Source organism: Amblyomma mixtum, chromosome 9, assembly GCF_055824585.1.
Source record: "Amblyomma mixtum isolate Tamu chromosome 9, ASM5582458v1, whole genome shotgun sequence".
NCBI lineage: Eukaryota > Metazoa > Arthropoda > Arachnida > Ixodida > Ixodidae > Amblyomma > Amblyomma mixtum.
Genome location: NC_143020.1, coordinates 77,738,782 through 77,809,851, shown reverse-complemented (window position 1 = coordinate 77,809,851; position 71,070 = coordinate 77,738,782). Strand labels below are relative to the sequence as shown.

The window sequence follows — 71,070 nt, the reverse complement described above, 5'->3', positions numbered from 1 at the left end:
CCGCACAAAACTCTTCACGAGAGATGGCAATCAGCATGCACTAACTGTCATGTTGGTTCCAAATCAGCTTGCCCAAATTCCTACAATGTATTCACCTTTGGGGCAGAAACTTGGTGGGTAAGACTTGAGAACAACCTGCAAAGGAAGCCATATGCTATGGGATGAAAGCGTTACGGGAAACTAAGAGAAAAGAGTGCACATTAGGTTAAGGCGAAAACTCAAGTTTTGGCATCCTACTGAAACATGAAGGACATGAGAAATTATTGCTGGAACACAACATTAAGGACATGGATGGCATTGAACTGGTTGCAATGAATGCGGGGTAGGGTTAATTGAGGCGATCACTGAAAAAGGCCTTTAGGCTGCAATTGATGTAACTGAGATGATCATGATAATGATGGTGGTGATGACGAATACTTCAAGTGCTTCTTCTTTTCGTGAAATTTCAAAGTTCCGCTACGTGATTGCTCTCGATCAAAGACAACTCTCAACCTACTTCAGGCATAAATACGTGGAAGTAAAAGAGGGGGTTACGATGCTTAAATCGCAATTGTCGGCATGGTCATAAGATTTAAGTACTCTTTATTTACGTCGCTCCTAGTTTTTGTTGAGGTCGTGGTTGTGAGAAAATGTGCGAGAAGGTGGATGTAGTGGAGGTCGTCATCGGGAGGGCAGTGAATGAAGAACGTTTAATATTTCCTTGACGTCATACTGATTTTCCTCTTCGTTCTGCGTTTTTACAGGCTTCCGTTGGGCACAAAACAGATGGAAAAGAGCTTCGACTTTACCGAAGAAATACTGACAACAGTTCCGATGACCGTAAGTGATGTGCTGCATTTTGGATGCAGTCTTCCTTCGCTCCGAATCTTCAATGGCGGTCCAAAGTAGGCATTTAAAATTAACCTGAGAGGGCCTTTTCATTTGCGGGACGCTACTTAACTTAAAATTTAAGACTGTGTGCGCTTAGAAGGCCTACTTGGATTCTGCCGTCGAATTTGTAGAGCATAAATAAACTTTACACTGCTTTTTATGCGCTATGGACCAAAATGGTGAGTGATTCTGACTATGTGTTACAGCGTCGAAATTCCAAACCAGGCTGGATTTACCAGAAACATCAGATGGTGTATCCTCCCCAGAAACGTTGTTCTGCAATGTTGTTTCAGATTTTTTTTGTAAAAGCGCAATCACGAAAGTCAGAAATGATTACCTAACTGTCAAAGAAAATTTGTTTTGGTTTTTGTTAAGATTATGATAACGACCACGACCGGCAATTCACCACGATGGTGAATTGCCAATTTTAATGCTCGATATTTTAACATTGAGCCAATCGTATTTTTTACACTTCCGTCTCAGTTACTACAACTGCAGGCATCCTAAGTTTGCCTTTCCGATTTGGATCACTGCCTGCAGTTTCTGGTGGAGATTTCGAACGCTTTTTAGAAACGAGAATCACAACCGCACTTAAAAAATGTCAGCTGCTTCTTCTTTCCGGCAGAACTGAGCAACTTGACGCCGTACGGTGTTCCTGAATTGGTGTGTAACTGGACTTACTGGCTTGATTGAGAGCAGGTAGTTGTTCAGACCATTGCATGCGACTGTCACTAGCTGTGATTTCAGTCATTACAAACGTCAGAAATCTGTTTCGAAATTGGACAGTCCATAACATACTCCAGCACTTGCGATTGTTGCTAGGAGGACATTACACATTTGGTCCCTAATTAAAGGGCTATGATGACTGACCCCGGTTGTTAAGATTCAGTGCTTCCTAAATGATGATGACAGTATAATGAAAATTCTTTCTCTCTCACGCATTGCTACCCATTGAAATAATATACAAGTTATTTCCTACTTTACATGCATACAATCTCAGTATAACGTCCGGAAAACCAACCCGCTATACAAGTAAAATTGGATTGACTGCGTCCATCGAAGCCAGTCTGTCAAAATTGTGTAAGCAATGAGCGCCTGTGTACGTGCGCAATTCATAGACTGTGTGTCAACCGAGTGTACAGCTAGTTTGTGAGTGGTACATTTGAGTACGTTGTCACATCTTCACTTTCCATTCTCACTCGACATTTTCCTTTCCTTCTCTTTCAATATCGGCCGTGCGGAATAGCAGGCCAGCGTCGTCTCCTTCAGCTGACAGCCCCCCCCCCCCCCCCCCCGCCTTTCTCCCATTAACCCCCAGAATGCTTATGTGCAATTTTTTGTAGGCTAACAAGCACAATTTTTACTTCCTCTCTCCCATACTAACAATTTACGCTGCGAAATTCAAAGTTAAATTTAATAACTTTGAGACGCTTGAAATGCGTTTACTGGAAGCTTCGCTACTTTATGAGAGTTCCGCATAATGCTGTAAATAATAAATGCTGCATTGAAACTATGCCTGTATTTCCAAAAGACAACATCTAAACAAGTTTTATTTCATTGTACCTTATAGGCTGGTTCAGTGCCAGATTGTTATTTTATCTAGTTGTGGGAGCTTTGTTCGCTTCGTGCCTTTTCTAATGATAGGTCCCGCTGAACAGAACAGGTTGTCACACGTTCCGTACCCAGCCTCCACAGGTGCACTTAGATGAAGACAAAGTTCAAAACTGCGTGCAAAGACATTACGGTGGAATTTTTTCCAGGGGCCTCGATTAGGGTCATGAACAGACTTTAAATGGCACATTTCTGGGTACTAATATATATTTAAAATATTTTGCATCTTAACGTTTTAGAACAAGTGCGGGAGTTTGTAAAACAATATTGTGTCAGTGAATCTCCTGTTACATATAGAGCTCGACACTATATGTAACAATGTGTGAATAACAGTAAGAATGTTGCCACAGCGAAATAAGCACTGTATCTGCATTATTCAGCATAGACGTAGTTAAAAATTTTTTACGAAGATTTTGATCTCTTTCACCATACACGGGATCAAGTTTTCGCGAACTGCAGGCCCTCCACAAACTTTGTGAAATTTAGCTCATCGCACGATTTCACTTGTTCTGAAAACTGTGAGTAGTTCCACTTTGTCAAGTAAAATATAGTGCACTAATTAATTCTACTACCAACTTTCGCTGCAGCTTTGCGCATATTTGGACTCGAGGCCATAGTCCACGGAGGGAACCGGGCCACAATTCAGTGGGAAAATGCCACTGGACCCCTAACTGGCTATAAGATTACAGTATGCTTAGTTAGCGAAAGGCCGCGGTGTGAGTCTGCTGAGGGTCTTACGACAAGCAAGAACCTACAACATCTGACAGCCGGAGCAACTTACGAGGTTCAAGTCGTTGCCTTCATTGAAGCACACGGCAACAGGACAAATGGAAAACCAGAGAAAATACATTTTACGACAGCACAAGGTAAGAAAGTTCCTCCACAGATTAACATGGGCCAGGTATATAAATCCATCGCCCCTATAGGTAGCGTGAAGTGAAGTGTTTTGAGAATATTGCAGCGCTATAGAAAGTTATAGTGTGGTACAAACGGTGTCGGAGTTAACTCATGTTGTCTGCTAACATTTGCAAAACAGGTAGACGATTATACAGGCAAATTAAAGTGCCGAAAATCAGCAGCCAAAAGGAATTTCACAACGCACCTCGCATATATTTTCGACATTCAAGAACTTTATGCAGTTCTCTGAGATTCATCATTAAAACGTTTCTTTTTTTTGAAGCCAGCAAAAGCAATTCGAAAGCGTTGTACTGCTAGGAATAAGTGTCGAGATTTTGTTCGAGTTTTTTTGTGAACGGTTGAAATGTGTAATTGAATTAAATAATTAGGGCTGTTTTATTATTTTTCGGGCATGTTTTATGGGTTGTCTGTTCACTCATCAGCACCAAACACCTATGGTGAGATTGCTTTATCCCTGATAGCTCACAATATTAGGGTACTCAGATTTCATTTTGTAAGTATACTTCCTCCTCTTTTTTACTTTTTGGTCCGATTTAGTTGCCATATTCTGCCACAACTGGCCTTGTCATACTAGCGTGTTCGAGCTATTCTATAGGAAGCTTTAATAGACATTAGAAACTCTTTCTCTCTTTCAGTCTGACGATCGCGCCTGTTGTCATAAAACTGCATAAACTCTAATTACAGGAGCTTATAGAAGACCAAGAATAACAGCACTGCTCACGAACTTCAGAGGATATTTAGCACACTGCTGCATGAAAAAATCTGTACCACTGGGCGGGTGAGGCATTTCTTGCCTCATGAGTGGCGTCGGCGGGATGTGTCACCACGCCCTGTGGACAGAGCGTGTCCGCATCAAGTGTCTATCATCCAGTAAGAGAGTAATTGTAATGATAAATTATGATTGAATTGAAAGTCTAAATGGCCTAAATACTAAAAAATAATTAAATGGTGAGGCAACTGATTCCCTTTATTTATTAGTTCAATTATTTATTTCACTACCCTTAGGGCCCGTGGGCATTACAAAGGGGAGTGGGGTCGACAAAATTAAAAAAAGAACAGCAGTCACCAGTAACACAAAATGTGAACAAAAATATGTATCGCTCAAATGAGTAGGTTGCAGCAAATACAAAGAAACAAATTAACAGCCATGAACCCAAAATTATTAGCAAAGAATAAAAGTAAAGTGTACCACGCAAAAGAAAAAGACATGAAACAATTTTTTTGTTTGACAGAACTGGTGCACATATTCTTTCATGCCCTTAAACAGCAGAATTTAAACAGCAGAATTTGTGAAGAAAAAAAAAACAGACCAGATTTATTTGAACCACCATGTGAGCCGAAAAGAATAAACAAATGACAGTGCGCAAGAATTCCTTATAGTATGTTACTATAAGGTTAGTTAAAGCTTATTTGAACACAGAATGGTCACATATATATTCCGAATAATTAACGAAATAGATTAATTGGTAGTATTTATTCCAAAACTAAATAAACAATCAAATAGCAAGAAATTAATTCAGCAATATTTGCTAAAACGAATAGATTGATGAGTAATTATTGAATAATAGGAAATAATAATTCAATACTTCATTAATGATAATTTAATTGAGTATTAGGAACTAACTGCTCTATCAGTAAGAATTCGTCAACGAAACAATTGACATATGAAATGAGTAATTAGATTACTAAGTGGCAGATGAGGCAACGAAACTTAAAACGACGTAAGAAAGCTTAAATGGTCCTTTAATTTTTTACCCTGTCACACTCTAACCAAGTTATGTCCAAACTTAAACTTTGCAGTTCTTCGAGTAAAGTGTATTCTCAGCTCCATTTGGTCACTATGCAGCACTGTCGTTGCCATGCGGTATCCAGTTGAGCTTGCTGCTTTTATTATTAGCAGTAAATTTCCTAAGCTTCTGATGATTATGGTTTACGGTTTATGGGGGTTTAATCTTAGGGATTTAGCTTCTGGTTTGGTTTAGGTTTGGTTTATGGGGTTTCACGTCCCAAAGCGACTAAGGCTATGAGAGACGCCGTAGTGGTGGGCTCGGGAAATTTCGGCCACCTGGGGTTCTTTAACGTGCACTGACATCGCACAGTACATGGGCCTCTAGAATTTCTCCTCCAAAGAAATTCCAGCTGCCGCGGCCGGTATCGAACCCACGTCTTTTGGGTCAGCAGCCGAGCACCATAACCACTGAGCCACCGCGGCGGCGGATTTAGCTTCTAATGAATCAAAGTTAACCATGCTTGCAAGAGATTTAAAAAAGTATGTCGACTACATTTATACCATGCAGTAAAGGAGTACTATAAAGGCTGAGTTCTGAAAGCAAAATCTGATTCACATGCTGAGAAGCGCGTGCTGTGCACTATTAAATTAATTCCAATAAATAAAACCAGAAATTTCGGCCGTGCTTTCTTACGAGTGTGTAGCGATAAATTCATGGAATTGATTTTCAGGCAGAAAAAAAGTCAAAAACTGAAATAAATGTGCAAAGCTGGGTTTAACGCCTGCACGCCGCAGAGCCTTCTTTTCATGCGCCTCCTAGTTTGGCGTTTATGGGCCCACCGAATCTCTGCATTTCTGAAAAGAGCCCAGCTCTCGATCTTAATATTCGAAGGTGTCCAAAGCTTCGTTGGTGCACAAAGTGCCAGTTATACCACTTAAATTAGACCCTACGGCCGAGGGACTTTCAACGAACTTTATACTCCCTCGGAAATCAACGGAGTTGAGGAAACGACAAAAATAACTTTTTGTTTGACACAGGCTTCCGAAAGTGTTCTCAGAGCAAGCGTTTTTCTGTAATCTCGAGATAATGATGACTATATGTAACATAATAGTAAAGTGAATAATTTTTGTATATACCAAAATAGGTAAATTGTAATGTAACATAAGTTCTTGTATAAGCACTTATTGATGAAGTAAAGGTAACCTGTAGCCACCTTTAAAGGGGGAATGATGCAATCTTAACTGCGGGCAGTGTAAATTTCGCTCTTTTTGAACAAGCGAAAAATGTGCCAATTTAACGAATTATTCACGCATTACACAAGTGTTGGCGTGATAGACATATATGCATAGTTTGCATTTCTAGGTACTGCAGATGTCGCAATACTGATGAGCATCATTATTTCATAATTTTGACTCTTTGCTTTTTTGTTTACAACTCCAGTTCCAGCTGTTGAGCACCTTCAAGTGATTTCGGTGGAATCCACATCTATCCAGTTGATTTGGGAACCAGCCGCAAACTTCTCAGTCTCCCACTTCGACATCGATGCGTGCCCCACCGACGGAGGAGCTTGTGTCCACGCGTACACAGACGAAAGGTCACATATCCTTCGAGGCCTCACCCCTGAGACAACATACAACATCCACGTTCGAAGCGCCACTGAGGAAAACAAGGAGCTGTCATTCGGTCCGGCCTCCAACGTTTCTGCTACAACAGTGCAGCTCCGTGAGTTGTCACACGTGACTGTTTACTTGCCGCGTAAGCTGTCCTATTGGCTGGGCACATTAAGGTAGAGTCTGCAAGGAAAGCCCTGAAGGAAGCAACATGAATTTACGCATGTTTCAAAAAGAGAAAACTAGAGCGATGGTGGTTGAACAGACACTATGTGGTAGCGCCGTTAACTGGCTAGCGATTTTTTTTAAAATCCGAAGGACGAGAAGCGTACACGCACCAGACAACAGACACTGTGACGAACTGACACTACGTAGCTCCTCAGGTACACATTTTCCGTGCTTTTATTCTGGGTGCGCGTAACTGCTGGGCCTCTTTGTCAACTTCGTATGAATAGCCACTCCGTAATGGTGCATTCAAAGGCTGCCGACTTGTTGTATAGTTGTTGTTGTTGCTGTTGTTGCGACTGAGAGAAAGATGAAGAGGAAAGTGCACGGGCCTGCCAACTGGCTCAAGCTGAGCCACCACCGCTGCCACGTGCAGATAGAGGAGAGTTAAAAGATAAGAGGAAAGAGTGAAAGAAAAGGAAAGACACGCGTCGCAACAACCGCGTCCGCCGGAGCGGACGCTCGCTGAGAAAAACGGATAAGCGGCCGTAGCCGCGCCTCCTCGTCACCACTTTATTGTAGAGTTACTAAGGCAAAGGCATAGGCTAATTGGAAAGCCTCACAAATCATACTGGCTAGAGCTTTTTTTTCAAACAGACAGGAAAGATGAAAAACACAAACAAAGAGGAAAGCAGTCTGTCCTCCGGGTATGTGTTCCTTGACTTTCAAATAATACATATTTATTCGACTGGTGGGTTTTCACACTCATAGCAGTTTTTGTTATCGATGTTTGTTTAGGTAGGATGTTTAGGTAGGTTTAGGATGTTTGTTTAGTTATGTTTAGGTAAATAATACATGCAGGTAAGTGTTGATTGACATACACAAATGAAACTACAAATTGTATTTTAATGTATTGGCAAGCTTTTTCAGGGCACGCCTAAAAAACGAAAAATTATGGATTTGATAGGGCACTTTGCCGAGATAAACGTTGAATGACTCGATCGTAATAAGGGTTGCAATAGCTTTCAATGGCCATCGCATATGGCAAGCAAACTTATAAGGACTATTTGAGGACTGCGTGGATGGCTTTTCGGACCAGTTTTCTAAGCACGGTTGTAGTAGTAACCATTCCTGAAAGAAAACCGCTAAGTGTAAAGATGAGAACCAATATAGCAGAAACATTGTTTTCGAGGGCTTGTAGTGGGCATGGGCTTTTTAGACATTAATAACAGTGCCAAAAGGAGAGAAAACAAGACAAGCAACAGAAAACAAGAAATTAGGTTTTTCGTTCATTGTTAATCAGCATATGAAATTTCAAAATGTTTGGTTTGTCATATTTGCAGCTCCGCTTGGCAACGTCTCCGTGAGGGCAACTTGTGACAGCTTTATCATTGCTTCTTGGAACTACACTGTTGAAGGCATCACCGGTTTCTTGTTAAATCTCTGTGCGGATGGCCACAGTTGCATAACGAGAACCGTCGACAAGGAAGACAAAGAACACACTTTCAAGTTGGATCCAGTACTGCGCCAGTACACGCTTTCCATTGAGGCGTACCTCTGGAAGGGCAACACGAAATATTCCAGCGCACTTGTCAACACATCGGTTGCATCCTTCCCCGAAGGCAAGCTAAACTTTGCAATTTATTTTCCTGCCACTATTATTCAGCTGAAACTGTCGAATTTGTTTTTGGCAGAAATATGCAGTAATTTTCTTAGTCGGATGAATCGGATTGCGGTTGGCCTTTTATTTCAGGAGTAAAAAAGAGACATTTTCTTCAGGCTCGGGTGCCAGAAGTCGTTTGGAAACAAACAAGTTGCTCCTAGGAAGTTTTTACGAGCTCGCTGATAATAAAATCAAGATATATGCATTTCAATATTCAGCAAGTTATGGATCACACTATGACAGTTTTATTTTTGAGAGAAGCTGAAAAATGCATTCAATAAAAAATATTTAACAAAGTATTCCATCAGAGCTTCAGTTGGCACAGAGAAAAATAAAAAATAAAATAGCGTTGCAAAAACATACTTAAGAATAATGTGCTAGTCGGCTCTTACAGCGGCTTGCAATTCACGTTGACTCTACAGTGTTTGTTGCATTAAATGACGAACAAGTTTGAAAGGAGTGAAACAACCATTTACTGCGGCTGATTATTTAGCGCTTTGCCCACTAATGTGATGGACAGAATACTGCTGAATGATACAGCCATAGCGTAAAGATACGTATTTATCGTAAAGCGAGAGATGACTAAAAAAAACTGTTGAGTACGGTGCAACTACGCGTGCAAAACACACGGCGAACGGTTGCAAAATAGCTAACCTAAAAAAAATTTAAGGGCAATAAGCAACGAGTTTGACTAGTCTAAAGTAGATGTAGAGCGTATGGAAGCCACTACAATAATTTTAACTGCATCTGTTTGGATGTTGTAGATACGAAAAAAAAAGAAAAAGGAAAATAAATCGCACGAAAATTTATTTTACGTTTTTAATGCACAATAAAAATGACAAAATTTTCCATTAAGAAAATTAACAGAAATTAGGCTCTAAATTAGCCATGAACTACTAATATCAGTGCGGGAACAAAATCTAAACGTTCACCTTATCTTCATCGCTTTTCAGTCCCCAGGCTCGATGGCTTCGAAGTAGAGGCGGTCTCACTGAGGGAAGTCAGAGCTACTTGGAAGGTGCCCATCGATGTGGACGTTCGTCTTCATGTTTGTGCCCTTCAGTCGCCGCGCGGCTCTTGTGTGAACTACGTCGCACATGGCACACAACTGGCCTACACCATCAGTGGGCTTTCGCCCAGCACCAAGTACAGCATCGAAGCCAGCGGAGCCGTAACCATTGGAGCTAACACATGCCTCGGCTTTGGGGTTACCCGAGAAATCACCACCCTCACTGAAGGTACTCCAGAGGTTTTCTGAATGCAAAACAATGTACTCATATTGAGCGGCTGCACCCACATGTGTGAAGGCTTAATCAGTACGCGTACGCAAGCGCGAAAGAAACTAAGATAATCCCGAACAGTTTTATATTAACCGATGATTACTTATTCGAGTATTAAGTTGCTATATATAGATTCTACTAAAATCTGCAGTGACAACAACCTTTCGACAGAATTGGCTCTCTGGTTGCGTTTGATACCTTAAAATGAACTTCGACACGTGTCTAACCAAAACTTTTTAAGTTTATCGAAACAATTGGAAGCTGGCTCGGTTCCTTCTTCAGGGGCGATTGAGGCCCGTGGCTGGTGTCTTTAGGTATGCATGGGGAGGGAGCAGGAGGCCTGTAAAAGAAATGCGGTGATGCGAATTGTGTGGGGCAGGGGGGGGGGGAATTAAGGACTGACTCTTAGGGTTGAGGCTGTGCGTCACGTTGTCACATTGCCGGGCTGTGCATTGATGGGCGAACGCGAAAGAGCGAGCGAAGTCCCTGCGCGTATTTAAGGGGCAGGTTTTCTGTTGTGCTGTTGACGTTGTTGGATGTCGTTTTCATGTGCCGAGATTTGTGCAAGAGCCTTGTTTTATAATTTGTTTCCTTTCCGAGGATGGTGATTTCGTCGAAGTTGATTCTATGGTCTGAGTTTTCTGGACATTCCGAAGACAATCTCTAGCGGAACATTCCGAAAACTCCAAGCATAGAATCAACTCTTGACAAAATCACCGTCCACGGAACGGGACAGGTTACCGAAAAGGCTCCTACCCAAACCTTGGCATATCCCAACGACCCCAAACATTGCCAACCGCAGAAAGGGAGATCTGCCCCCTGTGTGTACACGCAGGGACTTCGTTCGTCAGGCCAGAGAAGAAAAGGCGTGATTGACCATCACCGTACAGCGTGGTAACAGTACGTATAACCTTAACCTCCAGAGTCAACGGCTCCATGCCCCCCGCTTCCCCTTCCCCCCCCCCTCGCACCCTCCTCATCATCACTTTCAGTATGGATCCTCTTGCTAACCCACCATGCCTAATTCAAGACGCTAGCGAAAGTCTCCAGTCATGCCTGGAGAAGGAACCGAGGCGGCTTACAAACGTTGGGTTTAAAATTAAAATGTTTTGGTTGGAGAAGCGTCGGACTTTATTACAAAATCTGAGCTAACCGCATACTTACCTGTTGCCGAGGATACTTACTTCACTAACCGTCTGCTGTTAGTGACACTAAGGTACTAACACCCCGACAATAACGTTGCCATCAACTTTGATGGCAATTCTGGGTGCCCCTGCCCAGGGTAATACATACTTTTAATAGAGCGGAAACTACCTCGTTTCATCATCATCATCATCATCATCCTCCATTGTACCCTTAAAGACCCTGTCTGGGACATTACATTACATTACATAGCCGCCGCGGTGGCCCAGTGGTTATGGTGCTCGGCTGCTGACCCGAAAGACGCGGGTTCGATCCCGGCCGCGGCGGCTAGAATTTCTTTGGAGGAGAAATTCTAGAGGCCCGTGTACTGTGCGATGTCAGTGCACGTTAAAGAACCCCAGGTGGTCGAAATTTCCGGAGCCCTCCACTACGGCGTCTCTCATAGCCTTAGTCGCTTTGGGACGTTAACCCCCATAAACCATAAACCAAACATTACATTACATAGTTCGCCACTGCACACACGCGGATCGTCCTGAGGGCGCGCCACGTTTCCTTCTACAGTGCGCACGCCTTCTTTGTCGGGACCAACCAACGCGTGCGCAGTGGCTGGGCGTGGTATGCGGGAAGTGGTAGCAGTAGGCGCTGTGTTAAAAGTGTCTACTAACCCGTGGACGCGGTAACTCATAAAGACGCATGCATTGTAGATACGCATAAACTCATTTAATGATTTCGGCGTAACTTTTCTGTCTTTCTCGTCAATAAACCCTCTCACTCGCTCGGCATGTAGAGTGTGCGCAATTTTATGTGACAGGGAAATGAAAATACTGAAGTGTGAACGATACGACCAAACACAAGGACCTAGTGCCGTCAGTCATCGTTACTTTGTTTTTAGATTATGCAATAGCTGCTCAATTGGTATGAAAGAGTAGATATCTATATCATTTGAGGCTGAAATTAAATAAAAAGTGCAGCCATTTTTGTTCTCCCTCAATAAGAAGGGGAAACGCACTCGGTAGCAATGCGACTAACTGTGCAATTTAGCATTTTTTATAGGGTAGCACGAATAGCAAAGCTTTGTAAATAATGACTTCACAATTTTATGCTGAAGGTATCAAGAAAAAAAAAGAAACGGTTTGCTATTGGCTGAAAATGAACCCGTTCTTCTAAAATTGTCTTGCAGCTGTTTGCCGGAATGACGAAGAGCTCAAAGAAATGGTAAGGGAGCTGTCCGATAATTTGCGAGCGATGGCCGAGCGGCACAACGACGTTGAGTCGAGCGGTGAAAGCGACGCCATCCACTCTAAGTGCAAGGCGATAGAGGACAAGTTGAGGACCCTCTCTGAAGATGATCTGGCTGACTGTCTTCAAGATATCGACAAGCTTCTGGAGAGCTATCCGAGGAACGCGACGGAGTAAATGTTCGATTTCAGTGAACAGCCAAAGGCATTTTTGTTGAAATAAAATATTGTTTTGTTTACGTGTTGTATGTTGCTCTTCAGTACGTCGTTTTCGTAGCGGTTTAGAACCCGCTGATAGAGCAAATAAATAGCGGGAGCGTCGGCAGTACGCGCGCACTCAACTAAACTACATTTTGAGATTTATAGTAGCAGCTTTATTACTCTCTAAACATTTTATACAATAGGATAAAAATTTTAAGCCCCTGTCTCGCTGGCACATTTTATGTTGATCCTATTGTAATAGACCGTGCCCTCGAAACAACTGCAGCTATTAGTGAACATATGCTTACGGTGAACAGTCTCACCACCCGTTGCAACAACCCGGCAGTGGGCGAAGAAGTCGCTGTTGTTACGGCGACTACCATCCCTGCCTCTGATGGCAACCTTACGGATTCACAGGCAGTCTTCAGAAATTGCGCCGCAAGCAGGATCATTCCACTTGCGGCGAGCATCCTCGTAAAACGCACCCACCTCCTACAATCAAGTACTTGGTGTGCGTGTCTGGCCTTCAAAGAGTGATGGGGAACGGGCAGGCAAACACTTCCGCCTGAGTATTTTTTTCCCGAGCCATTCATGTCCTCCTGACGGCCACACCCACTTAAACATGCACACTACCTGCGTAGATATAACACAAATCTTTTAGCTAGCCTGCCTCAAATACTTGCCTCCCACTAAGGGCCTCCATAACGTCCAGGAAGTGCTGTTCACGTTGCATCCATTTCTTTTATCCATTTATGTTGCATGCCAAAGACCCGGGTTCCTTTGCTCTGGTGTCCTGCTTCTGTGGCGAGGTCTGTAAACTATATTTCATAAGGGTCATATGGTACCAGCGAACAACGGAGAGTGGTTTGAGTTTCGTGGCGCCACCTGGGAGTGAAGGTGAGTTTGAAAATAAAAAAGCAATTGTGACGTCATGATGAAGTTTTGGCCCCCAGTTCGAGCTTTTTCCCCCTGTATATAAAGGAGGAAATGCAAGGCCAAAGGTGACGAAGATAGAATGGTGCTCTCAGAAGTCGGCCGATAAACGTCACTCTTAATATTAAGCCAACCAAACTGCAATCTTCAGTGCTAAGTCGACTCAAAGTAATAGCAGTGAAGTGGGTTCTCAGCCGCCTCATTAGAGCGCAGTTCCACCTCCCTCGCAGACGACTTCAACTTTCATCACGCGTCAGGAAAAGGCAGGGTGGGTTTTTTTTTTGTTGAATCAAGTTCTTGAATAAATATGGCCCTAAACTGAATGCCACGATCATAAAAAAGTGAGTCACATTGTCTGAGTTATTTTGCTTCGGACACAAATGAGTGCTCCAATGGAAGTTGCTTTAAATCGAAAGCCTTGTTTTATTTACTCTAGACTACACACCCTGGCACGTTGCGGAATAAAATGAAAACAGTAGAACTAAACTCATCGGCTTAGCGCATTAACCAGCGAAAGATGGTGGGAATTAGCGGCGTTTCCGGCAGGTAAAGTCGGTCTTTCGCATATATGCCGCGGGGTGGGTAGCGATGGCTCGAGCGTATCAGACATTTTAAGCACGCGACGAGCCAAGCTGACACGCAAATATCTACTTGGCTTTGCCTTTCTGTTTAACGGACGTTTATCTACTTGACTTCAGGTCTCTTTTCGAGCATGTTTAGCCTGTTTGGCCTGTTTGTGTCGAGAACGTTGAGGTACTTGGATTATCCTCTCTGTTGCCAACTAATTTGGCCACTGCGATTCGCCGCTTTATGAGCCAGCACCAATGCTAGCAGCGCGGTATTGCACGTTCAGCTAGTATATCAACACGCCTTCGACTTTCTAGTTGGAATGGAGAATATCCGCTTCTGCCGGCACGACGAATCTACCAGCACCCCACGGCGTACACGTTTTTCGAATATCCGCCGCTGTCCCTTCTTCGCTCCTCGTCAACGAAGCATTTAACGCCACACCTTACTCTGTGCGACTTTTGTAAGTTTCATTAATAACTTGTCATGTAAACTTTCCTTCATAATTTCTTGGTATGCTGCGCTTATTTTTTTATAATTTTTATCCTCAGACTTTCAAATAAAATAATGCTTGCAGAGGCCAAGAATGCATAAGCGCCTAGTCATTTGACTGTGGCGAAGTAAAAAATTCTCCACGTGTTTTTCATTTGAACTAACAGAACACATTTTAGCGCATTGAACCGTAGACAGTAGTGTTCTTTGTGTACTTCACGGTGCTCTTAGCGTTAAGCAACCCACAAGCTAATTTGTCAATGGAGTCTGTCAAGACTCTCATCTCGAACATCCACAACAGTCAAAGAGAGAACTTCCGATCTTCGTCACACGCACACATCCATGCGACGCTGGACTCTCAAACACCTTTTAACCGGCCAGAGAATACAAAAGAAAAAAAATTGCATGTGCGTTGTTGCAAGCATTGCGAAATCGAAAATCTGCCCCTGCGTCTAGTCTCGAACCCTCAGATCTAGCGACCATCAAACACCGAGTAATCTGTTGCACCTGAGACTCTAGACCCTCGCGACAGCCCGGTAGATGTGCACAAAGCAGAAACATTCATACGAATGGCATGACGTGCTTTCTAATGTGCAGTACCCCGTCGGAGAAACATTCAGAAAGCTCAGCGGCCGCGAGAAAGAGGTCGTGGGCGTGTACCACTCGGGTCCAGTCCTGTCTTGGCTCAAGGAAGAGGTCTTGCAAAAGAAAAGGGTTCTGGTGGCGCCAGACGTGACCTTCAAATCGCACATCGCCGACATCTTCGCAACAACTGGCAGGTGTCAGCACCACGTCTCTGAGGGCAACGGTGGAATGATACACATCGTGATGGGCATCCGAAAGACGCTGCCAAAAGGGTTTAAAAGGAAGCTGAACAAGTAGTATGCAATACGTGTTTATTTTATAATTTTACGGGTGATTAATCATAAGTTCATGTAAATCCATGCAGACGCCGGTGTGAAAATTTTTTTTTCTTGTCGGGAGCAGAATGCTTTCGCTTCTACATTTCACGCTTGCGCGGTGCTTGCAACAAAACGAGCACGCCAAAGGAAATTCATGAAATTCGGCACCGCTTCACTGTCTTACGTATCTGTTCTTTCCTTCCTACTTCAAAAAAGCTTCAGCTATACAAAACCTGTGTCCTTCCGTTTCTGATGTTGAGTACTAAAGTTAATGTTTTCCCATGTTGAGGACTAACATTAAAGTTAGCTGCGTGGTAGGTGAGACAGGTATATTGTAGAATATGAATCTGCCACTGGGCTCCGTCCTCTCTTTTTTTTGTGCAGCATAAAGCCCATATGAATTTCAAATAAAAGATACCCCTTTTTAAATCATACACAGCGATTTTTTTTTAAATGAAAAAAACAGCCGCATCCTCAATAAGCAATTCGTTTTCATGGAGGAGGACTTAGAAAACGCAAGATAGGATAGTGCACTAGTGACTTTTTAGCTGCACGGAAATCAGTTCTGAGGTCTCTCTGGACTGGGCTTTTTGGCAGCTCGAGTTCGCATATCGTGGCTTTGAGCGTGCGCTTCTATACAATATCTCCAGTTGCAGCTGTATTTGCAATACCTCGCGCAAAAACACAGTCAGATTGCACAACCACTCTTGTTTATTATTACAGCTGGTTGTACACAACTTGCAGTAAAGGAGAAGAAGTGATTTTTTTCGCCTTTAACGGTAAGGCTCCTCTGACACTGTCGATGTATATTTGTTCCTCTTTATTGCAGCATCATCACAGTGAACGAGTGCAACGTCTATCAGAAGGAAATAGAATGGCGCCTCGGAAACTACGCCCTGTGCAAAAACATGAAAGACGACGCTGTAAACCCTCTTGTTTTAGTTGACTTGCAAGGTGCATTTCTGTTGTTGTTAGTTGCCATAGGTGTCAGCACGCTCAATTTGCTCTCAGAAGTATTGCTGAAAAAACGGAACATATGAGAGGTATTTAGCAAACTGAGATGTCTGAGCTCCCGGCAAGCAGTCTATCGTATTTTAAGACTCTGCCAAACAAGCCACACCGGAGTGCATCCTGTTTATTGGCAACCTCAATTTTGTTTTGCTCACCCTTATAATCGAATCCAGGATATTTAGAGCAGTAGCTTTTTATGGTTGCCGCATTTTTGCTGACAATATAAACTAAATCTTTAGGCCTTATTTAAAAACAAACATATTCACTTCCTTATAAACACAACTCAATAAAACCAATTCTTTTTCCCAAGTGTCATGCTGGTTATATAAACGGTAGTAAAGCCCTTCCACAACTCTCGAAACTCGGTACATTGAAGCTTCATTCTTTTCGCTTCAAAAAAATGGATTAAATGGGGCTTCAAAGTTTTGCCTCATTGCATTTGCTCTGAAGCGACTCAAATTAAGAAGTGCTTAATGAGTGCGTAATGACACCAGCTTAATGACGATTGTCTAAAATGCAACCTCAGAAAACTTATTACGTGACAACTGTTTAAACTGAAAAAACTCTGTAACACAGCACGGACTGAAGTGTAATCATCAATTTTAAGTTTTTCGTCGATACTGAACGATCATTGTGGTTTTGCACACCGTGTAAACTCATTTTCTCAATGGTTCACTGACAGAGCCAGAGTGAAGCTGACAAATACGGATTCGCAGGTGTATCGACTTCACAAATTTATCTCACTTCAATCACCCCTAAAGCAATTAAGATCACTCTCCGATTGGTAAACTGTAATACTCCTACGAAAGTTGGAGTTTGATTTACTGGGCTAGCCTCTAACCGCAGTACAGGATTTCACAACCTTACTTCGGTCCAATGTCTATAATATATTTGAAGAAATAGCCCCGTACACTGAAATCGTAAAAGGACTGCAATAAGCAGATTACATGTCTTTGCATATGTGGAAGCGGCAAGCGTGGATACCAACAGCAGTGTCATGAAGCAACTCGCATCCCTTCGGCCCCACCTAAGCCGCACTACCGAAGTCATGTCTGATTTGAGAAATGTTTATTTTTTGTGAGCTCCAGACATGAGACTTGAATAATTAGTCAAACAAGTTTAGTGCAGTTGAACTTGCTTCAGATAGCAAGACTGACAACCCGTGACAAACTAAAGTTGGCTGTACAATCTCCTTTGCAGCTTACATTTAATGTTGCAGTAATGATTGTTACAAGAAGAAAAAGGCACGTCGGTACATTTAGGATGACAGATTCCCCGAGCCCGTTTCCCAGAAGGTTCCGTATATATCATACACTGAATACGAAGAAGGCGTGGTGATTTAAAACATTGATAATAAGTCGCTTGTGTTCGAGAAGTTTTAAATGTATATGTTTCCACTGGGTGGTCATGTACTAAATTATCGACAAGCTAAGAACCGAGAACAAACTTTTGTATTTGTGATTACTTGATTTAGGATTTTATAGCAGGCGCCCAAAAAATCATTCAGCTGTTCTAAATGCACACTTCAATCACTGTGAAAGAAGAACACAGTCGTCTGAAGGACGAAATTCGTAGCAAGCCCTCATCAAACACATACATACTGAAATGAACATTAGAAACATGCAAGAATAATACAGGGTCCTTCACAGCAGTGATTAATATAAGTAATGATCCCCTTGAGCTATTGGTGTCTATAGCGTTTGACCCACGCCCACTGAATTACAGAAGACACCCAAATACAAAAAAACTAAGCCCCTCAGTCGTCCCTACTCGAAAAACTTTTTTAACGAAGGAACGTATCGAGGAGCCGAAAACGAGAAACTCGACCGCCCCATAACTGTGGAAGAGGTTTACGCGGCCATAAGAAACACCACCAGAAACACGGCAGCCGGAGCGGACAGAATCGACAACGCCCTAATCCGCAACCTGAGCGACGACCTCATACAAGAGCTCGTCAGCTTTCTTAACAAACATTGGGAGGCGGAGACGGTTCCCGAAGATTGGAAACACGCCGAAGTAATAATGATACCTAAACCTGGTAAAAAGCTACAAATTGAAAACCTCAGGCCCATATCACTCACGTCGTGCCTTGGCAAACTTTACGAACGGGTGGTAACTTTAAGACTGCAAAATTACATGGAAGACAACGACTGTGTACCACATACCATGTTCGGCTTCAGAGCGAAGCTCTCGACGCAGGACGTTCTCCTCCAAATACAAGAAGATGTCCTGCGAAACGTACCTCGGACGGGAGAAAATGTCATAATGGCCCTGGACATCAAAGGGGCATTCGATAACGTCAGCCACGAAGCGATCCTTACGGGCCTAGACAAGCTGGATTGCGGGCGCAGAATCCACGGCTTCGTCAAAGCCTTCCTGTCCGACAGAACTGCCACCATCGGCATAGGAGACCTTCGATCGGACAAAATTCGCACTCCAAATAAGGGAACACCCCAAGGGTCAGTTATCTCCCCCTTACTTTTCAACATAGCTATGATAGGCCTAGCTCGAAAACTAGAGAACATCGAAGGCATCAGGCATGCAATGTATGCTGACGATATAACAGTCTGGACAAACACGGGTTGTCTCGGAGAGAAGGAAGAAAGGCTACAGCAAGCGGCCTCTTGTGTAGAGCAATACCTCGCAGAAAGAGGACTCGCATGCTCGACCGAGAAATCGGAACTGCTGAGAGTCTGGAGAGGCAAGCAAAACCGGACCGTCCCAACCAACGAGGACCTAAAACTCAACGTCTACCTTGACGGGACACCCATACCCGAAAAGACAACAATAAGAATTTTAGGCATGTGGGTTCAATCCAACCAGCGCAGTACTCACACTTTTACCCTGCTCAAAGCAACAACACTACAAGTCTCACGCATGATCACCCGCATCACCAACAGGCGACATGGCATGCGTGAAGAGGACACACTCAAACTAGTCAGAAGCCTTGTAGTTAGTAGAATCACGTACAGCCTACCCTACCAGTGCCTCAACAAAAACGAAATACAACAAGCGGATGCCCTGCTACGCAAAGCGTATAAGACAGCGCTCCGACTTCCGCGCAACACGTCAACCGAAAAACTCATGGCCCTGGGATTACATAACACCTTTGAGGAGCTACGAGAGGCGCAGCTTGAGTCGCAAAAACTCAGGCTGTTGCAGACAACGACTGGAAGAGCGCTCCTGCAGAGGCTCGGATACCGCGAGCAGATGCGAGAAATGACGAGGACGGCAACGATCCCCGACGAGCTTCGCAAGACCCTCAAGGTAGCGCCAATACCAAAAAACATGGATCCCAACCTCCATCGAGGCAGAAGAGAAGCGAGGGCCGACTTCATCGAAAGAACATACGCTCCTCAAGCCACGACCGTGTATGCAGACGCGTCTTGGAGAGGAGGAGACACCAAAATCGCTGTGGCGGCGGTGGTCGATTCGTCTTTACGCGAAATGACCAGCGCGTCTCTCCGAGGCTGCACAGCTGCAGAGTCCGAGGAAGTAGCCGTTGCTCTAGCGGTGGCGGAGGGCTATAGAACCGGGCGGTCGCTAACAATACTCACCGACTCTCAAACAGCCTGCCGAAATTACATGAATGGCAGGATAGGTCGTCACGCGCTCCGTATACTCCTCGCAGCGAGCGACAGAATTAAAAACCAGGAAGAACAAAGCGACAAGATCCCACACAAAATTGTGTGGGTACCGGGGCACACGGGGGTGGCAGGGAACCAAGAGGCCGACAGGATAGCTCGAGGATACATTACTTTCCGAGCATCCGATGAGCCCGCGGAACTCGCGCCAGCACCCAGGGATTACTCGGCCATACTACAAAACTACAGAGGCAGAAGATTGCGGTATCCCCCACCGCACAAATCTCTCAGCAGAGAGGAAGCTGTCACTTGGAGACAATTACAAACAGGCTCTTTCCCAAACCTACATATACTAAACAAAATGCACCCTACCATATACGCGGACAAATGTCCCTGGTGCGACGGAAAACCTACTCTCTATCACATCACATGGGCCTGCCAAAAGATAGACGTGGTCCCCAAAATACAAAACCCGAGTGCGGAGCAGTGGGAGACTCTGCTGTCCAGCGACCGCTGTGAAGACCAAGAAGGTCTGGTACAGCGAGCTGAACGGGCGGCAGTGGCCAGCGGAGCCCTGGACTGAGGGCAACCGACCACTGATTAGAGGCGGACGACTTCGACAGAGAAGACTCCTGGGGGTAAAATCAAGGAGAAAACGTCTCTGAAGATGCTCCCAAACCGCAGGAAAAAGGACTAGAGTAAAATAAAGTTTTTCCTTCACCTTCACCTTCCCCAGCGTTACGCATTACTGTGACGTTTAGCTGGCTGTTTAAAAACAGGTTTATCGTCCCACACTGCCTCATGCGAATGCGACGTTACGCGGCAACACACAATCCTGTTTTTCGGGGCGTGTGAGATTTGCCACGTACTTGAATATGATGTTAGAAAATGAACACTTCACGAATAAAAAAATTAATGCTCCCCTTTCCCGCAAAACATTCTTTCCACACAATCATTATTGAAGCTATTCGAGGAAGTTTTTCTTAGGAAATATAGTATCTCTGCAATTTCTTCCTTTGTAAAATAGAGATTGCGCATAAATTGCCCAAAATAAGCTCTCGAACAGCTTGATTTCTTTAAAAAAAGATTATAGCAACTGATGCTACAGTGCTAAATTTGCTAGAAGCGACAAACTGATGATAGACTCTGGGCGCTATTTATAGTTCGCAAAATGAGGAAAACTGTTAACAGAAGGAAAATGTTTTTAAATTTTCACGGAAGACGTTCGAATTTTATGCACGTGAACGAAGACCCTTTACATTCCGATACAGTCGCTTCGAGGGATTTTTAATGGTGATGGTGCTATGACTTTTTTTAAGCAAAGAATTTTTTATGTTCTCAGGGTAGTCAATCCAGCTATGTTGTCATATTATTCTGAAGGTTAACAAGATGATAAATGTCTTTTTCAACGAAGACAATGTCTACAATAGCCGGAAAAGAATTGTGCTCTTCAAAATTTTTTTTTGGGCCATTCAGCTGTCAATTGCCGAATAAAATTGTTCAAGTACAAATTTTGAAAAGTGCCACTTTGCACAGCGCCATATAAAGTCGTTCCTTTCAGGAAACTTAATCAGAATGCTTCCTTAATTAAGTGCGAAAGCAATTTTAAATTTTGAGAACGGGCGCACTGGACCGGCGAGAACCATGCTCGGTCTTCAGTTCAGTGCACGCCTGTGCTAAAGCTAAGGGAAAGAAAACGAGCACTCTACTCCCGGAATGCGAAGGTGCGCTGCGCTTGGGCTACCTGCTCATGGGTATGACTGTGACAAATAGGAATGATGCTTATTGTGCATGTTTATAGCGTAAGGGAATCTGGTGCCAGGGAGCGCCATGGCACATTTTGTTTTCGTGTTCTCAAGGTAGGATAGAGGGCCCATTTCTCAAGCATTTCACCCTAAAGATGCCGAACACCAGGCAAGGGGAAAGCTTGCAGTCATTGCATCGCCAGAGGGCAACCGGTGGCACTGAGAATCTAACCAGGCACTTGACGTAAGCGAGGTGCGGGCTCAAACAAATAGGCACCCACTGCGGTACAAAAATGAGCTTGAAACCACTGCTTATATGAAGTATCACACCACACGACGCGGTAGTTGCAGTGGCGCACGAGATGGCGGTCAGCCTTGCTTTTCATACCGCAGCTACCGGATGTGCTATGACGTTCAGAGCCGAAATCTGAAACGAATCATTTCGTTTCCCATTTCTTCGGCCTGCAAATCTCTGTAAAGAATCAAGAACAGGCGAACAAGCGGACGGCGGGCCACATACAAAGCCGGTCTGGTCGCGCCCAGCCATGGCATTCCAATGTAGTGCTGCCAGTTTCAGTATGGCTGGGCCACTCGCATTACGTTCCGCATTTTGAATTACAAAAGATGCCCTGTTTCATTGTCGAGACATGATTAGCCACTCTAAAGCTCGTCTGGTGCGTCAAACATGTCGTCCTGCTCCGTAATTTGTTGGCTTCGGCGCAGCTCACAACTGCGACAAGGGTCGACAGACGCGCATGCAAGGCAGGTGGAATCACGAGCATGCTTCTGTAACGACCACCGAGGCGTCTTCCCTGATGTATTACGTCACAGGGAGCAGCGAATAATGACAGGGCATCAAACAGAATGATAATGAAATGGATCTTTACAGTATACGGTCGCAGGCGCCGCGTTCAACCGCAGCACCGCCGTCGTGGAAAGTGCCCCTTCACGTAAACACTATACATAAAGCTCCTAATATCACCTTCCCAACTTTCCTTTCTGACAAGAAGCACACTCTGCAGTTAGCCAGCAAACCAACAAAAGCTGTTCTTTACGATCCTGCCACATGAAAAGTTGTCGGCTGTGCCCATAGTGTGGCAGTGGCCATGACGATGGACGTAAGGGTGAGTGAGCTGCCCGTTGTACTTCAACGTCTCCGTACAAAAGTCGTGCATTACCCCCCCCCCCCCTCCCGACAGAAGAATCAAGTAGGTGCTTCTATCTTCTTAGCTCCGGCAGCTTCCTGCACTAGAGTGAAGAGCGAATACTCAGCACCGCCCGAGAAGGGAAAGTGTTGTCAACTTACAAAGCATTTTCTTGCTTAATACAACAACACCTCGGTCAGCATCCAAGGCAGTGTCGCCCACTGACATCGTCGGCCTGTAGCCGAGGGTGTTGAGGCGCGCACTTTCTCTGTTAGACATTAAATGTTTGTTCTCTCTATCACGCTCTCACTTAAAACTAGAAGTGTTTCGACTAAACATCATGAATGAAAATCCGTTTGTATGCTGCCGTTCATTATTTATTCGAACACCTTCAATACACTACTGATGGCTGAACATGCCCCCAAAAAATATTTTCGCAATTCTTTTTCGGACATGTCTTTGTCTTTGAAGAGCAGAATTGTCGGCTTCTTTCCCTTGTGAAAAATGTGGGGAAATAAAGTGACTTCTACACGTCCGTAAAATTCTTTAAAAATTCCTAGTACCGTTATTTTCTATTTAATATTTTTACCTGAGTAGGGATAATAAAACTTTTTTGAAATCATTTTCTATGAAAGCAGAATATTATTTTTCCCCATTGAAAATAAAAATGGCCAGCGCGCAAAATTTAATTTTCTTACAAAACTCTCGCACTATGCTTTGCTACCATATTTGAAATAAAATGGCTGCCATAAGTAAGCAAAAATTTTGTTTCCGGATACAAACTGGGAGACTATTTGCCGCAGTAACACTACGTACGATGGTCTCTTTAAAGCTATCTGCGATAGTAGTGAAGGGAGCCAGAATCATTTCGTAGTCAATGACCATCGTTAATAATTTGAGATCAGCGTTAATAAGGTAAACCTGCAAAAAAAAACATCTTTGAGGTAGGATATTTGATTCCGCCATGATCAATATCAGTGGCGTTATTCACCATGCACAGGCAGTCCGATATGCATATATTCGGAGAGAGTTCTTAATTGAAGCGGGAAATTCCACTGAAGAATTTACTTGAAGAATTTTAATAGTTTTAGCGCTCTCAATTTGTTCCTGATACCCATATTCTTTTCAGCTAGCCGCGCAGTTTTGCCTCATTGCATTCGTTTTCAAAAATACGAAAACTTATTGTCTTATATTGAAACAGTATCCTTTCTCGTGGAGGTAAGCTTTATACCCGTTCTCTGGGGCTGCCACACTGACTTATTTCGCTGGCACCATTATCTAGAAATTTAGGACACGCGGAATTTTTTTTCTGAAGGAAAGTAGTTCATGAATAAAACTTTTTCGCATATTGTGATGTTGCACCCTTCTTGGTGGACGTAACTACTATTTATTGTTACAAATGAACCCCATCTGTCTTCTATGGTAGTTTTACCCACTAAAAGAAAGTGCATACCAAACTTTAAAGGCAACATTTTGTTACGCATCGGAACCTTAGACCATTATCAAGTATATCTCAATAACAGTATCTTACAATATTTCACAGTTGCCTCACAATTAAATGTGATGTCCAAGAAAGCAAGAATTGGTTCCGCAGAGAGTAACTTTCCTGCTATTCTTCCCGGAATTTTGATGCCTAAAAAGGCGAAATCTCCAGCGACAATATTGCCAGTGTTCCAAAAGAGCGAAATAAAACAAGTTACAAAATGAAGCAACGGGTTCTCTTCCGTACGTCAAGATAACCTCATAATTTTCTTGCCCATGCGAGAGGTGCATCGATTTCCGATGGAACGTGCAAAACACTCTGGAAATCAATATAGAAAGTCTTGAACTTTCAAGTACATGGCGCTAAACTGAACGATCTTATCTTGAAACCGAACAAAACCGCCATTAAGAGCAGAATTGCTTCACCACGCTCAGCCGAAGCCTTTATATATTACAAGCATTATACAGCATGCGTTCATTCGCCGACCATAAACCGAAACTTCCGAGCCTCGTCGAAATGTTTGTGCCGAACAGTAGTGAGCCCTGTATTTTTGAAGAAGGTTGCCTAAGGTTCAACGCTGGTGAAGTAAGCGAATCTCACTGCTAACCGCAATATTTATTCGCGTCACGCTTTTTACGCTTGGTTATGAATTTCTCAAAAGGCAGGTTACGCAGTCATTTGTGATTCAGCGAGGTAAATTTATGAAACATTTATTCTACTTTTATGAAAAAAGAATAGACGTATTGAATCACCTGCACAGAAAACCAATGCCTACTGCACAAAACCAAGGCGATAGAGCAGCTAAATCAGCAGTTTTCTGGTGTAGATATGCTTCACCAGGCGTTTTAAAAGAGTGAGCCTCTGCTAACAAATATATAAAATTCCTATCTCCACGTACATTTCGTAGCACAATCGGCAGCTAGAATTAGAAAGACTTTAATCTTCCGCAACTACGAACGTTGTGTAAAACTATTAGTAACACGACACTCCGATTTCAAAGAAAAAAAACTAAGTTCGCAATCCATGTCCAAACACTTAGGAGAAATGCGCAAATCATTCCTCATTAGAGCGGTGTTCACAGGCCTTTTGTTTCTTTAATTCAGGAAGGTGATAAGGTCAAGAATTTGGAATGAGAATACGGCGCTGTATTCCGACTAGGAATTTATTAGTACAAAACCTTTGTGCTCGTGAGTCTTCATGAACTGAAAAAAAAAATCCCGCCAACAAAAACGTACTACTTACATGTCAGCCTTGTCTCAACGCGCGATGTGTTTAAACCGTTCCAGTTCTTCTTTATTTTTATGCCCCTAAATTTTTCCGCATTTACAAGATAACAGGTCTTTATGGCCTAACAGATTTAAAGAAAACTGGACACTCCCTGAGTGAGTGTATGTGTCTGGGCCTGCGTTTTCGTTCCCGCTGTCGCGTCTTAGCTGTGTGGCGGACAGTGGGAACAAGGCGAAGAACAATCAACTGGATACTGCGGAAAGATCTGCATGCTATGTTTTTTATTATCAACAACAAGTAATCCCAAACTAGTGCCAAAGACTTGAGAGGTTTGCAGTTTTCTTAGAGACCAGTGCTTGCTTCTTAAAGAAACAACAATATTGTGTAATTATTATAGTTAGGCCAGGTTGGAAAGCTCAGTTACAGAGACTTATTAATCTCTCCATCTACTTCACTATCTGTGTCTTCATACTACGGCGAAAACATGGGAAAAAATTACCGACGATTACGTTACTTCCTAATGCGAAATTTGAGCGCAGCAAATAAGCTGTTTCACCTTTTCGATAGATTGAGGCAAAGAAATCGAGCAACACATGTATGCGCTATCACAGAATTTTTTTTTTTATTTTTCACACGTATTCCTTTAACAAAGACTCCACTAACAGTTCTTGACAGTCATGAAGGAAGCTTTGTGGTCGGAGAAATAGACTGATATATGTTCGACTTGGTACACCAATGCTTGATTCTCAAAGATGAGATCTATACAAGTGCCTCGCGAGGTTGTCACAGCCGTGGGACGCGTTACGAGCGAGAGGAACGGGATGTTCTCCCGCATAAGTGTTAGGAAATTGCTGTTTGTCTTTATGTCAACATTAAAGTCCCCCACTACTAACATCGGTGTGGATCGATGGACGGTTAATGCGAGTTGTAGGAAGTGCACGACGTCTTTCGTGAGTGCGGTAGGGGCGAAGTAGGCAGCTACTACCAGCAAGCCGTTGGGCAACTTTGCGGCGCACAGTTCGCCAACTTCATGTGACGTGCCAAACATTTCGACTGGTATTGCAGAGAGACCTGTGCGCAAGTAGATAGCGACTCCCGCCGCTCTGTTGTGGTCTCTGCGAGCACCACAGCAGTATAGGAAACCTATGATTTCGAGAGGCTCTTCGGGATCCATCCAGGTTTCAGCAAAGCAAAGTACAGAGGAATGGCGCAGAATGTGATCGTGGTGTACGTCCTTGACATGTGCGGCAAGGGAGCGTACGTTAAGAATGTGGTTGTGAATGATGAATCAAGTGCTGCCAGCGAATGACGCGTCCATTGGCTGTCAGCGTGTGTTACTGACGTGTGGTTAACATGTTAAGCTTCGCCTGTAAGAGTGGTGGTGGTGAAAAACATTTATGGGCAATTAAATTTTGTACAGAGAGGTGATTGGGGTAGGACCCTATTGGCCCTTTCCCCTCACAGTACTAGGTGGAGCCCCTATTCCGGGGCCCCATTGGCAAGCAACGCCGCCCGCGTCCGTTGAACCAAGGCCTTTTGGCTCTTTAGGTCTTGACAGCCGAGCAGGGCCGCCTCCCAGTCCTCTCTGGTGGGGTTGGGGTTGGGGGGGATAGATGGATTAGATTGACACGCCCAAACCATGTGGAAGGTGTCAGACACCTCCCCACAGAACTGGCACGTGCCATCAAAGGATGTATTGAAATGTTTAAGCACCGCCGGGCACAGTACAGTGTTGAAAGCGACAGCGTCTTGCAACGCTGCCAGGGAGTCCACAGAACGCCATCGCCAATTCGGCTGTACGCCTTGCTGGACGGTAAATTTTTTTTTGAGGAAAGGAAATGTATCTCTCTCACATATCTGGGTGGACACCTGCACCTTGCCGTAAGGGAAAGGGGGAAGATGGGAGTGAACAAAGACGCCGTATTAGCAAGACGCGCCTTTGTTCATTCCAAACCATTCAGCTGGCATTACGGAGTGGCTAGCGTGCTCGTATCGCACTCCGGAGACCCTGGTTCGATTCCCCAAGTCGACCAATTTCGTTCTCGGTTTTATTGATTTATGCGGTCTAACTAGAAAGGTTAATTAGGCTATTTCATATTTATATTATTGTATTTCTATCCATCGTGTTCTGTCATTAACCTGTCAATTGTTGGAACTGTCTAGGATGTTCGACACAACGTATATGAAACGAGCAACGTCTTACTGAGTGGGGAAGTGCGTGGTGGTGGAGGGAACGCGGCTTCGTACTTATCTGTTTTTTTTTCAGCAGCGTCTCCTTCCGCGGACGCTGTTGTCGCTGCGGCGCGCGTCTTTCTTTACTTTTCTTTTCTTCTGACCTCTTCATTCTCCTCTATACTAATTAGGCTAATTGATTAATTAAGCAATTAACTAAACTCAGTCCAACTTAGTTGCAGCATCACTATACGATCCCTTTGATTGGTTGCATGGTTACTAGCCAAAGTACAATTGGCCCCATTTGAAATTCGCGCACAGTGACGTCACGAGCATTTCGACCAATTGAAAAGCGTGACATTGGGGGCGGAGCTGGTTACGAGGCCGACGCCGACGCGAAACCCAGGAACGGACGCCAAAGAGCTGCGCTCTAAAATATCCCATAGTTGATACATCAATTTTGTATTCAAGTGTTCGTAAACGACGCTAATGCAGACACTAGCTCGTCCAGCTAACATACATTCTCCAGCTCTCAAAATTACTGGGAAACATTCCCTAAAACTCTCTCCTATCAGCGAACCCATATTTAACTTAATAGGACACTTCACTGTCAGCTGAAAGAAAATACAACTGCAGCTACTTTATGTACTCGGTGTTTATAGCAAAATTATTCTCTTCAGCAAGCTCGAGCTGCTAGCGAATCTTGAGAAAATTTTGACGTATGAAGTACGAGTTCAGCCTTTACGCTCATTGTAAAGGCAACCAATCATTGCAGTTTTCTAAATGAACACAACAGTATTTGAAGCCCTTTGTTTTTCTAGTCAGCGCAATTTTATGGTAGTTTTCACTCTGGTCATGAGAGAGCACGTAATTTTTTTTTGTCCGCAATTTTATTTGTGTTATTCTTCCGCAGGTAGTTCCATACGCTTACTTCGACGAATTTTCAAATGGAACGGTAATTACTGGTCCACTCGGCGCTGTCGTGGAGGCCCTCGTACGGCATTTTCGTCTAAGGTAAGCTACCCATTTTACGATGCATATGTGCTTTCAAGTTAGATTGTATTTAAGGCGAACAGCATGCTACAGAATTCGGCAGTCTCTCAAATGCGACGCATTCAGTGTATCTGTGCATCACGTTTAAGGAAGGCAAAAAGAAGCACCCCGTGCCGTAGGCTGCGCATGGTAGTTAACAATGGTAAGCTGCAGACAGTATGAAGCTGCCCTTTTTCAACTGCATTAAAGAAGACTTATAACAGAACTTATGCTACCCGCTCCGGCGTCTCACAGGCCCCTAGCAATCCATTGCCGTTCATATGACCTATTCAGCCTTTTCTTTCGCGTGAATAACTTTTAGCTTAGTCGTGCGCTGGATGGTTGCTGAGAAGAATGAACGGACCTGTTAGTAGGTAATCGGGGCGCAACCACCCAGAAAAAACACCAACTTAGAAACCTCGACATTACACGATAAGAATGTTTTGTCGTAGACTTCTTTCATTTGTCCTTGTGTTTTCTGCGCTCTTCTGTGCCGATGATCAACGGTTCGCGTTAAGCAGCAGTAAAGCATGCGGCGAAAAAGCTGTTTAAGCCATGTGCTATAGAGATGCAGGACCAATTTCCCAACAATTGCACTAATCTCCAGCAATAATGCCGGGCAATGTATATCTTACAAAATGTTGTTCTGGTAAACATCAAAGGGCTTTGCAGCCACCGAGATCCAGTGTTACACAAGGCTTCAACATGCGCCTATCTTTTTTATCTATATGTCAACAATTTGAACCATTCCTGTGAACATAGCCGTGTATTCCTGTATGAAGACAATACGGTTCTGGCTGCTAGACACAAACACTATGCGATTGCATTATGATATGTTCGAAACTATTGCGAGCAAGTCATTGGTTCAACAGTAACCTAGCCACAGTAAACTTTAAAAATACTCAGTTAATATACTTTATTAATTATGCAAAGCCAATTCCTAATGGTTTGCCAGTTTTTCACCACAGACCAAATTTTGGGCAATGCTAAATTTCTTCCCTTTCAATTTTGTCTTATCCTTCGACCTGAACGTAAGATTTTACATTATTTCTTTTGCTGCCAGCTTGTATATTTCACCTGGCCATAAAATAAGTGGCGCTGCATGAACAACGGTAGAAAGCATTTTTCGGTCCGAGATGAAATGCTCGCCAAAACATCTTTCTTCATGCGCGTCGCCCTGAATTAATTACATTTAAATAGCGCCCATCCATTTGAGTGTCTGAGTACGGCTTGCATTCGTTAAATAGGTAACATATTTTAGGGATACAAATGCAGTGGTTTTCAGTTTTTACGTATATCTCACTTTTATCGTCTCTCCAGCAAAACTGTTGTATTTAAATGGACCTCGATAAAAGATTTTTGGACACAATATGCTCCCTTTCGTGAGCTTCGCTCTCGCGGTCGCTGTACATTACCTATATGCGAAGTTGATATGAGAAGCGGTTTCGTAAGTATAATGCGCCGTTAGTTAGTTACCAAGCACTTAAATAACTATAAATAGACTGAAACCGTTTCTTGTTGAGCTAATCTATTCCTTTCATTACTATGTTTGATAGTTTGTATTTTTCTCTCTTTTCTTTAGTTTTTTACGAAGTAGCTTTTTTTGTCTTCTTGACCGCTTCTGTTACGATGTCTCTTTTTATGGCAGCATATGCCAGTGATGGTACCTGCTTCCGGGCGCTGCCACTCAAAGCTTTTGAGGTTTTGACAGGCCCGCATTTCGATTTCTGTACAGGAAATAAAGAATATTATTATGATTACTATGCTGTCCGTCGGTGAACGCTTTTACGTTGCCTTTCGAGTAGAAGATCAGAGTTTTAACAGAAATGCTGAACTGAGAGCTTTCGTGAGAGTGCAACGATTGGGTTGCATTCAGGAGGCTGTCGTACAGTGCTCACAGTATCCTTATTGTTTGTTTAAACTTGAAGGTCACAAATGCTGTTTCCACCAGAACGCGTATGGGGTTGGAAATCAAACGGAACTTTCTCTGGATTTCTTGGCATGGTTCAAAAAGGGGTGAGTGAATACCAGACTTAGTGCGTTATACAATTAGAAGGCTTTTGATATATACAGGAGCCTGTTTCTTCAATTTGGGAAGGAAGCACTGCGTTTATTTTTAACATGCAATGTCTCCTTGCACAGCATTTCGTGTCTCGCTCGAGCGGAAGTGTAGCGACGCTACGACCATGCCGCCTGCATTCACTTTTGTAGTACAAATGAGCCTGTCTCTTGATTAATTATGATTGTGCACTATAGATCTTCAATGGCGTCTCTGCCTAAGAATCAGTTCTTATATACCACTAGGAGAGCCCTTAGTGGGTCTTATTTTTTCCCGCGGAGTGAACACTCTTTATGTTACGGGACAAACGTGCCCCGCCGCGGTGGCTCAGTGGTTATGGTACTCGGCTGCTGAACCGCAAGACGCGGGTTCGATCCCGGCCGCGGCGGCCGAATTTCGATGAAGGCGAAATTTTAGAGGCCCGTGTGCTGTGCGATGTCAGTGCACGTTAAGGTACCCCAAGTGGTCGAAATTTCCGCAGCCCTTCACTACGGTGTCTCTATAGCCTGAGTCGCTTTGGGACGTTAAAACCCAATAAACCCAATAAACCATTCATACCTGCTCACTATACTCTTACAATAAATTTAATGTAGTCGGTTTCAGACGGACCACTTCTCTAGAGCCATGCTTTGGCGTAACCCAGGCGCTCATACATCCCAGCTATATCCCGCAACTGCATCCCAGCTACAGAAGTCTAGCTTTCGCTACAAAGGGTCGGACGATGTGACGTCGTAGATTCTACTAAGAGACGTGCCCATTCACGGTGAAAAAGAAGTATTGTCCATGGGGGTTCAGTGCCGCCAGATGTGCCGCGACGCACGACTTCGGAGAAGGCTGTTCGGCTACGAAAAACGAAATTCAGAGTATCAATACATGCGCAAGTATAGTCTTTGCATTTTAGTCCTGAAGACTACTTCCTCAATGCATTATTCAGTGAGTGCTTTGGAATTCAGCGGAAGCTACCGGCAACAAACTGGACAACTGTATTCACTGGAGCCTAATGACAGCAGCACTTAGACTACTCTACCAATTCCGGGAACACCATGACCTTAACTAAAAAAGTGAACCTCAAAATGCCTACATTTGGATGATGTCAATTATCAGCTATATTTCTTCCCCTATGCACTCATTGCAGTCACAACACGTTGTACAGTGCGCGAAGCCACACAGTAACGGAAATTTTAAGGACTTCCTCGTGCTCTCGCTACTGTCATAAAAAGTTTGTGGGTTTATTGATGCCTAATCATGTCTCCTTCTAGGGAATTGATATCATGCTGGGGCCAATGGCACCAACCCCTATTCGATCAGAAGCTGCAGATTTCAGCGCGCCGTTCGACATCAACTACGCTAGCCTAATGACCTGGAAGCCTGTGAAATATGTCGACCCTTTCAATTTTGTCTTATCCTTCGACCTGAACGTAAGATTTTACAATATTTCTTTTGCTGCCAGCTTATATATTTCACCTGGCCATAAAATAAGTGGCGCTGCATGAACAACGGTAGAAAGCATTTTTCGGTGCGAGATGTAATGCTCGTCAAAACATCTTTCTTCATGCGCGTCGCCCTGAATTAATTACATTTAAATAGCGTCCAACTCTTTGAGTGTTTCAGTACGGCTTGCATTCGTTAAATAGGCAACATATTTTAGGGATACGATTATAATCCCTCCCTAACAATGTGCCTTTCAAATACACATGTAACAGTAAATCCGCCGTATTGCACTATTCCGCTATTGTTGGGCTCACTACCATCCATATAATTATGCAGAATCTGACATAGTTTAAATGGCATCAAGATTTAGACCAATTTTTACTACTGGTTTTCACACTTAGTGATTGGACATAAGCATGGAATCAGTTATATTGCTTTCCCAAGACAGAAGCTTTGACAGTTCATGCTCACGCGACCTTGGTTGCAGGAATGATGACGGCCAAAACAAAAATGAAACGTTATTTAGACATCTTACATGGAGAGACCTGTTTCTGCGTGCGCGATTTTCATCACGTTCGCAAGCCGCGAATCAGCTTAAGTACACAGTCAAAACACGGCGGAAGGCTGAAGATGCTGTTTCATTAAGAACAAATGCGGGTATAAAGCGCGTTAGGCGTAGTGTTTGCTAAAGCATCCTAGCTCTCTTTCGTTTCGAATAAAATGATACTGGTTTTCGTAAACTCTGAAGTATGGACCTATTTTTGCACTACCTGGCACTTACGTGATCAGGTGTCTCACTATACTGCCTGTTGAGAAGCTTTCGATATTTGAAACCGACCCAGTAGCAATGTAGGGAGGAGCAACTGGTAACAAGTTAAGAAATTTGGTTTATATCCTGAGTCCAGCGTTCTTCGACATAAATTTTGAACCTGGTAACATTATAAGGTACATTATAAGGTAACCACATAATAAATTCTGCTAATTGTGCTCTAGGTTATTTGCGCCGTAACCTTTCTCTCGCTCCTCCCCCTATTAAACAGCTTGCTTTTCAAACCTTTGTGCGACCCAAGCTTGAGTACGCTAATGCTATTTTTGATCCGCACCACAATAACTTTACTAACGCCCTCTAATTGGATAGAATGAATCGTGTTGCGCGCGCAACACGATTCATTCTATCTAATTATTCCTACCACTCAAGCATCTCAGCACTAAAAGCTCGAATCAACTTACCCCCCCCCCCCCCCCCCCTTGCCTCGCGCGGTAGGATAGCACGCCTTAACCTTTTTCATAAATTTTTCCATTCTTTGCCTGTTAATAACCCCTACATAAAAAGAGCCCACCGCATCGCCCGGCACAGCCACAGTAATGCAGTGTATCCCCTACAAGCCCATACTGTGACATTTCAGCAGTCATTTTTTCAGCGTACTGCACGAGACTGGAATGACCTGCCCACCAAAGTTGCCATTATCATCAACCCACTAGAATTCAAGTGGAGCATCGCCAACCTTTCATCTTAACATTTTTTACCATTGTTTGCCAGATACCGTCCACTCGCTCATGTAATGTCTCAACCGAGACCTTTGAGGAAATAAATAAATAAATAAATAAGTAAATATTGAAGGTAATGGTCCATTCTGCAGATGAGTAGCGAAATATTTCTTTTAAATTTTTTCCATCTCTCGCATGGACTAGTAAGGACTGCCATAGGAAACCAATGAGGTACGTGTTTGGCGATCGCAGAAAACGTTAATGGCTTAAAATGCAAGCCTCTCGAGAGGAGATGTGCAGAAATATTTATTTGTACTATGAAATCTTGCGATATGTAAAAAATAATTGCGCTTATAAATTGTTTCTCTTTCAAGAATGATTTTGTGGTGAATTACTTGGTATGCTTTAATGCTTACATTTGTTTCAGAGCAGGTGTGGCTGGGACTTTTCTTTTCCTGGCTCGTTCTGGCCTTTGTGACGGCAAAGCTGGACAACATTTCTAGCCGATTGTTACGGCATCAGAGAAGATCCTTCGCCGAGTTCATTTGGATCTACTTCAAACTACTGTTTCCAAACGGTAAGAGGTTGACGCGTGCCTCAATGCCCCTGAAATATCGAGCGTCCCAAAAGATGTGTCTTTCATATAGTTTTCCGAGTATGACGAAAGGAATATATGAGTAAGCTCCCGAATCGTGTTGAGTGGCCGCTAACAGAGACAAAACATTGCTGCGCAGGTTACCCGAACAACACGGCATCGTGGTTTCGGCTTCTTCTCGGAGTATGGCTACTTGCTATGATAGTCTTAATGGGACTCTTGAACTGCACTCTCACTTCTACGATGCTGGTCAGGAAGACGACTGACTACGTGGATAGCTTCGAAGACCTGTTGTGGTTTCCGAAGGTCAAGATTGCGACCGAAAAGGCAACGTTGTTTTCTAGACTTCTTAAGGTAATACTTTCGCTAATTAGAAAGTGTAAAATACGTAGAGAAAGTGTACATGAACGGGAAAGTGTTCGCATTGCCGTATTCTCGACAGAACTCAATATCAACATTTATTTCTACCAATTTTTGTAGTTAGATATGAAAAGCACTTTTTATCAAGCATCATGCCATGTAGTGTTTATCGTAAAGGCACTGCTGGTAAGGTTCGGCAGTCAGAACTTCCCACACCTGAGGTACTTTCTAACCATATTTGAAAGAACGTTTTCGCTCAGAAACAGAGGACATATTTTTCCTTGCCTCAGTCTCGCTACTGACAATAATAAATCGACATTGAGGACAATTTTCCTCAGTTATAGTTCTCATTAAGAAGAGTCTTCCTAAGTATGCTGCCGTCTGAAGGGGCACAAAGTAAAATAGGCATTTATAGCTGAAAAAAATTAAATTTAAAAATATTCCCGCAACTTCAAACTCATGTGGCAATTTCTAAACAGGACGTGTTCTCACCCGTTTGAAATGAATGCGTGTGAATTAGGCTTTCAGATCCGCGCAAAAAAATTGTGGCGACCAAGCAGGTTGCAGGTTTCTTTAAAAACTGACTGCAGATAGAGACACTTGTGAATCGTTATTAGGGTCTCTCTAGCTTAGAAAAACAGCGTTTTTTGGGGATTAGAACATGTTAATCTATCAAAACTCGGCAATTTGACTCTGCCTGCAGCAGCCCTTTAAAGAATTCGCAGTTTCGCTCTGTTCTAAATTTGTTTCGCACAGTGGTTCATATTTCAATCGCTGCTTTTGTTCCTGTAGTGATGGCCGCGTCTATGCACACACAGTGTTCTGAATTGCCACTTTGAATTTTTACAAAAGTTAAGGCAGAGTAAGCTCTCCAAAAGCAGAGCCGTATTAAAGTCAATCGCGACATAGCATCGGATATGCGTCTTCAAAATTAAGATTCTTGTTTCAGAAATGGGGCATGTAGGCGCTTACCCTATCGTAGCAAGAAAAAAAATTATTTCACTACTGATGTCGACGGTCTACAAAAATCAGTTTACATGGCCAGGCAGACAGAGTTGCAAAGTCCCAACTAGGAACTGCGATATAAAGACCGAGAATAAGATCCTGCCTAAGACGGCATGTTTTGAGGAATTATCAGCCAAACCGGTCTGATATGTATTAATTCACAACCACAGTAAAAACATGAAGATTTGAAAACCGCCCACTTGACCCACGGAATAATGTTCCAGCTGCAAGTTCTGTTCTGAAGGGGCAAAAAAGTAAAATAGGCATTTATAGCAGAAAAAAATTTAATTTAAAAATATTCCCGCAACTTCAAACATGCTCAGCAATACCTCGTGTTCAAAAAATAATTATTCCCCACCGCTAAGTTGTTTAACGTAGAGTCGAATTACTATATATTACACAAAACTCCGCGTTCGGTGTGAGAAATGGTGTAGTTTGTATTACTTTTGGTTAATTATCACCGAAAAAACATGAAACCAAACACAGTGGGATGAAACCAGGTAAAGGAACCAGCTGGCTGCTGCTGCTGCTAATTGCGGTACTCCCTTTTAATAGGACATAACAAAAACAATAAAAATGAGGTACGCTGTTTCAAACTCACTGTATACAATGCGGAACGTAAGAAATGTAGCCGAATTCACACTAGCAACATGAAGCACCTCGCAGAGTGATTGAAACAGCGGAAGAAACCCTATGGAAATAAAAATCGATATATCCATACGAACGCTTCCTACTTTGGCAAGGCAACCACGCTGCCCAAGAAAGAATCACCACGCCTCGGCACGCCTAAGTGCCGATCTCAGTGCTCAGCGGCAGCTTTTGTTGCGAATAAATGGAAAGCTGCAAGTGTGGGGCGTCGACGCGACGCTGCGCCTGGCCGAAAGGCGGAGAAAAAGTTTCGGTGGAGCGTGGAAAGTAAAATGAAAGAAGTATGTAAGTAATTGGTCGGCCAAATCTGAAACAGATATGTGCAGAGCCTACCTAACGTTACAAGCGTCATGGACTGCGGGGCTGTACAATAACTGGCCGCCATATGTTTTTATACAATCCACTGCCATTAAGGGAGGCATCATTTCTACTATTTCATTTAGAATTTTCCTCCAGCAGGTGGAAAAGTAAGCGAAATCTATTAGACGCCTTTAATAGTTTCAAGTTAGCAGGCCCGCTCTGTGCATGGTAAGACTTGCCAGAGGTAACCACCACAGCTTAGATACCGTTTCTGTGACGAAACTATCTCTGCTCATATTTCCTACTTGGTAGCCTGGACGACTTAGAAGTGCAAACCTCGAATGATTTTAAAACATATTTGCATCCTCAACTTCTTATGTTTCCAGGATCCGGTTGGCGAGACGTTCACTAAGCTAAGCAGCCGACACGAGGAGGTGTTCGGCATCTACCGGGCCGGTCCAGTACTGGACTCTGTCATGGACCAAGTGCTCAAACAAAACAGGGTCATGATCGGAGCTGACGTGATGCTAAAGTCGCATATAGCTGACTACTTTGTCAAGACCGGAACCTGTCGGCACCATGTCACCAGCGGCGTAGATGGAGTCTTGCATATTGTGATGCTCCTTCGAAAAACCTTGCCCAAGGATTTCAAAAGGAAGCTCGACCGATTGTAAGCATTTAAAATTTTGATTAAGGCAGAAATTCATTTCAACATTACATCATTGCGCAGAAACCTTCCATCGTAGTAGATCTCTCGTAAATAGGTACGGGTTCCATTTAGGCATTAAATAATAATCTCTGAGCAGACTCAGGCTCTGAAAGACAACTAAACTACGGATAGATGGGTTTGTATGCCTGCATTTTTGGTTAAAGCTTCACATTAGCCAGATTACATTTGCTCTGCATAGCGAATCCCAAGAAGACATTCATTCTTTCGGCGCTGGCAAACTATCCTCTTCGTAATGCTCCGCTATTCCTTGTTCGCCGATGGCTGATGGTACCACCCCCAGTACTTACGTGGTTAACGTCACTGACTCCCCATGTCATTTTTCTCGGTCATCTTTCCCGACAGCCATGTATTAATAAGAGGGTTGCCCAAAATTTATAGGAACTTTTTCAATTTTGCTTCAGTCATGGACCATACTAAGCTCTGTAAAGAAGGTTGAGATTTAAATGAATTCAGCTATGATGAGTTCATAGCGCAAGATTGAAGGAGAAAGGAAATTTAGTTATCACATGCTTCCCGATTAATATAACACTCTGCCTCTCCAACCGCATCACTTTCACTGACACGCTCGAGATAGTCACCAGTGTGTCATGTGTTATCCTTTGTCCTTCAGCATCACCCACATCAACGAGTGTGACGTGTACCGCAAAGAGATGGAGTGGCGCCTGCGCAATTATACGATGTGCAAGAATGAGAGAGACGAAGGCATCAAGCCACTGGCCATGGTCGACTTGCAAGGGGGCTTCATTTTACTCGTGGTTGGTGTAGGTGTCAGCATGGTGGTGTTCCTTGCTGAATGGACTTATACGTGGAGAACACGAACAAGAGCTCGACCGCAGCAACGCAATGAAGCGAGGGCTCCCTAAGAACGTATCCTAGTTTGGACGCGGGAACATTGTTCAGAGCGCCTATTACGTTCTCACGACTCATTTCCTAGTACGTTGCGAACATATTGATATTTATGCACTCTCGCTAATCCTATCATACCCTGAAATGAACATATCCAACAGAGTTTCGAAAGAACGAAAAGGGTTAGTAAATACATCAAACTTAGCCAGACAGTATTGCGGCAGAGAACTGTACGTGCGCTTGGAACAAAAGCAGTTATAGAAACAAAATTATTGGCAATTTTCTGCAAGTAGCGTGTTTGCATTTTCCACTATTATTCAGTGCAATCAGATAGTTAGTTCTCGCCACCTTATATTCATATATACAATCATGGTTAGGTCTCGCTGGTTAGTTCCTTCCGGAGAATGTGCCAGAAGCTGAACCACATAAACTGCAGTGCAATGAAATCATAGGTCCATTGAATTTGAGTACTTAACGATACTTGTCTAAGTGGAATAAAAATACGTATGTTTGGACAAGGTCGTCATGTTCTTTATGCTATTCGTCTCAGGTATGACGTATCGCTAAACCAAATATTAGCACTTTCTTGCACAGCACTAAGATTAAGTATTGCTGACACAATTTTCATTATTTTAAGTGTACACGCAAAGAACGAGAACAAAGTACATCTAACAGCTGATGGCGCCAGACTAATGTTATCTGTTCGCTACTCCGTCCTTCGCGCTACACTTAAATTCTGCATCATACGAAGATTGTAATGAAATAGTAAATTTTTTCAGAAATATACGGAGTGCAATCTCGGTAGCACATGTGATTTCTTCACTTCTTTGTTTTTCGAAGTGGAAAGAATTCAGTGGTTAATAAACATGTGAAACTTCATAAATTTTCCTTCCTCTATGTGCCGCAGAATATCTAAAATGAAGATTTATCGTACTTCAAAGTGCAGCAAGCACCAGCAATGGTGGGCTGAGCATCCTTTCTGCTAATAGCAACCAGCAGCGCTTTGCGACTTCTGTACACTGCGCATGGCATCCCATTGCAGTTCAACGGCCGCTGCGGTGGCTCCGTGGTTATGGCGCTGGGCTGCTGACCCGATAGACGTGGGTTCCGGCTAACATTCGTCGCAACCAGGTGCCGAGTATTGTAGATATATACTTGGCCCTGAGTGATAATTCTAGCGGACATTTCATTCCTGAAGCGGATATGAGGCGTGGCTGAAAAAATCGGTTGCTCGTTTGGTGATGCTAAACGCAATAAACAAAAATTGGTTAGAACCAAAATGAGATTGCCTCTCGAATAACGATTGCACTGTCTTTTTCATAATTCGTGGGTTCATCTCTTAAACCCTTTATTAATATACGTTCTGTCAGGGACAGAAGTGGTAAACTCCACGAGGCGGGAGCCGGAGCACCGGAAAACTGCGGCATTTTGGCGAGCTAAAGCACGAAACATGGAAACGAGCCAAGCGACATGCCTGTTGATAATAAAGGTCACGCACTGGCTGTCTCTATCCCAAATGCCGTCTGTAGGTGGCGTTGCAACGCAGTTTTCCGTTGCTCCGTCTCCTGCCGCGTGGAGTATATCTCCTAAAACATTTGTGAACATACGTACGTTTCCTTCAATCGAAAATTTCGTCAGGTGATTCATCAGAAATTCTTACCTCTTTTAATAAGAGGTGACGATTAATTTACAGCGAATAGAGTCTAAATGCTGTTGTGTCCATTAATTTTTCTGTTTTGTCCGCATTTTCCCGACCGATTTGCGGCAACTTGAAGAAATACCTGCTTTACAGCACGCACGACAATGCTTTCTCCTCAACATCTGTGAAAACAAACGCAGAACAACTACTGCCTACGCAGCGTTTAAAGCTTGTCGTATTAAAGGTTTACTTAATTCAACGCAGCATGATTGTAGCTCCTGTGTACGTATGTGGTATTGGAAATCTTACGCCCGCATAAAATAGGCAGTCAAGTTTCAATTAGGATTATATGTTAAAATTTGCGTAATGTGATGGTGTGTTCTCACAGCAGCTTGACACTCTGGTTGACCCTCCTGTATTTGTTGCCTTAAATGGCAAATAAGCTTGAACGGATTGAAAGAACCGTTTCATGTGACTCATTAGTTCGCGTTTTGCCCACTAGAGAGATGGCAAAAAATAGTGCTCAGTGATGCATCCATAGCGTAAAGTTGTTTAATCACGATAAAACTAGAGGTGGCTAAAAAAACTGTTCACTACGGTGCAACGCGCTCTGCAAAACAAACAGACTTCGACCGTTTGCAAAAGAGTCAACTTAAACGCAATTTAAGGTCAATAATCAACAGGTTCGACTAGTCCACAATAGATGTAGAGCCTGTGGAAAAAAGTACAGTGCATTATAGCTTATCTCCTTGGATGTTCCAGATAAGAAAAAAAAAGGAAAAGACAACAAATGTCAAGAGAATTTTTTTGGTTTTCAATGTACAATAAAAATGACACAGTTGTTCATTCAGGAAATTCAAAGATTAGGCTCTGCGTTAGCTATAGATTATTATACCACAGCGGCAAAAATAACTAAACGATCACCTTATCTTCATCGTTTACAGTCCCCAGGATAACAGGCTTTGAAGTGGACGCTGTTTCACTGAGGGAAGTCAGAGCCACTTGGAAGGTGCCTATCGACGTCGACGTGCGTCTTCACGTTTGTGCCCTTAAATCACCGCGCAGCTCTTGTGTGAACTACGTCGCACACGCACACAACTGGCCTACACCATCAGTGGGCTTTCGCCAAGCACCAAGTACAGCATCGAAGCCAGCGGAGCCGTAACCCTTGGAGCTAACACATGTCTCGGCTTTGGGGTTACCCGAGAAATCACCACCCTCACTGAAGGTACGCCTGAGGCTTTCTCAATGCAAAACAATGTACTCATATTGAGCGGCTGCACGCAGATGTGTGAGGGCTTAATCAGTACGCGTACGCAAGCGCGAAAGAAACTAAGATAATCACGAACAGTTTTATATTAACCGATGATTACTTATTCGAGTATTAAGTTGCTATATAGATTCTACTAAAATCTGCAGTGAAAACAACATTTGGACAGAATTGGCTCTCTGGTTGGGTTTGATACCTTAAAATGAACTGCGACACGTCTCTAACTAAAACTTTTTAAGTTTAATCGAAACAATTGGAAGCCGGCTCGGCTCCATCTTCAGGAGCGATTGAGGCCCGTGGTCTTTAAGAATGAATGGGGAGGGAGCACGAGGCCTATAAAAGAACTGCGGTGATGCGAAGGGTGCGGGGGCAAGAGGGGGGGGGGGGGGAGGTGTAAGGACTTTGACTCTGGGCGTTGAGGCTGTGCGTCACGTTGTCACATTGCCATGCTGTGCGTTGATGGGCGAACGCGCCTTTTCTTCTATCGGCTGCAGTGTGAAGTCCTTGCGCGTATTAGGGGGCAGGTTTCCTATTGTGCTGTTGACGTTGTCTGAGGTCGTTTTAATGTGCCGAGATGTGTGCAAGAGCCTCGTTTGATAATTTGTTTCCGTTACGAAGATGGTGATTTCGTCGAAGTTCATTCTGTGGTCTGAGTCTTCTGGACATTCCGAAGACATTCTCTAGCCAAACATTCCGAAAACTCAGACCATAGAATCAACTCTTGGCGAAATCACCTTCCTCTGAACCGAACAAGTTACCGAAAAGGCTCTTGCCCGAATCTTGGCATGTTCCAACGGCCCCAAACAATGCCAACAGTAGAAAGGGAAATTTGCCCCCTGTGTACACGCAGGGACTTCGTTCTTCAGGCCAGAAAAGAAAAGGCGTCATCGACCATCACCATACAGCGTGGTAACAATACGCACAACCTTAACCTCCGGGGTCAACGACTCTACGCATCCCCCCCTCTCACCCTCTTCATCATCACTTTGAATTTGCATCCTCTTGCTCACCCACCACGCATAATTCAAGACGCTAGCGACAGTCTCCAGGCATCCCTGCAGAAGGAACCGAGGCGGCTTCCAAACGTTGGGTTTACGATTAAAATGTTTTGGTTGGAGAAGAGTCGGACTTTATTAAAAAATCTGCGCTAACCCAAACTGACCTGGTGCCGAGGATACTTACTGCACTAACCGTCTGCTGTTAGTGACACCAAGGTACTAACACCACGGCACTAACGCTGCCATATACCCTTGATGGCGGTACTGGGTGCCCCTGGCCAGGGTAATAGATACTTTTAGTGGAGCGGAAACCACTACCTTGTTTAATGATCATCATCCTTTATTGCACCCTTAAAGACCCCGTCTGGGACATTACATTACATTGCATAGTTCGCCACTGCACACACGCGGATCGTCCTGAGGGCGCGCCACGGTTCCTGCTCCAGTGCGCACGCCTTCTTTATCGGGGCCAACCAACGCGTGCGCAGTGGCTGGGCGCGGCATGCGGGAAGTATGCGGCTGGGTGCGGTATGCGGCGTTGTGTTATAAGTGTCTAATAACCTGTGGACGCGCCAACTCATAAAGACGCATGAATTGTAGAGACGCATAAACTCATTTAATGACTTCGGCATAACATTTGTGTCTTTCCTGTCAATAAACCCTCTCTCTGGCTCGGCATGTAGAGTTTGCGTAATTTTATGTCAGAGGGTAACTGAAAATATTGAAGTGTGAACGATACGACCAAACACAAGGACCGGACCTAGTACCGTTAGTCATCGTTACTTTGTTTTTAGATTATGCAAAAGTTGCTCAGTTGGTATGAAAGAGTAGATATCTATATCACTTGAGCCAGAAATTAAAAAAAGTGCATCCACTTTTGTTCTTCCTCAATAAGAAGCGGAAACGCACTCGGTAGCACAGCGACTAACTGTGGAATTTAGCAATTTTTAAAGGGTAGCACGAGTTTATCGAAGCTTCGTAAATAATGACTTCCAATTTTATGCTGAAGGTATCAAGAAAAAAATGAAACGCTATTGGCTCAAAACGAACCCGTTCTCCTAAAATTTTCTTGCAGCTATTTGCCGGAATGACGAAGACCTCAAGGAAGTGGTAAGGGAGCTGTCCGATAATTTGCGAGCGCTGGCCGAGCGGCACAACAACGTCGAGTCGAGCGGTGAAAGCGACACCATTCACTCTAAGTGCAAGGCGATAGAGGACAAGTTGAGGACCCTCCCTGAAGATGACCTGGCTGACTGTCTTCAAGATATCGACAAGCTTCTGGAGAGTTATCCGAGGAACGCTACGGAGTAAATATTCGATTTCAGCGAACAGCCAAAGGCATTTTCTTTCAAATAAAATATCGTTTTGTTTGCGTGTTGTTGTATGCTACTCCTCAGTGCGCCGTTTTTGTAGCGGTTTAGAACCCTCTGAGAGAGCGAAAAAATAGCGGGAGCATCGGCAGTACGCGAGGACTCAACAAAAAAAGGTTTTGATATTAATAGTAGCAGCTTTAGTGCTCTCTAAACATTCTATACAATAGGAGAAAAATTTTGAAGCCCCTGCCTCGCCGACACATTCTATATTGATCCTACCGTGACAGACCATGCCCTCGCAACAGCTGCAGCTACTAATGAACATATGCTTACGGTGGACAGCCTCATCCCCCGTGGCAACAACCCTACAGTGGGTGAAGAAGTCGCTGTTGTTACGGCGGTTACCCACCCTGCCTCTGATGGCAACCTTACGGACTCAAAGGCAGTCTTCAGAAATTGCGCCGCAAGCAGGATCATTCCACTTGCGGCGCGCATCCTCGTAAAACGCACCCAGCTCCTACAATGAAGTTCTCTGAGTGCGTGTCTGGCCTTCAAAGAGCGATGGGGAGCGGGCATGTAAACACTTCCGCCTGAGCCTTTTTTTCTCGGGTCATTCAGCTCCTCCTGACGCCCACACCCACTTAAACATGCACGCTACCTGCGTAGATATAACACAAATCTTTAAGCTAGCCCGCCGCAAATACCTGCCTCCCACTAAGGGCCTCGGCAACGCTTAGGAAGTGCAGTTCCAACACCAGCAATCACATACTTTCCCGCATCCATTTATGTTGCATGCCAAAGACCCGGGCTCCTTTGCTCTGGTGTCCCACTTCTGTGGCGAGATCTGTAAACTATATTTCATAAGGGTCATATGGTACCAGCGAACAGCAGAGAGAGGTTTGAGTTTCGTGGCGCCACCTGGGAGTGAAGGTGAGTGTACAAAAAAAGAAGCAATTGTGACGTCATGATGAAGTTTTGGTACGAAGTTCGAGCTTTTTACTCGCTATATATAAAGGAGGAAATGCAAGGCCAAAGGTGACGAATATAGAATGGTGCTCTCAGAAGTCGGCCGATAAACGTCACTTTTAATCTTAAGCCAACCAAACTGCAATTTTCAGGGCTAAGTCGACTCAAAGTAATAGCAGTGAAGTGGGTTCTCAGCGGCCTCATTAGAGCGCAGTTCCACCTCCCTCGTAGACGACTTCACCTTTCATCACGCGTCAGGAAAAGGCATGGTGGGTTTTTTTTTTTGTTGAATCAAGTTCTTGAATAAATAGGGCCCTAAAGTGAATGCCATGATCATAAAAAAGTGAGTCACATTGTCTGAGTGATTTTTCTTCGGACACAAATGAGTCCTCAATGGAAGTTGCTTTAAATCGAAAGCCTTGCTTTATTTATTCTAGACTACACACCCCGGCACGTTGCGGAATAAAAAGAAAATAGTAGAGCTAAACCTACCGGCTTAGCGCATTAACCAGCGAAAGTTGGTTGGAATTAGCGGCGTGTCCGGCAGGTAAAGTCGGTCTTTCGCATACATGCAACAGGGTGGGTAGCAATGGCACGTGTGTATTAAACACATTTTATGCACGCGACGAGCCAACCTGATACGTAAACATCTACTTGGCTTTGCCTTTATGTTTCACGGACGTTTATCTACTTGGCTTTTTCGAGCATGTTTAGCCTGTTTGCCCTGTTTGTTTCGAGAACGTTGAGGTACTTGGAGTATCCTCTCTGTTGCGAACTAATTTGGCCACTGGTATTCGCCGCTTTATGAGCCAGCAGCAATGCTAGCAGTGCGGTGTTGCACATTCAGCTAGTACATTAACACGCTTTCGAATTTCTAGTCGGAATGGAGAATATCCGCTTCTGCCGGCAAGACGAAACTACGAGCACCCCACGGCGTACACTTTTTTCGAATATCCGTCGCGGTCCCTTCTTCGCTCCTCGTCAATGAGGAAGTTAACGCCACAGCTTACTCTCTGCGACTTTTGCAAGCCTCATGCGGCTGATGTTACGTCATCCACGCCACCGCCTTATCCAGCTATCCTCTCCGCCACCTTGTTCAACCGCTGCCCCAGCCTCTACATCTCCACTGCCTTCGCGAAAAGTGAGCCGCCGGAGCTTCGGCAAACCGCGGAACTAATCGGCGCTACTCACTGCACGTGGCACCGCTTTTTCTCTTTCTCTCACATTTTACTCCTCTCGGCGCGGTAATCCGTTTTTCCGTTCCTTGCTGACCTCCTCGTAGCGCCAGCTTCGTCTAAACAGGCTTTTCATCTCGTCTGGAAGCCCGACCGCGGCAGCCGCGTTTCGATGGCGGCGAAAGGCAAAATGGCGCCCACCTGCTGTGGTAAATTGGTTTTTGAGGAAAGGAAATGGCGCAGTATCTGTCTCACATATACCGGCGGACACCTGAACCTCGCCGTAAGGGAAGGGGGAAGGTAGGAGTGATAAGAAGAAAGAGAGAAAGAGGAGCCGTAGTGGAGGTCTCTGGAATAATTTCGACCACCTAGGGATCTTTAAAGTGCACTGAGACTGCACATCACACGGGCGCCTCCTGCGTTTCGCCTCCATCAGAACGCGGCCGCTGCGGTCGGGTTGGAACCCGGGACCTCGGCTCGGTAGACGAGCGCCTTACCACTGAGCCACCACGGCGGTCACCCACCTGCTGTGCGAAATGAAAATCAGTGCACGTTGAAGGTACCTAGCTTGTCGAAATGATTCTGATGCTCTCCACTACGGCGCCTCTTTCTCTTTGTTCTTTCAATTCAGCCTTCCCCCTTCCACCACGGCGCCGTACGTGTGTCCACCAAGGAGTGTGTGTTACCGCGTCATTTCATTTACTTTAAAACAGCGAGTTATTTCCTTGGACGGTGTATTAGGTTTTTCGAAATTATTCTGATGCTCTCCTCTACGGCGCACCTCTCTCTATTTGCTCTTTCCCTGGCACCTTCCCCCTTCCATCAGGGCGCTGCTGTGGTGTCCACCAAGAAGTTACAATTTCGGGGGTCTTATCCTTTCCTTTAAAAGAGCGAATTATTTCATTCACGGGTGCATTGGGTTGTTAAGAAAGTGAAAAGTAGGGACCTATTAGATACTATTTTTCTAAATTAAGAGCTCATTGTTTCATTCATTCATTCGAGTGCGCAGCCCGCAGGCCGGTGCCATAGTAACCGTAAGCGCTCCTTTCAAGGAGAGGCTAGGCGAAGAGTACCACGATCACCCACTCTTTACTTCCGGATTTTGAGGCTCCCAGCACTGCAATCGCATCTGTGGTTCCCTCTGTATCCGCCACCTCAACGTCGTTATTACAAGAAATAAGCTCATGCGTAGTTGACTCGTGTAGCTTCCGAGATAACGTGAATGCACTGCCAGAACAAATGGGGAACAATGATTTTTGGAACTTGTTGAAGCACCACGTCGCGCATGTATGACGGTCCTTGAGAAAAGCCCACAGGCTTAGATTGTTTGTATGTAAACCTGTGTTCGCAGCCTTCGGGCTGCGGCCGTGTATCTGTTTTTTCAGCCAGCGTTCGGCCCGGCGGACGCGGTTGTTGCGACGCGCGTGTTTACTCTCTTTTACTCTGTCCTCTTATCTTTTAACTCTCTTCTATCTGCACGTGACAGCGGTGGTGGCTCGACTTCTGCCAGTTGGCAGGCCCGTGCACTTTTCCTTTTCATTCTTCTCTCAGTCGCAACCAACCAGCCTGTAAACCCGCCGCTTATAGAGCATTGGGTGGATTCGCCTGACCCTCCGGAGTTGCAAGATATAGGCTCTCGTGAATGTGCTATCCACGTCATCGTTTCGGCGGATGCGGTTGTTGCAATGCGCGTGTGCTTTGGATTTAAGTCTTCCCTCACGTATCTTTTTGAACTCTCCTCTGTCTGCAGGTGCCAGCGAGTTGTAGAGAAGCCCGTGCCCATTTCTTTTCATTTTACCTTCAGTCGAGCAACATCAACGGCCGCGCCGTGAGAAGTGTCCGCAAATCATGTGTGCTGTGATTCGAGCTTTGCGCCACTACGTCCATGTATATCTTCCAAGCTTTGTGGCTCGGAGAAAGGAAGGGAGAGTGAGCGCGTTACTCCTAACGCACTCTGGCCGCCGTGGGCCCCATAAACGACTTACACAAAGCTACTACAGCTTTCGCTGCAAGTACACTGCCTAATACGGCTCGCAAAGAAACAGTTTCCAAAACTGAAGTACGGTCCTTTTGTAACATACTGGATGCTGCAACTTGACCTGAAACAGCCAGGATTACGCAGAATGGACGATTTAGCGCCATATTTCAAACTCAAGAATATCAATATGCCCCGAAAGGAAAGAGTCAATAGAGCTTTAAGGGGCATACGGTATTGCTGCCGGTTTAAAGAGGCACAGCTCTGTTTTACAATGCAGTGAAAAATCACCACTCTGTACCTTTGCCAAAGAAAATCAGCGTTATGACGTTGATAGCTTGTAGTCGCATTGGCATGCATCTGGAAGCTTTCCGCGCTCATAGATCTAGCTAGAAAAACAAAAATATAGCCCGTTTTACGCACGTCTTTTCACCTTTTTGTACATCTGCCACTTATCAGAGACGAAATAAATCAGTGCAATACAGCTGTTCATAAAAGCAACACAGACAAGCTTTTTAACCTCTCGTGGGGACGAAGAAATACTATAGAAAGATGCGCTGCACCGTACTCCGTCCGCCATGATCCCGCCAAATTCAAGGCCACCTTTTCCCTATCACCACTGAGAAGATATATTAAACGCAACCGCAACATAAAAACTCATACGCTGACAAGAAAAAGTGGTCGTCATTCTATATACTGCTTTCTCGGTAAAACGATGAACATCCTATTATGGAAATTCTGAAAAGTTTGAGATAAAAGATAGGAATACCAAGAATTTATGAAGAAAATTGCCGCAAGGGCAACTTGGAAGTTTAAATGCTCGGAAAGCTAAATGCTTACATTGAGTGAATTAATGAAGCGCTGAAACCAATGACTGCTTTTGCAAAGCTGAGCGTTTCAGCTGATCATTTATGCGCAAGGCATGTTCAAATTGGAATCTCATTAATTTTCGGAATATACATGGCGTTTTCCAGGAGGCTTTTCATTTCGCTTGCAATTTCGGGCTTCATAGTTGGAATGCAATCACTTCAGATTGCAGATGAGAACAAGGTAGGTACGTAATGAAGGATTGACATTGTGTTGATTCACTGAAATTGTCGAAACTGTTTAAGAAAAAAGAAACGTTGATATATATTGCAAAGGGAACCCGAGGTTCTTTGTTGCAGGGCAGCAGTTCTTGCCAACTCCTCTAGCATCAATGTTCGTCCCTAGCGACAACGGCACGTGTACCCTCGATGAACGTTGCTTGAAGCTGAGTGCTGCCAAGGTAAGTAAGCTGGAGCCGATAGAGTATTGCAAAAGAGACGATTGATTTGTGAGGAGGATCTCCGGCCTGGCTGGCTTGAAACAAAACAAATGTCCGCAAATATTTGTTGTAAAAGCGAAGAGGTTGAAGTGGCGCGAAAAACAAAGGTACGATGTGGGTTCGTGAGAGGAGTGTGCTCGATGGCACTAATTCAATGAAAATCGAGAATTTCGCAACACAGTGCATATTGCTACACCGCAAATGACCGAGGAAGCAACCAGCTCCCAGAATGATACGTATTGAAACATTAGAAGCAACCCCGGATTATAAAAAAAAATTGTTGACCACAGGTTTGCAATCCTATGCATGGCTAAACAGCCAGAAAGCACTCCGACAATTTGCGCGAACGAAAGTGAACACTACGAAAGTCTTACCCTATTCGAACATGAAACGCTAGTATGAGCTTGTGCATCGCTTTGGCGTGGTTCTCAAAGTATTCTGGGGTAAATTTAAGCTACCAGCAATAAATTGCATAGTATCAAGGAAGAACTTTTGTTGTAACGAACAGTAACGAAGCCTTATATCTGAAACCACTATTTCCAACTTGCAATGACTCAAATTGCCGCCGTCCTTCAATTCTCAAAAGAAATTGGCGCTTAATGACAGGCATTAAGACAAACATTGTTTAAAGGTGGCTGGGACTCAGCTTTTCTTTTTTTTTGGTGAACGTTTTTTGCCATTCTTTTGTGGGAGAGCGTTATGCGTTTTGTGCGAACCCAACGTGAAAGCAGCTGCAACGACAGTAGCCAACATACGAGGGGGTACCCAAAAGAAACCGGACTTAATTTTGTTTGAACTTATTTTTTCACATTTTAAGCACAGACCTTCAATCTCCTTCAAAGTATTCCCCACTTGCGATGATACGCTTGTCGAATCTTTCGTTCCAGTTTTCAAAACATTGTTTAAATTCATCTTTTGTGATACTTGACAGTGCCTCCGTCGTTTTTTTCTTCACCTCAGCAACATCAGCGTAACGCTTTCCATTAACCTAATTTTTCATTCTAGGAAACAAAGAAAGTAGCACGGGGCAAGGTCGGTAGAGAATGAGGGTTGAGGAATAGGGTTCATGCCATTTTTGGTCCAAAATTGTCGTAGAGACAGGGCTGTGTGAGCAGGGGCATTGCCATGATGGAAAAACCAGTCACCCGACCGCCACAAATCTGGCCGCTTCCACCGCACACTGTTGCCCAATCTTTTAAAAACATCCAAGTAGAAAGCCTGGCTAACTGTCTGACCCTGCGGAACAAATTCTCAATGGAACACTCCTCTCACGTCGAAAAAACAAATCAGCCTTGTTTTGAGGTTTGGTTTCACCTGACGAGCTTTCTTGAGGCGAGGTGAATTTGAAGTTTTCCATTGGTATGATTGTTGCTTTGATTCAGGATTCGATTCAGGAACGCTTGAGTTGTCCCCATAGCTTCGTCCTTGTACGTATTTCTTAATATTTCAAGAGTTTCCATTCAACTTTTTCCGAGCAAAAATCAGAATTTCACCGGCGCACGCTGTTCACGAAAATCAGCCGTTGCAAAAACGACATTGACACAAAACAGTCGTCACTCTAAAACTCTGCCTAAACTAGTCTGACCTCCTTCAACGACGGAACTCGGCTTACTGACTCTGGAATGTTCGTTCTATGCGCTCCTAGTGGCAAAACGCGGTACCATTGAAGCTTTGCCGACGAAAAAATTTAGTCCGGTTTCTTTTGGGTACCCCCTCGTAAGCAACTCCAAACACGAAATGCAAGAGGCGGGTAAATAATTGCATGTTATGACAGTCCGCGCAATAAAACAAAAAATCTGCCTCGCCGTCGGGAGAAGGTGTAAAGATGAAATTTTCGGCAGTACCGACTTAGAGCATTCTAGCACGGGTTATATAAGGTCCTATCCGAATTCTTTAAATGATGCTGGGTGAAGTCATACAGCACCATTTCACACCACGCTCCGCACTTGTCGGCATCGATGTCATTGTTGTCGCTATCCTAGTCACTCTTTTCAAGGCAGTGAGCTTTAAGCTGTTGTGCAGGGTGTCTTGGTTCCGCACGCAGCGGGACGAAATATTCGTGCTTCCTCTTTTGCCGTGGTAGACAGCGACCAAGGGTCCCCCTCTCTGGCGTAAAACTCGGCTAACGCTCCCAATCGACACCACGTTTCCTAGCTTCCTGCCCTTCGGCTCCATTGTACGCATAAAACGCTGCTGCAGCCGACCTTTCTGGAATGTAGAATGAATGTGCCAGACACGTGGGATGACGGATGATTGTTCTATGCTGCGGCAGAGCTTGTAGCGGCGGTTAAAAGCTAAAAGCGGGATTTGAGCGCGGCATCCTAACGCGTTCACGAGAAAGCAGCAAAGGCGTACAACCTGACAGACAGTCGTGGAAAAATGGAAGCTTCTAAGAGGAGTGGTCCTGAATTCCCCTCCTTCTAATTTTTCGATTGGTAGTTGCTGCCAACAATTAAAATGAAGAAAAAATGCCGGGCCTTGAGTGTGAATAATGCCATTCTATTTTTTTCCAGTGCAGTACGAAACAACGTTTTTTTTTTCACGCAGTAACTAACTTGGTATGCGCACTGATAGAGGCTACAACCGCTTGTCAGTGCACCAGTTTTCTCTCTAGCTCGTAGCAACGTACAGTGATGCCGGCGTTAGTGCCTAGCGCTAGAGGGCGTTAGGTGTGCAAGAATTCACGTAGCATGTCGACACGTAAAACGAACGAACGAACGAACGAATGAACGAACGAACGAACAAATGAATGAATGAATGAATGAATGAATGAATGACTGAATGAATGAATGAATGAATGAATGAATGAATGAATGAATGAATGAATGAATGAATGAATGAATGAATGAATGAATGAATGAATGAATGATAATTGGGATGATTTAAACGTTAGCCACTGGTACTCTTTACCGATTACATCACATTGCACGAGACGCTGAGGTGATGGTCGATTGATGTCAGGTATCTTGAAATGTAGAATAAAAGCTGCCTTTCTGGAACCGCCACTTTCTTGAATCCCTCTGTGGGCAATGGAATGAGGAACTATCTGGACGGAAAATTTCAGGAAGGTTATGTTTTATGGTCGGCCTCAGATTCAGTGTGATTCCCACATGTTGCTGGCATGAGTTTGCAGACATGAGAGTTGGAGCATTTTATGCCTAATATTCGCTCACCACGGCATTTTGACAATTCTGGCATTCTGGCATTCTTTCAATGGGGACTGATTCATGTTTTTTTCGGATTTGGTTCCGAGCCGTGCAAAGTGTTTTCGTTTTTTCCTGTATTTTCAGATTGCTCCTTATATTCATTTGGAAGAATTTGATTATGGCACTGAAATTAGCGGTCCCCTAGCACCGGTTCTCGAGGGCTTCGTCCGAAAGTATGGACTGCGGTATGAAATTATCTCCTGACTCCAGAATTACTCCCATCATTCATTTGCATTCCTGCTTTATTTGATGTCTGCAGAACACAGATTCTCTACCCACAAGAAAGAATATGGGGCATCAAGACGAAAAATAACTTTACAGGATTTCTTGGCATGGTACAAAGAGGCGTAAGTGGACATTATACATACTTTTACTGAAATGCTTTAGCTTTGTTAAAAGCCCACAGAACCATGTGTTTCTTTGCCATTTTATTATGGCCGTTTGCAGCATTGCATTAAACATATAAGCTCGGCGATACGTTGCATCTAGCTTAGCGATTTCCGCTAAGAAATCTGCACATCTATTCCAACCAAAAACAATTCAGTGTCAAGGTAAAGGAGTAGGCGAGTAGGTGAATGAAATTGCCTGATAAGCTAAAAATATTTTTAAAATGTCTAATTTCTTGAGTCCTAAACATAGACTCCGAAAGGCATTTCATGTGCCATGGTTTCTTTTCACCGTCCGTGTCACCCACTTTGGGTTGATTTCGGAAGCCGAATTCGTGCGTTTACGTCGCCTTAGCGCGCCTTAGCACTTTCGAGTCAAGAGGACGACGCGACCTTCTCTGGTAGACTCGCGACGGGCGTCGAACGACCAGAAGTGGTCACTCTAGGAAGAGTAGTTTCTTACTCGCTTCCCAAGACCTCTCCCTCCCAACGAGAACTGATGGGAGAGGAGAGGCCCCACTCGCGTGCCCTCGCCCAATTAAGCTCAGAGATGACGGTGTGAGCGAATCAAGTAGTGATCATGCTCAGAATGATAGCCAGAATGATAGCCAGACTGAGACTGGAAGCAGTCGCTGGGAAGATCTCAGTACCACGACATTTTAAACGGAATCACCGCAGCATTTTCCTCGAACTTTGGCACGTGAAAAAGATTGGTACTCCTCTCGTCTAAAAAAAAAAGCGGTATGTTTCTTTAGCATGTTGCGTCATATGAAGGAATGCTACCTCATATCTATGTGCGCACTGCAGAATCTAATGTCATCTACCTCGGCAAGTCGGACCCGTTTGTCAGGCCGCAAGTTCAAGGATTCGTTCTAAGCAGTGCTCTTTAAGAGTACTGGTTCCAAGCGTGAGAGTAGCCACTGAGGATATAATTCGCCAGGAAAGGTCATCAACGTCTTCCTATTGGAGAAATACCCACCAATTTTGTTCTATGGAAATATTGCCTCTCTTCTCTCTAGATAAGATGATGTTGGTTGGAGCGAATGTTTTGTTGAAATACTTGTGTTTAAAATTATTCCTCCGCTGGAATAACACTGATAATAACAACGCCGCGAACAAATACGTTAACATCGTTCGACTGTGAACACAGCGAGTTCTAGTCTCAGGAATCCGTCAAAAAAAAACGTTTTGACGTCACCTCAGTTTATTCTCTAAAATGGGCGATGATCATGGCAGACGCATTTCATGTGTTGACTTCTTAAGGCTTATAAAAGCTGCATTATAAATGAAAGTAAACATTTCTTCATAAGATGAGAGAATTTATTGCCCAGACCAAAGCTAAATTGCATTTAGTGTTGTTTAAAACAATTTATTGTTGTTAGGCAGTGTTCCTTTTCAAGTTAACTTCCCGAGCACAGGACCATGAATGGACACAAACCTACTTGAAAAAGAAGTCGATCGGAGAAACGTAAGAGAGCAAAATAAGTATACCCGTCCTAATGCACAGACGCAGAAGGCCGAGACAAACACTCACGAGTGCCCGTAACCAAAAGGTGAAATAAGTTCCGAACTCACTACGCCTAAAAACCTAAGCAGAATCTTAATTTACTCACCTTAGAGCAGGTAAAAGGTGTCATGGCCATGGTCTACTCTTTCTTTTGTTGCATGAAACAATTATTTTACCTCTTCCTTCAGAGAGCCGGCTAATTGTCCATGGCGATTACAATAGCGAAAACAATCTGAAAAGGAGGATTCCATGGCTGAGAATTAAATTACTTTGATCGGTTGTGAGAAATTTTCCTTTTCGCAAAAGAAATGTAGCCGCAGCATGTATTACACAAGCTTTAAAATTACATTTCGAGCAGGGAACTTAAAAAAAAAGAAAATCTCACTCCATACTCTTGCTTATCTTTGAACGAAAAAAGTTAATGTTTTGCAATGTGAAAATTTCCAACACTGCTTTTTCAGGAGGTTGATATCATGCCAGGCCCCATGGCTCCAACGGTGGGCAGAGCCGAAGCGGCCGAGTTCACGGTTCCGTACGACGTGAACTACGTCAGTCTCATGACGTGGAAGCCGGGCACCTTTGTGGATCCTTTCAACTTTGTGGTAGCCTTTGATAAGGAAGTACGATGCTAACACGCACCCATCATTTGCCGCACCTTTTGTTCGAAGAAGTATGCACGAAGAGGTCTACTGCTTCATAACGAAGACCGGTTGACAATAATTTGCAGGTTATATCCGCCCGTTTTCATTTGCGCATCCCCCCTAGCAATCTGAAGGTCGGGGCGGTATTTTATGATCTGTCGTTTTTGTGTTTTATATTTCGCGTTGATCTGATCCGCTGTCATTGATCACTCAGGTATACCCACGGCTTTTAAGCGGCTGTGGCAAGCGACCTGGCAGTTGGGTCGTTGGCGACGGGATGTCACCATTGGCAGCGTATCTTATCCAATGGCAACCAGTGGTCAGCAACCTGCTGTTGACAATGTCCTGCGATGGGCCTTACCACTAGCTCTATATTGCAGCGAATTTCAGCCAGTGGTAAGGTCCGGTAGCCAACCACCCAATGACCGGGTCGAATGCAACAGACGCTTCAGAGCCGTGGTTACATCTGAGCGACCACTGACAGAGGAGCGAATAAACGCGAAATGGAGAGTCAATTGACTAACAGAGCCGACCTAATTACTTTCGAATGAATTCGTGGCACTGTACTTCAAGTAATTGCAGTTTTATGCCCCCCCCCCCCCAAAAAAAAAAGAAAACATCTTAGATAAATTTCGGTAGCTGGACTTCGAACACGCCTTTATTTTATTCATGCTGCTGTAATTATTTGCTCAATCAGGGTTAAAACGCTAGCGATGCGCCTGAAAAGAATGTTCACTCGTATGCATCACGTTAATCAACTGTTTTTGCAGGTATGGCTCGGTATTCTCCTATCCTGGATATTTCTCTCATTTGTGACGGCAGTACTCGATTCTACAGCCTGCAGTGTATCGAAAGGCAAACTGAACTCCTTCGCACGGTTTTTGTGGATCTATTTTATGCATCTCTTTCCTTGCAGTAAGTCACCCACTGCTTCAAAACTTAGCGACTCCCAGATGCGCCAGTTGATATGTAATGGTAGAATGTGATATTACTGTAGATATCTCCGCTGATATCCTTAGTCACAAAATGCCTGCCTTCTTTGTGCGTAACAAAATGCCACGAAACGACGCTTCCATCAAGCTATAAAGGGTTCAGAAACGCGCGCCGTAATAATAGATCAATAACTAGGCTTAGGCAAGAAACGCATGCAAAATTCAAAACTCTCCTTACAAAAACTTACTGGGATCTGCAAAGTAAACTTGAATGCAGAGGGTTCTTCATGCCCTGCTCCACCGGAAATTTACGAGCAGCGTCATCTATTCGCCGCCGCGAGCATCTTGTTATGTCAGAGGGAATGTGTTTACTTGTGAGAGAAAACTACATATTTCGGCGACATGGAGGCAGAAGGTGTTTATGCAGATGGTCTACTCTTCCTTGGCTCTTGAGGATATCGCATCAAATCTTTTTTTTTTTTTGCACGCGCCCACTAGTTTTGGCGACCATAGAAAATAAATGGAGAGTACGAAACATTCAGAACACCTCCGGTAATTTCTGGCTTTGCGCGCCATACTGCACGCGGCCGCAGCGGAGCAACGTAGTGGTCTTCCTGCAGATTTTAGCGCTTGTGAATGAATGATGCGCGGTTTTGTCTTACTACTTGAGACCTATCAACTTCCAGTCCAAAGGATACTGGTGATTTTAGGCGCACTGCCACCATTTTGCGTAGCACATAACCAAATTTCGCTTTTTAAGCCTTAATTGCGTAAAACATCGGCAAGAAATATTTATTTCAGAGATCCCGAATCGCACATCTCTGTGGTTTCGAATCCTCTTGGGCACGTGGCTTACTGTACTTCTGGTGATCATGGGGTTGCTGGGCTCTACGCTAACTTCGACAATGGCCATCCGCAAAACGGCCGATTATGTCAACAGCTTTGAAGATCTGCTGCGGTTTCCTAAGGTCACCATCACTGCAGAGAAACTCACCTATTTTTCGAGACTCTTCAAGGTAAGAATGGCCAGCATGGAAAGATTCGTGTCACTAGTGCGCGTATCTAATCTAGAGAAATACAATCAGTTAGTCCCAAAACAACAAAAAAAAACTGTGAAGATAGTTTCTCAAAAACAAAACTGAATACTCGTCGATAAGCGCCTTAACACATCTGTGTTTATTGAAACGCAGTTGAGCTTCGTTTATGACTTGTCATGTAAATTTGCCTTCACCACTTCTTTATATTTTTTTATGCTTAAAGTTTTAAATAAAATAGGGCTTGCAGAGGCCAACAAATCATAAGCACGTAATCGTTTGACTATGGCGAGATAAAAAAATTCTCCACATGTTTTTCACTTAAACTAACGGAACGCATTTTAGCGCGCTCAGCCGTAGACCGTAGTGTTCTTCATGTACTTCTGCACTGTTTTGTTAGCGTTGAGCAACCATCAGCTAATTTGTCCATGGCGGATGTCATGATTCCCCGCTCGATCATCCACAACAGTCAGAGAGAGAACCTCTGACCATCGTCACTCGCAGACATCCATGCGACGCTGGACTCTTAGCCTAAAACAACTTTTAGCTGACCAGGGAATACAAGGAAAAAAAAAAAGTTTGCATGTGCATGGTTCCATGCATTGGAAAATTTGAAAGTTTGCTACTGCGTCTAATTTCGAACACTGTGATATTGCGGTCATTGCACCACAGAAGGCTCTGTTGCACCTGAGACTCTAGACCCTCGAGACAGCCCGGTAGATGTGCACAAACCAGAAACATTCATACGAATGGCATGACGTGCTTTCTAATGTGCAGTACCCCGTCGGAGAAACATTCAGAAAGCTCAGCGGCCGCGAGAAAGAGGTCGTGGGCGTGTACCACTCGGGTCCAGTCCTGTCTTGGCTCATGGAAGAGGTCTTGCAAAAGAAAATGGTTCTGGTGGCGCCAGACGTGACCTTCAAATCGCACATCGCCGACATCTTCGCAACAACTGGCAGGTGTCAGCACCACGTCTCTGAGGGCAGCGGTGGAATGATACACATCGTGATGGCCATCCGAAAGACGCTGCCAAAAGGGTTCAAAAGGAAGCTGAACAAGTAGTACGCAATACCTGTTTCTTTTATCATTTTACGGGTGATTATTCATAAGTTCATGTAAATGCATGCTGAGGCCGGTGTGATTATTTCGTTTCTTGTCGGGAGCAGAACGCTTTCATTTCTACATTTCACATTTGTGCGATGCTTGCAACAAAACAAGCACACCAAAGGAAATTCATGACATTCGGCCCCACTTCACTGTCTTACGTATCTGGTCTTTCCTTTCTACTTCAAAATAGCTTCAGCTATACAAAACCTGTGTCCTTCCCGTTCTTTTGTTGAGTATTAATATTAGTGTTTTCCCATGTTGAGGACTAATATTAACGTTACCTACGTTGTAGATGAGACAGGTTTATTGTAGAATATGAATCTGCCACCGTGCTCCGTCCTCTTGTTTTGTGCAGCATAAGGCACATCAGCCTTTCAAATAAAACATACCCTTTTTTAAATTATTCACAGCGATTTTTTTTTTCAATTGAAAACAGTAGCAGCATCGCAATAAGCAATTCGTTTGTGTGGAGGGGGACATAGAAAACGCAAAATAGGGTAGTGCACAAGCGACTTTTTAGCTGCACGCAAATCAATTTTGAGGTCTATCTGGACAGGGCTCTTTTCCAGCTCGAGTTCGCATATCGTGGCTCTCAGCGCGCGCTTCTATACTATATTTCCAGTTGCAGCATAATGTTAAATACCTCGCGTTAAAACACAGCCAGATTGCACAACCACTCTTGTTTATTATTACAGCTGGTTATACACAACTTGCGGTAAAGGAGAAGAAGTGATTTTTTTCGCCTTTAACGGTAAGGCTCCCCTGACACTGTCGCGTATCTTTGTTCCTGTTTATTGCAGCATCACCACTCTGAACGAGTACAACGTCTATCAGAAGGAAATGGAATGGCGCCTCCGAAACTATGCCCTGTGCAAGAACATGAAAGAGGACGCTGTAAAGCCTCTTGTTTTAGTTGACTTGCAAGGTGCATTTCTGTTGTTGTTATTTGGCATAGGTGTCAGCACCGTCAATTTGCTCGCAGAAGTATTCCTGAGGAAACGGAACATATGAGAGGTATTTAGCAAACCGAGATGCCTGAGCGCTCGGCAAGAAGTCTGGCGTATTATAAGACTCTCTGCCAAACAGGCCACACCGCAGTGCAACCTGCTTACTGGCAACCTGATTTTTGTTTGTCATGCTTATAATCAAATCTAGGATATTTAGAGCAGTAGCTTTTTATGGTTGCCGCATTTTTGCTGACAATATGAACTAAATCTTTAAGCCTTATTTAAAAACAAACATATTCACTTCGTTATGAATACAACTCAATAAAACCAATTCTTTTTCCCAAGTGTCATGCTGGTTATATGAACGGTAATAAAGACCTTCCACAACGCTGGAAAGTCGGTACGTCCAAGGTTCAATCTTTTCGCTAAAAAAAAAAATGGCTTAAATGGTGCTTTGAAGTTTTGCCTCACTGCATTTGCTCTGAAGCGACACAAATTAAGAAGCGCTTAATCAGTGCTTAAAGACATGAGCTTAATGACGATTGGCTAAAATACGACCTCATAAAACTTATTACATGACCACTGTTTAAACTGATAAAACTGTCTGTAACACAGCACGGACAGAAGTGTTATTATGAAGTTTAGGTTTTTCGTCGATACTGAACGATCATTGTTGTTTTGCGCACCATCTCAACTCATTTTCTCAATGGTTCATTGATGGAGCGAGATTGAAGCTGACAAATACGAATTCTTAGGTGTATTGACTTCACAAATTTATCTCACTTCAATCACCCCTAGAGCAATTAGATCACTCTCCGATTGGTAAACTCTAATACTCCTACGAAAGTTGGAGTTTGATTTGCTGGGCTAGCGTTTAATCGCAGTACAGGATTTCAGAACCTTACTTCGGTCCAATGTCTATAAGATATTTGAAGAAATAGCATCGTACACTGAAATCGCAAAAGGACTGCAATAAGCAGATTACATGTCTTTGTATATGTGGAAGCGGCAAGCGTGGATACCAACAGCAGTGTCATGAAGCAACTCGCATCCCTTCGGCCCCAAGTAAGCCGCACTACCAAAGTCATATCTGATTTGAAAAAAGTTTATTTTTTGTGAGCTGCAGACATGAGACTTGAATAATTAGTCAAAGACGTTTAGTGCAGTAGCACTTGCTTCAGATTGCGAGACTGACAACCCGTGAGCAACTAAAGTTGGCTGTACAATTTTTCTTGCTGCTTACATTTAAAGTTTGCAGTGATGAGTGTTACATGCAGAAAAAGGCACATCGGTATATTTAGGATGACACACTCCCCGAGCCTGTTCGGCAGAACCTTCGGTATATATCATACGCTAAACACGAAACAGGCGTGGTGATTTAAAACACCGATAATAAATCCCTTGTGTTCGAGAAGTTTTAAATGTACATTGCTGTTTCCACTGGGCGGTCATGTACTAAATTATCGACCAGCTAAGAACCGATAACAACCTTTTTGTATTTCTGATTACTTGATTTAGGATTTTATACCAGGTGACCAACAAATCATTCAGCTGTTCTAAATGCAGACTCCAATCACTGTGAAAGAAGAACGCAGTCGTGTGACGGACGAAATTCGTAGCAAGCACTCATCAAACACATATTTAATGAAATGTACATTAGCAACATCCAAGAAAAAAGAGTTTTCACACCTGTGGTTAGTATAATGATCACCTTGAGCTACTGGCGTCTGTAGCGTTTGACCCACGTTCACTGAATTAAAGAAGATACCCTAATACAAAAAAAAAAATACGAAGCCCCTCGGACGTCCGTAGTAGAAAAACTTTTTTCCGCAGCATTACGCATTACTGTGACTTTTGGCTGGCCGGTTAAAAAGGGTTTATTGTCTCACACTGCCTCATGCAAATGCGACGTCACCCGACAACACACAATTCTGTTTTTAGGAGCCTGTGAGATTTGCCATGCGACTTGAATATGATGTTAGTGTTACATTGGAGACACGCTGAGAGGATACATGGGTAAGTTACAGGAGAGGAGGCTGTGCTCTCGACGCATGCGCTGCCCCTGAGATCTCTGGCAGTGGGTTCTTGCGGTGCTGAAACCGAAACTCGCGCACTCCACACTTCAAACCGAAACTCACGAACACCGCACATCCCTCCCCACTCACACTTAGTCACCACCGAGTCACCACCGATCTTCGTAACGGTCCGGGGGACGACGACGCCTCGGCTGCCTCTGTGGTGGTCCTTGCAGAGTATCACCGGATGGGAGTGGCCCAGTTGTGCCGTCGTCATCTGAAGCACTTCTTGTGGACCCCCTTTGCTGATCGTCGGTCTGGCTGTCCGGGAGAAATACCGGGAGATGACTGCTTCACGGCTCTGCTGTAGAAGTGTTGTCGTGAGTCGCCTGCTGCCTCGTAGTGTGAATGTGATTCCTGTGTCTTCGCACGACGCCTCTCTCCATGCTGATCAGCCAAGACCGAAGACCGACCTTCTTCAGGATCGTTCCTTTCATCCACGACGGGTCGCCTGTGAAGTTCTTGACGTAAACGACCTGATTTCTACGAATGCGCTGATCGTCATCCCTTTCCTCATTCGTTAGCTGGGAGTTTGTAGGCTTCAGGTATGTCAATGCGGTCGGAATTTCGCGACCATATATCATCATAGCGGGCGTTTGCTTTGTGCCGGCATGCACTGTTGTGTGCTGCTTTAGGAGAAATCGAGACAATCGACAGGTGACAGGGCTGTCTTTTTCTTTCGTGAGCGCTTGCTTAAGTTCGAAAACCATGCCTTCCACTTGACCGTTCGTGGCAGGATGATATAGAGCGCTTTTGACATGTTTCACTCGTTTCGTTTGAAAAATTCTTCTGTTTCCGCTGAAACGAAAGATGGCCCGTTGTCAGTAACTACTTTTCTTGGTACACCAAAAGTTCCAAAAAGGCTTCTGCACTCCTTGATTAGGTGCTTCGACTGGATGCTTGCCATTTGTCGCACTTCAAGCCTTTTGCTGAATGAGTCGACGACAAGCAAGAACATGTAGCCTTCGACGGGTCCTGCAAAATCCATGTGAATTGTCTCCCATGGCTGCGTTGCTCTAGGGTCTTCTGGAAGCGGCGCCTTCGCTCGTGCCCTTCGGTTTTCTTCACATGATCTACGTTCCTGACTAGCCTGTTCTATGTCCCTGCTCAGACTTGGCCACAAAGGTAACCTCTTGCATAGGCTTTCATCGCAACCATGCCTCTGTACCCTGAGTGAATGATCTTTAGAGCATCGGGGTGTGCTGCGAGCGGAATTATCACTCGGGTGCCTCGCAGTAAGGATCCGTGAAGCGTAGACAACTCGGGTGCTAGCTTCACATAAGGTCGGAAATCATCGTCTTTCAATGATCGCAGTTTTCCATGCTGGGCTGCTTCAAAAACAGCTGACAGAATGTTGTCCTCGAGCGTTAGCTCTGCAATGCGTTGTGGCGAGAGTTGGGGATCAATTTTACATTCCAGCATCAGCACGTCGCCTGGAGGGGATGGCTCGTTGTCATCTCCTTGAAGTGGTAGTCTGCTTAACGCGTCTGCGTTCTGGTTGCGCCTGCCTTGCCTCTAAACAAGGTCGTAGTCGTATGCGGACAGCTTTAGGCACCACCTCGTCATGCGAGGCGATAGGACTTGTGGAAGCGGCTTCTTCGGCCCTAGAATACTCAGTAATGGCTGGTGATCTGTGATGATCGTCACATGTCTTCCCGTTATGTATTTCTGGAAATGGTTGACAGCGAATATTACTGTAAGACCTTCTCGATCTAGTTGTGCATAATTCCTTTCTGCTTTCCAAAGCGTTCGAGACGCGAAAGCAATGGGTGCTTGTCTTCCGCCCTCACCCGTCTGTGACAACACGGCGCCGACTCCGTAGGGGGAAGCGTCGCTCGATAGGAGATGCTTCCGTTCGTCGTAATGAACAAGCACAGTGGAGTCTCTAATTAGCTTCTTTAGCTCTTCGAATGCGTTTTGGTGCTCCGTCCTCCATTTCCATTGCGCTTCTTTGTGCAAAAGCATGTACAATGGTGAGGCCACTGTCGCTCTGTCCTTTAGGAAGCGGTCGTAAAAAGCAAGCAGCCCTAAGAATGCTTGGAGCTCAACTTTAGTTTTCGGCTCTGGTGCATCCATGAGAGCCTTAACCTTAGCACACCTTCTTTACCAATGTGGTGTCCTAGAAACTCCACGTTGCAGACCCCAAACCGACATTTGCCATTCTGAAGGCGCAGACCCATACTGTCCAGTCTTGAAAGTACTTGGTCCAGCCGTTCATTGTGCTGTTGCGACGTTTCGCCGCAGACAATTATGTCGTCCAGGTACACGCTGGTGCCCGGAATTCCAGCGAGAGTTGTCTCCACGAATCGCTGGAATATCGCCGGTGCTGCTGAGATTCCGAATGGAAGTCTTTTGACCGCGTACAGTCCATTCATTCTGTTCACAGTCAGTACTTTTGCTATGTTTTCAGTGACTGGCAGTTGCTGATAGGCTTGAAACAGATCAAGCGTTGAGAATATCGTTCCACCTCTGAGAGTAGACAGTACCTCTTCAGTGGCTGGAAGCGGATAAGCCGTTTTCACGGACGCTGCATTTACAGTGCTTCTGTAGTCGCCACAGAGCCTTAACAATCCAGACTTTTTCCGAACAAGCACCAAGGGTGTCGCCTAGTCGGAATGCTGAACTGGTTGCAAAATGCCTTGTTGCTCTAAACTATTCAACTCTTCCTTGACAGCTGGTCTAAGAGCAAGGGGAACCGGTCGAGCTATGCAAAAGCGTGGTGGGACGTTTGGCTCTAACTCTATGTTGACTGGTGGTCCCGCGTAGCTTAAAACGTCTTCAGCAAAAACCCGTTCAAGCTTTTCAAGCAGGCGACATAGCACTGTGTGTTCGGTTCGCGTGGCGTCTTGCATTTGGTTTACGCCTTGCAGGCGTATTTTTAGCGCATTGAACTAGTTACGGCCCAGAAGGCTGCACCCGTTGCCTTCCATGACATGCAGTGGAAGAACGTAATCCTTCGACTTGTGCCGAACTTGTACTTCCGTACTGCCAACGAGTCTCAACTGCTCATCTGACCACGTGTGAAGGTTCAAGTCTGATTGCACCAGCAGAGGAGGATTTGTGGGCCAGTTGCGCTCGTAGGTTTCCTTGCTGATTAGCGAATATGCTGCACCAGAGTCAACCTCGAAATCGAACATCTTGCTATTGACGCGTAGCGGTAACATGAACTTTGGGCATGCCTGCTGTGCTGACCTCTTTGGCGAACGTGACATGCTTGTATTCTGACTTGCAGGCTTAAGCTCGAGATGATGAGTTGCAGTTTTGCATTTTCTCTTTGTGATGCAAGCCCTTTCGATGTGCCCAATTTTCTTGCAAAAGTTACATGCAGCATTGCGAAACTTGCACTCACACGGGTCGTGCGGGCCCTTGCATCTGTAGCAGCGTGCCTTGCGCGGAGTGTTCTGTGTTCCCTTTGCACCTTCTTTCTTCTGGCTTGTCTTGTGCACTTCCAGATTTTCTTTTTTCAGCTTTATGCTGTCTTGCTGCAGGGCAGCGCTCTCCGCCCTCTCGGCGAGGTCGAAAGCCCTCTGGAACGTAAGCTCTCTTTCGGCGAACAGACGCTGTTGAAGAAGCTCGTTGCGGATGCCGCAGACGAAACGGTCGCGTAACGGTCGCGAAAGTTAAATCCGCGCCGAGTTTCCGTAAAGCGGCAGCGTAACCAGCAATGAACTCGCCTGGTTTTTGGTCCCGTCTCTGGAATTTGCAGCGACAGTAGAGCTCGGATGGGCGTGGGTCATAATGCGTAGCCAAGGTTTGGAAAATCTCGTCGCATGGCACTTCTCCTGGGCTCTTAGGTGCAACCAGTGCGCGGACGGTTTCGAATGTCTCCGGGCCGCAGAGAGTCAGGAGCAAGGCTCGCTTTTTTTCGCCGTCTGTGATGGAATTTTCCATGAAGTAAAATCCAAGGCGTTGGATCCATGATGTCCAGGACTTCCCCGAGGAAGGCTCGATGGAGGCTTGCAAGGATGCCATCGCCAGTTGACTCCACCTGTTTTTTCAGTGGGTTTTCGCTTCCCTCGCCGCCAGTGTTACATGCGTCTGGTACGTTGCTTTATTTGATACACATTCAGAGGACACATGGGTAAGTTACAGGAGAGGAGGCTGTGCTCTCGGCGCATGCGCTGCCGCTGGGATCTCTGGCGGTGTGTTCTTGCGGTGCTGAAACCGAAACTCGCGCACTCCACACTTCAAAGTTAGGAAATGCACACTTCACGGATAAAAAAATTAATACTGCCCTTTGCCGCAAAACGTTTTTTTCCACACAATCATTATTGAAGCTATGCGAGGAAGCTTTTCTTAGGAAATATAGTATCTCTGCGATTTCTCCTTTCGTAAAATCTAGGTTGCGCACAAGTTACCCAGAATACGCTCTCGAACAGCGTAAATTTCTTTTAAAAAGTTATAGCAACTGGTGTTACAGTGGTAAACATTCCACAAGCTTGCTAGCAGCGACAAACTGATGACAGACTGTGGGCACCATTTTAATTTCGCAAAATGTGGAAAACAGTTAACAGAAGGAAAATGTTTTTAAATTTTCACGCTAGACTGTTGAATTTTATGCACGTGAATGAAGACGCTTTACTTTCCGATTCAGTCGCTACGAAGGATTTTTTAATGGTAATGGTACTAAGACTTTTTAAACTAAAGCATTTTTTGTGTTCTCAGGGTAGTCAATCCAGCTATGTTGTCATATTATTCTGAAGCCTAACAAGAAGATAATTGTGTTTTGCAACGAAGACAATGTATACAATATCAGGAAAAAAATCGTACACTTCAGAAAAATTGTTTTTTTGGGACATTCAGCTGTTAGTTGCCGAATACAATTGTTCAAGTACAAAGAGGAAAAGTGTCAGGCTGCACAGCACCATCGAAAGCCGTTCATTTCAGTAAACTTATTAGCCATGCTTCCTTAATTAAGTGCGAAAGCAATTTTGAATTTTGAGAACGGGCGCAGTAGACCAGCGAGAACCATGCTCGGTCTTCAGTTCAGTGCATGCCTGTGCTAAAGCTAAGGGAAAGAAAACGAGCACTCTACTCGCGAATGCGAAGGTGCGCTGCGCTTGGACTCCCTGCTCATGGGCACGACTGTGACAAATAGGAATGATGCTTATTGTGCAAGTTTTTAGCGCAAGGGCATCTGGTGCCAAGGAGCGGCATGGCACATTGTGTTTTCGAGTGTTCAAGGTGGGATCAAGGACCCATTTCTCAACAATTTCACCCTAAAGATGCCGAGCACCAGGCCAGGGGAAAGCTTGTGCCCATTGGATCAGCAGAGGGTAACCGGCGGCACTGAGAATCGAACTCCGCACTTGCCGTATTTGAGGCGGTCGCTCAAACAAATAGGCACCCACTGCGGTACAAAAATGAGCTTCGAAACCACTGCTTATATGGAGTATGACGCCACACGACGCGGTAGTTGCAGTGGCGCACGAGATGGCGGTCAGCCTTGCGTTTCATACCACAGCTACCAGAAGTGCTATGACGTTCAGAGCCGTAATCTGAAACGAACCATTTTGTTTCCCATTTCTTCGGCCTGCAAATCCCTGTAAAAAATCAAGAGCAGGCGAACAAGCAGACGGTGAGCCACAGACAAAGCCGGTCTGGTCGCGCCCCGCCATCGCTGGCCAATGAAGTGCTGCCAGTTTTAGTATGACTAAGCCGCATTTTGATTTACAAGGGATGCCGAATTTCATTGTCCAGAGAGGATTAGCGACTATAAAGCTCGTCTGGGGCGTCAAACATGTCGTCCTGCTCCGTAATTTGATCGCGTCGGCGCCGGTCCACCAGTGCGACCTGGGCTCGACACACGTGTATGCAAAGCAGGTGGAATCGCGAGCATGCTTCTACAACGACCACCGTGGCATCTTCCCTGATGTATTACGTCACAGGGAGCAGAAAATAATGACAGGGCACCAAACAGAATGGAAATGGAATGTATCTTTGCAGTGTACGGTCCCAGGCACGGCTTTCAACAACAGCACCGTCATCGTGGCCAGTGCTCCTTCACGTGAACACTATGGCCACAGCTCGCAATGTCACCTTGCAAACGTTCCTTTCTAACACGCAGTACACTTCGCGGTTAGTCAGCAAACAAACGAAAGCTGTTCTTAACGATCGTGCCCCATGAAAACGGGTCGGCTGTACTCATCGTTTGACAGTAGCCATGCTGATGCACGTCATGGTGAGCGAGCCGCCCGTTCTACGTCGATGTCTCTTCATAAAAGTCACATACCATCCCCCCCCCCTCCCAACAGAAGCACCAAGTAGGTGTGTCTGTCTCTCCTTAGCTCCGGCAGCTTCCTGCACTACAGTGAAGAGCGAATACTCCGCATCACCCGGGAAGGGAAAGTGTTGTCAGCTTACAAAGCATTTTCTAGCTTAAAACAACAACAACACATCCCGGCGAGCATCCAAGGCGGTGTCACCCCCTGACATCCTCGGCCAGCGGCCGAGGGTGTTGGGGCGCGTACCTTCTCTGTTGGACATTTAATGTCTCTTCTCTCTCTCACACTTAAAACTAGAAGTGTTTCGACTATAGATTATGAATAAAATCCGTTTGAATGCTACCGTTCATTATTTACTTAGACACCTTCACCACGCAACTGACGGCTGAGCATGCCCAAACAATCATTTCCCCATTTTTTCCACAATTCATTCTCGGATATGGTGAATACTGTTTCCCTTTCAAGAGCAAAGTTGTCGGCTTCTTTCTCTAGTGAAAAAAAGTGGAGGAATAAAGTTACTTCTACACGACCGTAAAATATTGAAAATTTCAAGATACCGTTATTTTGTATTTAACGTTTGATACCTGAGTAAAAATAGTAGAAGTTTTTTGCAGTCATTTTTAATGCCAACAGAATGTAATTTTCCACCATGAAAAAAATTATGACCAGCGCGAAAAATTTTACCTTTTTACAAAATTCTCAAACTATGCTTTGCTGTCATTTTTTGAAACAAAATGGCTGCTACACGTAAGCAAAAATTTTGTTTCAAGATAAAAACTGGGAGACTATTTGCCGCGGTATCACTACGTACGGCGCTCTTATTTAGCTATCTGAGGTAGTAGTGCGGGGCGTCAGGATCCTTTCGTAGTCAGTGAACGGCTTTAATAATTTTCTTGCACTCAAAGAATGAACCGAAGTTCAGGTAACCCGTCACATAACGTAAGTAGCTCTAATTCAGCTCCAGTTGTCCATATTACTGCCATTTGGCACAGATTTAGCATTGTTACCATTTGAATCTTCCTAAAGTCGGATAAAACAAAAAACGAAGCCGGAAATGAAACGAAGGAGGGCATCCTTCCAATGTAGTCGACTTACAGCCTTAACATCTTGTTCAACTTATCCGACACGTTAACGCGCGCCTGCTACTGGTCTCTTTGCGATGCTGCTGTTTGCCACGTCATGAGAACAGGTAGACGCTACTGGATGAATAGCCTTTTACAGAGTGGTTTGCCGCTTCCTTTCTCAGTTGTATCCGACGATATTTGAATCCACTAATGCGGAAACGATGCGACAGTCATTTACAACTAAAGAACGCTGTGCGAGTGCCCCCAAACTATGCCCTCGAGCCAACGGCGTCGACCTATTCTGGTAACGTCACGTTTTAATCCCTGGGGCTTAAATCACAGGGCCGGCTGGTGCTTTCATGAAATCGTAGTAACTGCGATGTCATGAGAATCGGCTGAAGCACATGGCTAAAGGGCCTCCATCAAAGGGATTTTCTGCTGCAATTAAGAACTCTCCCCGAATATATGCATATCCGACTGCCTGTGTATGGTGCATCGCGCCACCGACATCGATCAAAGCGGAACCTAATCCCTTATCCCAACGGTGTTTTTTTGCAAGTTTACATTATAGCACAGTTTCCGCATTAGTGGATTCAAATATAGTCGCACACAACTGAGAAAAGAAGCGGCAAACAACTCTAAAAAGGCGATCCATCCAATAGCGTCTACCTGTTCTCATGACGTGACAAGCAGCAGCCTCACACGGGCTGAGACCATTAGCAGGCGCACGATAATATCTTACCCACCAGGAAAATAGCAAGCAAGATGTCAATCATACACAGAAACCTTGTTGAGGAGTGTTGACTAGCGCCACCCCCAACAACAGTGGCCGACTTAGAACGCCCTGTCATACCGCAAGCGCCACGTTGAACGTGATAGAACGGTGCGGGCGGCACCTCTCTGCAAGACTTTTATGATATCACTATATAGTATCAAGACTGCCAGAACAGACGTCCTAGCTAAGCTTTTGAATATTGAAGGATAACTAATGAAGAGGCTTCTTAAGACACAAGTGAAGGAAGCCAACAGCCATCCATAACAAGGAAGCGTAGGGGAAACCTTTATGTGTGTTTCTAGAGTTAATTGGACATCATTATGTAATCTCTCTTTCCTTAAATATAGCAGCATAAATATTAGAACAAAAACATCCACAAGCGGCGATGGATGCTAATCCATGACCTTCGCAATTTCGAGCATCGTGATCTATGAACTTACCTGCGGCGGCCACTGTACACTCTTCTAACCTGGATGGTATTTGTGTTGCGTGAAGCCTAACTTGAGAGCGTTCACCAGCGCCACCCCGAAGCAAAGACGCACTTGAAACGGTGTAACACCTCTGCTTAAGCTTTCGTTTCTCTTAAAATAGGTATTAGATTACATATCTGCTTGACGAATTTTAATAGTTTTAGTGCCCTCTTTTTGTTCCTGATACCTGTGTTCTTTCCAGTTAGCTCCGCAGTTTTACCTTATTGCATTCGTTAGTAAAACGATCAAAATATATTGCTTATATTAAAACTCTACCCTTTCTCGTGCAGGTAAGCGTTGTTCCAGTTGTCTAGGGCGGTCTGTTACGCTGACTTGTTTCGCTCGCACCTATACCTAAAAATTTAGAACAAGCGGAAATTTTAAAGGAAAGTTATTCACGAACAGAATTTTTACGGATATTGTAAAGTTGCACCAAGACAACATACATATCCACAGATCCTTTCTTGGTGGACTTCCAGTTAACTGCTATTTGGTGTTTCAAATTAACCCCGTCACTTTTCTATAATAGACACCTAATAAAGCGAGTGCATGGAAAACTTTAGAGGCAACATTTTGATACACATCGGAACATTAGACAATTATCAAAATTATCTCAATAACAGTATCTTACAGTATTTCCCACTTACCTCACAATTAAAAGTGATGTTCAAGAAAGCATGCATTGGTTTCGCAAAGAATAACTTTGCTGCTATTCTTCCCGAAATTACGACACCTGATTAGGCGAAATCTCCAGCGAAAAAATTGCGAGTGTTCCAAAAGACCAAAATAAAACACATTGCAAAATGGAGCAATGGGTTTTCTTCAGTACGTCAAGATCAACCTGATAATTTTCTGGCCAATGCGAGAGTTGCATCGATTTCCGATAGAACCAGCATTATGCACTTGAAATCAAGATAGGAAGTCGTGCTACATTCAAGTACATGGCCCTAGACTGAACGATCTTATCTTGAGAGTGGAAAAAAGTGCCATTAAGAGCCCAATTGGTTTACTACGCGCAGCCAAAACCTTTATATATTCCAAGGATTATGCGGCATTCGTTCATTCGCCGACCATAAACCGAAACTGCGGAGCCTCGTCGAAATGTTTGTGCCGAACAGTAGTGAGCCCTGTAATTTTGAAGAAGGTTGCCTAAGGTTCAACGTTGGTAAAGTAAGCGAATCTCACTGCTAACCGCCATATTTTTTCGCCTCACTCTTATTACGCTTGGCTATACATCTTTCAAAGCGCACTTAACGCAGTGATCAGAGATTCAACGAGGTGAATTTATGAGAAATCTATTCCCGTGTTAAGAACAAAGAGTAGACGCCTTGAATCATCGGTACAGCAAACCAATGCCTACTGCACGAAACGAGGACGATAGCGCAGCTAAATCAGCAGTTTCTTGGTGTAGATATGCTTCACCAGACGTTTTAAAGCAATGAGCCCCTGCTAATCATATATTAAAATTTAGATCTCCGCTTCCATTTCGTAGCATAATCGCCAGTTATAATTGGAAATAATTTAATCTTTAACAACAACGAGCGTCGCGTTAAACTATTAGTGACACTCCGCTTCTACTTGAAAGAAAAAGGAAATTAAGTTCCCAATGCATGTCCAAACCCTTCGGGGAAACGCTCAAATCATTCATCAGCAGAGCGGTGTTCACAGCCCTGTTGTTTCTCTCTTTCAGAAAGATAATGAGGACAAGAAATTGGAACGAGAAGACAGCGCTGTATTCCGACTAGGAATTTATTAGTATAGAACTTATGTGCTCGTGAGTCTTCATGAACAGAAAAAAAATCACATGAACAAAAATGTAATCCTAACATGTCAACCTTATATCACGGCGCGACGTTTTTAAACCTTTCCCGTTCTG

General features: G+C 44.3%; 5 protein-coding genes across 5 annotated transcripts in view; all 5 read left to right on the top strand.

The window, feature by feature from the left end:
• The window catches only part of LOC149329802 (fibronectin-like), a 14,370-nt gene extending 1,904 nt beyond the window's left edge, over positions 1-12,466 (top strand). The window contains exons 2-7 of the mRNA XM_089559636.1: positions 744-819; positions 3,069-3,347; positions 6,570-6,851; positions 8,248-8,526; positions 9,521-9,805; positions 12,171-12,466. Of these exons, the coding sequence (XP_089415762.1) occupies positions 744-819; positions 3,069-3,347; positions 6,570-6,851; positions 8,248-8,526; positions 9,521-9,805; positions 12,171-12,406 (1,437 nt within the window). The 3' untranslated portion in view covers positions 12,407-12,466. The remainder of the gene's footprint in view (positions 1-743; positions 820-3,068; positions 3,348-6,569; positions 6,852-8,247; positions 8,527-9,520; positions 9,806-12,170) is intronic.
• A 715-nt stretch (positions 12,467-13,181) lies between these two features.
• On the top strand, positions 13,182-16,363 carry LOC149329801 (uncharacterized). Its single transcript, XM_089559306.1, has 3 exons — positions 13,182-13,238; positions 15,019-15,302; positions 16,153-16,363. The coding sequence occupies exons 1-3, from the start codon at positions 13,182-13,184 to the stop codon at positions 16,361-16,363; spliced, it is 552 nt and encodes a 183-aa protein (XP_089415432.1).
• Positions 16,364-22,769: 6,406 nt separating this feature from the next.
• LOC149329800 (uncharacterized) lies at positions 22,770-43,402 on the top strand. Its single transcript, XM_089559305.1, has 8 exons — positions 22,770-22,787; positions 32,041-32,199; positions 34,133-34,277; positions 34,435-34,649; positions 36,995-37,278; positions 37,949-38,143; positions 41,944-42,002; positions 43,167-43,402. The coding sequence occupies exons 1-8, from the start codon at positions 22,770-22,772 to the stop codon at positions 43,400-43,402; spliced, it is 1,311 nt and encodes a 436-aa protein (XP_089415431.1).
• A 1,952-nt stretch (positions 43,403-45,354) lies between these two features.
• LOC149329799 (putative glutamate receptor) lies at positions 45,355-58,650 on the top strand. Its single transcript, XM_089559304.1, has 9 exons — positions 45,355-45,511; positions 48,687-48,787; positions 52,117-52,205; positions 52,292-52,379; positions 54,387-54,545; positions 55,337-55,481; positions 56,300-56,514; positions 57,310-57,593; positions 58,440-58,650. Exons 1-9 carry the CDS (start codon positions 45,355-45,357, stop codon positions 58,648-58,650), a joined length of 1,449 nt encoding a protein of 482 aa, XP_089415430.1.
• Positions 58,651-64,738: 6,088 nt separating this feature from the next.
• LOC149329798 (ionotropic receptor 25a-like) overlaps positions 64,739-71,070 on the top strand; it is an 18,214-nt gene continuing 11,882 nt past the window's right edge. Inside the window, exon 1 of the mRNA XM_089559303.1 lies at positions 64,739-64,742. Coding sequence (XP_089415429.1) covers positions 64,739-64,742 — 4 coding nt within the window. The remainder of the gene's footprint in view (positions 64,743-71,070) is intronic.

What these genes read in the sequence shown, in the direction of transcription:
- LOC149329799 (XM_089559304.1), top strand. Translation starts at nt 45,355, where the DNA reads ATGAGGAAGTTAACGCCACAGCTTACTCTCTGCGACTTTTGCAAGCCT. An exon ending in TTGGCATGGTACAAAGAGGC is followed by an intron (nt 52,380 to 54,386) that starts GTAAGTGGACAT and finishes CTGCTTTTTCAG; the next exon opens with GAGGTTGATATCATGCCAGG. An exon ending in AAAAGGAAGCTGAACAAGTA is followed by an intron (nt 57,594 to 58,439) that starts GTACGCAATACC and finishes TGTTTATTGCAG; the next exon opens with CATCACCACTCTGAACGAGT.
- LOC149329801 (XM_089559306.1), top strand. Translation starts at nt 13,182, where the DNA reads ATGTTGCATGCCAAAGACCCGGGTTCCTTTGCTCTGGTGTCCTGCTTC. An exon ending in TGTCCTGCTTCTGTGGCGAG is followed by an intron (nt 13,239 to 15,018) that starts GTCTGTAAACTA and finishes TCTAATGTGCAG; the next exon opens with TACCCCGTCGGAGAAACATT. An exon ending in AAAAGGAAGCTGAACAAGTA is followed by an intron (nt 15,303 to 16,152) that starts GTATGCAATACG and finishes TCTTTATTGCAG; the next exon opens with CATCATCACAGTGAACGAGT.
- LOC149329800 (XM_089559305.1), top strand. An exon ending in TGTTTTCTAGACTTCTTAAG is followed by an intron (nt 34,650 to 36,994) that starts GTAATACTTTCG and finishes TTATGTTTCCAG; the next exon opens with GATCCGGTTGGCGAGACGTT. An exon ending in GACCATCACCATACAGCGTG is followed by an intron (nt 42,003 to 43,166) that starts GTAACAATACGC and finishes ATTTTCTTGCAG; the next exon opens with CTATTTGCCGGAATGACGAA.